Here is a 72089-nt window from a genome sequence, read left to right on the forward strand (position 1 = left end):
GAGAATATGAAAGATGACACCTAGCAATTCCCAATCTAACAGTAACTACAACTAAACACAAAGGCTTTTCTGACTTTGGGTTATTTCTTCTGTCTGCACTTTCTGCTGTGATATATGTTAAACATTTGGGTGAGACACTAGAGCCTGCAGTTCTGCTGCAATCACTCTGGCCATAAATCTCTCCAGTCCTGCAGGGGACAGGTTTTGCTTTTTTACTCAGCGGTGACAAATTACAGATAACTTACAGAGAGCTGAGGGTGGTACTCCAACCACCCACTCACCTTCATGGTTTCCAGCATGTTTCAAAAACAAGCAACTACAGTTGGGTATGGCAACAGGCAAGGTATTTTTGCAAAGTACTGTCCATGCCACAAACATTCCTGGATAAAGATGTCGTTATATTTTGTGCAGTAAGTAATACAAGCCCCTCTGTACAACCTACACAGAGGGATGTGGCACTTTGTGCTCTTTGGGATTATCACTCAGCAGCACAGGCCCAGAGCCTGATGAGTAAGAGATGGGGAGGTGAAGATGCAGGACCTGGGGCTAGTTTAGCTGCTGCCAAGCACTGAAGTACATGTGAAAGAAAATCAGGGCAAATTTTTGCTCAATTCTACCCTTGGTAGAGCTGCATAATTTTCACGTACATTGATGAGTACCTATTACTTTGGGAAAAGCTTTAGGCTTTTAAAATTTGAGAATGGCTCAGGAGATCCCTGAAAACCCTCGTGAAAGACACAGGAATGGGATAAAGCCAAAGGGGAAGCAAAGCAAGAGATTTCAATTGCAGTGTTAACAAGAGATGTTTCCTGCACATCAGTGTTCCCTTCAATAAAGGTACATTGTCAGTTAAAGATTTGCTTCCCTGTAGCATGGAAAAGAAATTATTCCCCCTGTTTAAAACCAAAGCTGTTCAGACTTTCTAGGAGAAGAACTTGTCCTATTAGATTCAGGGGACCAGGAGATTGTAAATATAAATGTAAATATAATATGTAAATATGGAAGTATAAAAGAAAGCTGTGGGACCTCATTATATTTAATCCAGAGTCTGGATAATTGGGACCTGACTACAGGGTTTGTGTATTCTTATATAAAATTGTGGTAGCCCTAGCAAGTGGTTCTGTCACGGTTTCCTACTCCTCCTTTGCTAATGAAGAAGTATGTTGTTACAAGTTTCAACAGGTTTGGATTTCTTGCCTTCTGGCAAAATTTCTTCTGCCAATCAGCTATGAGTCTATAAAAATTTAAGGACCAGCCCTGGGTTTGTGGCATGTACACTATATAGTGATTGTTCCTGTACACAGTGTCAACACTGTGGGACTTTGTGCAGACTTTGTGTGTTCTGATGCATCTTTGCCAACATCCAGCTGCAGTAACAGTGAATTCATAGCTGGATGTCTTTTCAAGCCCTTGGTAGTAAAATATTGAAGCAGAAGTGAGAGAGAGACGGTTATGCAGTTCAGGAGACTGGGTGCAGTCACTTGGAGGCTGACAGAGAATAACAAGTTTATTAATATTGGAGCTTTAAAAACAAAGAAATAAAGGAACCCCCAACAAAGCCCCTAGAATAATATTCTTACTTCTAAAAAATTTCAAAATAACATTCAGATATTTTATTCCAGAGAAATGTTTTGTCCAGCAGGGGGTTAAGTGTGTTTTGCAGACAGAGAACAGATACACAATATATTTCCAGAATTTCACGCATTAAATAAGCTTAGGTAAATTTTAAATCATCATTAATTTTGACAACATTTGAATTAGAAGCTCTCTGAGGCTAAATGACATGTATTATTTATTTTTGTTCCACTTTCCTGTTTCCATCATGCAAGAACCAAAAGTGTTTATTTTACTGGCAACATTAAAACAATCACATGATTTTGAGTAAGTCTTTTGAGATTGTTTGCAAGTTTTTCTCTTCTGCATGTCTGCTTTCCCCCAGCTGGGGGCTGGCTGTTGTATGGAAAGGCCAGCCACGTCACGGAAAAGCCCTGTCTCTGATCAGATGGGCTTAATATAAACCAGGTTTGCTGAGAAAGAATTAAAGAGGCAGTCCCAGAGCAGGGGAGGATTTACTTCGGCAGAGCTGCTCAGTGTGCCACAGCCCAGCGAGAGAGGAGGGCAGGGAACAAAGGACTGCTCTGGTTGCGGGAGCCTGGCACAAGTAAGAGTGCATTTGGACCCAGTCTTTTCCTGGAGGTGCTGGAGACCCAGGCAGCTAAATGCAGTATGGGGTAGCAAAACCAGTTTGAGCTTGGAGCACAGTGTGTGGCAGGGACTCGTTTGGCTTTTCATAATGAGGGATGTCAATTAGTTAGAGGCAGAATTGTAAAATGTTTGTGTTTGTGATGGTTTTGTGAGTGACTGCTGGTTGCAGGTTGTGAGTTACTCTCTGTCGTTTGAATCAGATCTGGCTTTTTTCATCTGGTCTTTTCAATGGGCATACTGCAAGGAAAAAGTGCATTTTAGAATTCAGCCACAGTAAATATTTAGTTTTGTTTGTGAAGAAGCCTTTGCATAGTGTGTGATTTTTTCTTTAGATGTATTTCTTGCTGACAAAGTTACTGTGACTAGGACCGTGAAAATGATCGCCTTTTGCCCCAAAGTACTGCACATCAAAGAGAAAATATTGTGTATTCTGTAGTAAATTCAGACAGTGCTTTGTCTATATATTTGTCCTAGGTCCTGCTGGGAATTTATTCACAGAAGTTTTCAGACAGTTTTGTATGAAGAAGAATAGCAATTTGTACATGTTGCTTTACTGTTCTTTTTATTGTTCATGACCTATTATTGAGGTTTGAAAGTGGTTGGGTGAATTTTATGGGCAATTATCCTATTTACTGATATGGAGGAGAGAGCTGAAAAACATCAGCTATAGGGCAAAAAATGAAAATGTCTAAATAATGGTCACTTTGGGAGCTGGAATGCATTAAAGTAACTTTCCTAAAAATGGTAGGTATTGGCCTGAGAATGACATCACTCTTCTCTGCCTCCAAGCAAGGCAAAATAGAGTTTGTTGAGTAAAATGTAATTAAGAGCTATGCTTATGTAAGAAGAGTGAACCTATCTAATTAATTGTGCAGTAATGAAGTTATTGATTTAATATCTCTAAATTAATGAGCCTTTTCTTCCAGTTGTATCTCCTGTAGAAGCTATGACTTGTACCCCCTTAGAAAAGCTGTTGGATTTCACTACATTCTCCCTCTTACCAGCCAAAAAATTAGTCTGAGGCCAAATCATTCTTTGTTTACCTGGCCACAGACAAGACCTAAACCCACCCCATCACAGCAAGACTTACTTGCATGACTTTTTGTACCAGGGTTGTCTCAAGAGTGCAGTGAATGATGCCTTATTGCTTTCCCAAGAGTTTCAGCTCCCAACTGAGTCCATGAGAAAGATGCTGCACCCTCAGGTGGAGGCAAGTCAGACCAGTGTCCCTGTTTGTCCCCAGTGATGCCCAAAGGAGGTGAACATTGCCTGCAGCACAGCAGTCTCTCGGCAGGGCTGCAGGGGCTGTGTAGGACCGGTGTGCTGAGCACTGTCCCCTCCTTCTCCTCCTGGGACACAGCAATGCCTCCCTCTTTCCAGACTGGGCTGCACCCAGCACAGCCAGGAGCTAGTAAAGGCTAGCAAGAACAAGACAGGATTTAGCATGTGAGGGTGGTATTATCCCTGGGAAACAGGCTCTCTCTCACTAGCTAATAACTAAAATATTTCTTTGTGCACCACCAAGTACACTAGAGTGCAGAAAGGCTAATTTTTCTTTTCTCACATATTAGGTACCTACAGAGGAGCATCATGTGGCCCCTCGAAGCTAGTAAGAGAGCATTTCTAAATATTTTGTGGGTAACATTTGTGATTTCCCTGTTTTTCACTAGGGGTTAAAAATGACTCTCAACAACGTTACCATGCGTCGCACCCACAACAGCAGTCTGCACCAGCAGCAGCAGCGATGGAGCATCCCTGCTGATGGCAAGAACCTGCTGGTCCAGAAAGACTCCAACGAGTACAACCCACAGAAACGATACACCATCAGCCCTGATGAATATTACAGGAGGAGCTGGTCCTCGGAGTCATCCGACTCCGTCATCTCCTCCGAGTCTGGCAGCAGCTGCTACCGCGTGGTGCTGATCGGGGAGCACGGCGTGGGCAAGTCCTCGCTGGCCAACATCTTTGCAGGGGTGCACGACAGCATTGACAGTGACTGTGAGGTGCTGGGAGGTAGGTAATTGTGTCCTGGGGTGTTGGTGTTTGCTTGCAGTCAGCTCTGCCTGTGGTAGTTGGCACAGAAAAAGAGAGAGGCCATTAATTGTAAACCAGAAGTAACAAGTGATTGGGTGTGAGTATCAAAACTGATTGAATTCAAGCAAATTCTTTAAGAAAACAAAAATGCAAAATAAGATGAGTAAGATACTCTCCAACAATGATTGAAAGCCACTGAAAGAGAGCAAGCCAGATTCCCATGCTAATTCATTCCAAAATACCTGTTGGAAAATGCCTCATTCCTACCTGAGATGATGGTACACAAGAGTCTGCTTCAGCTTTCGTGCTGGTCCAACATTTGTGTCACCACTGCCATCACAGGGCTGACTCCAGCTTTCCTTGTGGGAGAGGAAAAAACTGAAGGTCCTCATGATTTACAAGAATTAAATACTTTAAAATCATATATAAAGAAAAAGTATTTGCCATTAGAAGTCATCTCAGCCTTTCTGTATAAACACATTGCTTTAGTACAGGCTGTATGGACTTTGAGTAAAATATATGAAATTTTGAGTAAAAACCTTTTTTTCATGTTATTTGCACAGTATGGACTCCTCCAGAAGGAAAAAAGATATAGGTCCTTCAACAGAGTAGGAGAAGTCCTGTTGCCTGTTGGTGGAAAGACACAAGCTGTAGGGTTCTCTTTGATGCTTCCCCTCTTGCTTTGTTTAGCACTGCAAAGTGCTCTTTAACCTCAAAGATCAGACCATGCTGAAGGTGAAGCTGTAGCAGCAAGTCCTGAGCTATGCTGTGTGCAAGATGTTGATGTGGAAGGGTTGTGCTGCCACGGGAATCGGCTGTAGTTGTTGCTGCTTTCAGGGGACATGCAGTTTGCTGCTGGATTTTGTTTGTCACTGTGCAGGGCTTTCTTTGTCTCTCCCCTTTGTCTCCTGCCTCTATTCCCTTGGTGTGATGGTTGCCAGTGCTTTCTGGGCTTCTCTTCCAGCCTTCAGTGGGGCATAGGCAGGACAGCTTCTTTTTTGTGTGTTTAACTCTCCAGTTAGGGGAAGGTTTGCCCAGGATTTAAAAAAGCCCAGTATCAGGAAGGTCAGACCCACACTTCCCTTACTTGCTGTCTCAGACTGGGGACACAGAGATTTGTGCCTTTGGGGGATTTGAAATTCACTGATTTTAGGCTCTGCCTTCAGCTTCTGCCATCAACTTTTTCCATATTTCGACCGTCTCCTCAGCCTGGAGTATCTCTGATAAAAGTTTTCTGTTTGCTAAATGACTGAAGTAGAGCAGGATCCTTGGACAAGCCATCAGGAAGTGCAGCTGATTTGCTTTGCCCTATCAGGCAAAACCCCTATCAGGCAATTTTCTCTTCCCTCATGTGAAGCCATGTGGTTTCCTCTTTCCATTACACTCCCAGCAACATTGCTTGGAGTATAGCAGTGACAGATTTTCAAGGCCAGCTCTGAAGGGATAATTGGAAGTCTTGCTGTCGTTATCTCTCTTTTTTTATTGTCAGCTTCAAAAACAGCATGAAAGGAACTCTCTTTCAGTGTGTTTTATATTCTATGGAAGTTCCTTAGGACTGACCAAGGTGCAAATGAGTGCTGACTATGACTACTTAGGCATTGTATTTTCAAGGAGTATGATTATGCATTTGTAGCTTTTCTATATGTAATGCAGTGCAGAAGGAGTCTTCTGGATTTTGTCCTCTGGAGTGCATGGAGCTTGTTCTCACACAGATGCTCAGTTTCTTAAAGGAACTATTTACTTTAGCTTTGCAAACTGGAACTTTAGCTTACACACTGGAAATTTAATTACATGAGAGGATAGTTTCAGGGTAGCCAGCTTATAGAGGAGTAGAGCTGCTTTTATGGAGAGACTTTGCTACTGACTGTAAGATGAAGCTAACTCATCAACACAAGCCTCATACTCTTGGGACCTCAAGGGAAACCACTCCTAGTGATTAGCTCTGTCTTTTTAGTCTTGACATTTTAAGCATGGCCCCATTTGACTTTATTTTAAATGTGTAATATTTTTGGCTTATTCTTTAACTGGTATGTGGATCCCTAGCTCTGAGGAAAGGCTCTGATTACAATTTAGGGGAAAGTTCACTTCATCAGTGCACAGCAGAAGTCTTATGAGGCACAGGTTAGACACAACCCCATCTACAAGTGTGGTTGGGACAGATCCTTTAAATGCTGCAGTACCTTAAGACGGGTTTCTTTTTTTTTTTTTACTAGCCACTAGTGTGAGATTAGATATGGGTCCAGACTTCTCACTGCTCATCCTAATGTCCCCCTTTTTCTGCTATTTCACATCAAAGGTGATATGGGAAACTGTGTAATGGGAGAGAACATGCAACTGAAGTCTCAATCTCAGCTCAACAGCTGTTGTCTCACAACACCCTGTCTCCTCACTTGGTGGGCTGTTAGCTGTATTGCTCTCAGCAGCAGTGACTGTTCACCCGTAAATTGTCCATGCTAAAGCGAAAGCAAATATTTTCCATTACTCAGCCTTGCTGGACTCTGCTGCTCCCATGGGGCAAATGTTCAGCCTTTGGTTATTTCTTCCACGGGTTCTATTTTCTCTCTCCCACAGAAGATAAAGAGACTATCAGCCAAAATAATGAACATTTTGTTTCCTGATCTTTCATCTATCATGGAAAGTAAGGCAACCAAGAATGAACAGACTGCAGATTCAGTGCAGATGGAAATGAGGAAAGAACTGGATGTGAGCCGGCCTAAAATTTGGCTCAATAACTCTGTGAACAAACACCCCACATTCAACAACTTGGATTTTTTTATGTATATGATGAAACCCAATAATATATCACCAACCTTTCTGCTTTCCTTTCCAGAAGACACGTATGAAAGAACTCTGATGGTGGATGGGGAAAGTGCGACTGTTATACTGCTCGACATGTGGGATAATAAGGTACTTTAATTTGTTCTAGTCAAATGCTGATGGGAAAGTGTATCTGAATAACTGCTAATATAAAAAGCAAGTTTCCTTTGTGAAAGAAAATAGGTGTTTCCATACAGCAGAATCAGGGAAGATATAGGATTAACCCTACCCCACGTCAAGGCAAGCATGCCTAATGGCTCTGCACTGTGAGCCTGAGAAGTGCAAGTCTTAATTTTTTTCATGATAAAACAAAACATTCAAGCTTTCTTTCCAGACCATTTTCATTCCAGCCTAAAGCCAGCACAATAAATTATCTGGGGCAATTTTTTGCCCTCCTTTGTGGTGAAGTATTCATACCATCACCACATTGGAATTACTTGTAGTATAGCTGTGATTCAAACCATACCCATTACAGTTTGCAGCAGGAATGCATTTGGATTCTCTGATGTTTTACTTTCTGAGTAAAATCTGCTCTGGGCATAACGATGTCTGACCATTTCATTTGAACAGCGGGAGGGAGAATGGATTCGAGACCACTGCATGCAAGTGGGAGACGCCTACTTGATCGTCTACTCCATCACAGACCGGGCCAGCTTTGAGAAGGCCTCTGAGCTCAGGATACAGCTCCGCAGGGCACGCCAGAAAGAAGATATCCCCATTATTTTGGTTGGCAACAAAAGTGACCTTGTCAGGTGCCGTGAAGTTTCAGTGGCAGGTAAGGAAATTATGAGCATAAACCCGAGATAAATGTTAAAAGTCATCTAGTAGCTTTTGGATAAACTGCAGTGCTCTGGCTGAGGGAGTACATTGTGATCAGGACTAGGCAATAAAAGAGTAATATAATAAAAGAGGACTGGAACAGTGGGCAGAGGACTGGGAAGGGTCTGCCAGGTCCTTAAGCCTTCCTTGGTAATACTGTTATATGTCAGATGATCCCTTTTCTATATTTATTAAGTACCATCATAAATGGGATTTCTTCCATTCCAGCTCCTAGCGTAAGACCACTGCAATATGTGATTTCTCTGGTAGCTGGAAACCCTTTGTATTCCCAATGCATGTTTATGCATAACAAGTTTAGCCCCCTTTATTCTGCTGCCAATAATTCTCTTTATAACCAGTTCTCTGTCCTCCCTGACATTTATTAAATTCCCTCTCAATCTTTGTTTTGCTAGTCTGGGCAGGAACTGTGCAGCCTTTCAGAGGAGGTCTCCTTACTGCCTTGCTTTGGGATGCTAAATCAGCCTTCCCTTGGCTGCACACAAATGAAAAACCACTAAGCCCATAAATAGGAATGGAGAGACTGTTGGGAACACTGCTGCTGGCTCTCAACATCTGTAGCCAGTAAAATATCTTCTTGGAGAGTCTTCCCTGAGGCTGAGGTGGCACACTGTAGTACACAGCCGTGCATTAGATGTTTTCATCTTGGCCCATCAGAAACATGGGTTCTTCTCCTTAGCATTTTTTTCTCTCTGCAGCTGTTCTGCTCTTCTGTTTCCCAGTTGAGCTAGACTTTTTTCTTTGCTTTGTGGATGTGCACAGTTCCTCTGGCTCCTGTCACAGCTGCCCCAAGTGAAGAGCCTGAACTGAGGGGTTCATAGGGTGCCCAGGTTGCCTTCTCATTCTTCTTTGCCCAGCTTAAAAGTTCTTTAGCAAGATGGCAGGTGAATCCATGTCACTTCAATGGCCCTGGCAATGAATTCACAGCAAGCCAGAAATTGGCTTGTGTGGAAGACAGCTATCATGTTTAGCTTAGGCTCATATAATTGAGAACTATGATTTAAAATGTACCCCTAAAGCCATAGCCACCCTTTATTAAGGGTTTTGTACATGTGTCTGTTCTCACTGAAATTGCCACAGTTCCAAGGCTGTGGTTTACACCCGTGGTCCATGAAGGAGGAAAGTGCTGTGCTGTATGCCTGGAGAGTGCCATCATCACTTGATGATGTACTTGATGATGAGCTTGAGGGAGCCTGCATTGCAGATGGCCAGGTGGTGTTGAGGCATTGCTGGCCTCCCAGCCTTCAGCGGCTCGGCTCACGTCCATCATTCTGCGCTACCTTCACAGCCAGCAGCGCGGGCTGGGCTTTACTGGGAGGGGATTTACCAGCCCCCCACCCATACACCCCCCTCTTCCTCTGGGAAGCAGCTGTGACACAGGGCAGATGGATCCTGGGCTGGCAGGCAGCAGCAGGTGATTAAAGACTTATCTGTGCCTATATCAGGCTTGAGGGGTTCCCCGGCGGCTCTGACTCCCCCGCACAGGGCAGCTGGTCCCTGCTCCCCCCGGGCCCCGGGACCCCTTGTGACGTGTCCTCCTTGGCATTTTGCAGAGGGGCGAGCCTGCGCCGTGGTGTTCGACTGCAAGTTCATCGAGACCTCGGCAGCTGTGCAGCACAACGTGAAGGAGCTCTTCGAGGGCATCGTGCGGCAGGTCCGGCTCCGCAGGGACAGCAAGGAAAAGAACGAGAAGCGCCTGGCGCTACAGAAACGGAGAGAGAGCATCCCCAAGAAAGCCAGGCGGTTTTGGGGCAAAATAGTTGCCAAGAACAACAAGAACATGGCCTTCAAACTCAAGTCCAAGTCTTGCCATGACCTATCAGTACTTTAAGAACTGGACTCTGCCAGAGCTTGTGGCATTTTGCGGACACTATCTAACTTTGTCATAGGACAATCAATCAATCTATATTAGATTGGGCTACCAGTGACTTAGGTTCACAGTTGTGATTGTGATGATATGTGCTGGCATAAGAACAGCACAGTGCATGGAAATAGCTCTTCCTTTTTTTTTTTGTTTTTTTTTTCTGATTTTTTTTTTTTTGTCAGTAGTTTTAAAAGAAAAGTATAGACCAGAATGACCCAAAGTTATGCTGGGAACTGACCTGTTCTTTCTCCTCTCACCTTTGGATAATAGTGTAAGAACCTCAAATGCCATAACTTGGGAAGTGAATACTACTGTCTTTACTCTTTCTCCTTGCTATTAATAGTTCTTTTTTAAAACTGTGTAAAGAATTGAGGAACTGACTGGAGATTTGTCCCTTGTCAGTTGGCTGGTCAGGCTTGAGCACCCACAGCTGAAAAAAAAAAAGCATTTTTGTAGAATAACCACAAAGACATCTGTTTGGTATATTTTCTTTATTTCGAGGATTAGTTTCAGGGAGTTTACACATCTCTTACTTTGAAAATATTTAAAGGAAAAAATTCTACAGTCAAACAAATTTTCCTCTCATGTTTTCATATTATGGGACTGTTTAAAAATCATAGTAAAAGTAAAATTAAAGTGCAAGTTGTATCAAAGTGCATCAAGTGCAGGATGCCAAACCTTTAAAAATCACCTGAGCTTTTTTATGCCACCACATGGACTTCTTGTATCCACCCTTGGCCTTTGTCTATGCCAGAGCTATGCTGTATTTATTGTCGTGCAAAATAACAAGCATTTTAATGTCAAGGGGAAATGTATTTATTACCAATTTTCTTAAGATAATAATGTTAATTTTATTACTGTTTTCTATCTAATATCTTTTTTCAGATATGCAAGTTTTTACTTACATGCCTTGTAATAAAATAAATAAAATTTATGACTGCCTTTGAGCCTCAGTATAAAATCCCTAAGAATGTTTTCAAATAGAGAAAAGATTGTGCATGCTGGGCAAGTTTGCTGTTTGAGAAGTGCAGTGAGGATTCCTTACATCTCTGAGCACAGGCTGCATAGCAACCTAGGATCTCAAGGCAGGAAGCACCAGGAGCCTCAAAGAAGAGTGCAAATATCCCTCACATAAAAATGGGGTTGTGGTGACTGAGTTAACAATAAATCACTTCTAGCAAAGGTGTTTAGCTTTTAGCCTGGAAACACTTTAGAAATGTAGATGAGTACTGTTACCCCAGATGAGTACTGTTACCCCAGTTTTGGAGATGAAGAGAAGCGAAATGCTACATTCAAGGACAGAAAGCAGGTAGCTGGCATGGTGTGCCCTAATCCTCACTTGCTGTTGGGCATATTTGTGCTATTTCCCTCTTGGCTCTGCTGGTCAGAGGTACAGTCATTACATGTTTGGCCACATGACACAGAAAAGCCAAATCTCCAGCCTGGCAGCTCATCCTCCCAGATGATGAAGGTAAAAATGTGCAACACCAACAAGGTGAAACTTGGATTCCCCATTTTGGGCTGCGCAGTTTTCATGTACCAAATGCTCTGGACAGGAATGAGCCTGCTGAGTGTTTGCCCACAATTTCCTCTGCTGAGGAGATGACTTCTAGCAGTTCTCCAGGGGTAAAACATCCCATTACAGAATGACTCAATGCCTGTGTGGTATTAAGATCTCCCTGGAAGGAAATTTCTGATCTAGAATAAAGTGTTGACAAGAACAGAAAAAAGCCCTTTTGAAACGAGCGCAGTCAAGATCCACATTGCTGCATTTTGGATGAACGCTTTTGAGCTGTCAGCATGCAACCTAAGGTCAACCCAGAGCAGTCTAGAGAATTCAGTTTTCAGAACTTTTAAACTCTCAAACCTTTCCCCCATTAAAAAATGAAAACAAAATTGCACAAATTAATTTTTAAGATTATATTTATGAAATGAAAGAATAGCTGTAAACAAGCAGCACATTTCATTAGTCTATTCTATATCTGTCAAGCTATAAATCTAAACCAAGCAGGTTTTGAAAAATGCAAAATGTCCATGCTGATCATACAGCCCTGAGGAATAAAAGCCATCCACATTCATAGCATCATTATGATATCAGTATACATCAATGGCATGATAAAAATGTGGAATTGCTCAGTAAGTTTTCATATCCTTGCTCATCTCCTTGCACTCCTTCCAAGATAACAGAATTCCTTTCTAAAACATGATTTTCCCAGAAGAAAATCCAGTGAGGTGGGCCCATTCCCCTGAGATGTCACAAGCTGCCACAAAGAACTGTGCAATGGGCATGGCATGTCATCTAATTTTTCCTGTTCACAGCAAGCAGTCATCACTGCAATTCTATCTTCTGGGGCTGCTGCTGGTCATTGTACAGCACAGTTCTGCCTTTGGACCAAAACAATTTAAACACATGCCTCCACCTTCCACATCCCAGGCAACCTCTCACCAGCCCTTTGGTTCGCCCTGCAGGCTCCATGCTTGCCATAGGTGCTCAGGCAGAGCCTGGGGGAGGCTGAAGGGTGAAAGCCCACAAGCAGCAGCATCTCCTCCATGGAGCTGTAGCTCAGACACCTCCAGGGTGTGTTATTCTGACCTGTGGATGTGGAGTGAGAGAGCCGGGGCTGAGCATCCACACTTTGCACATTTCAGGGCTTTTCTTGTTTAGAACCTGGTCTGGTCCTGTGGGTTGAATTGAATGTCCACCTGGGACTGCAGTGCCTGAGGTGCACTCCTGAAGGGCACTGTGAGTTCCACCTGAAGGAACCCAAATCATATGCTCTGATCTTAATGGCTACAGCAAGCTGGGCATGGAGGAAGGGCTGGGGCTTTCCCTTGCAGCTCATGAGATTAATCTGAGTCATGGTTTTAGCTGATCATCACTAGATTACCAAATACAGCAACTCTTACTATATAAAAGCTGGTGTACCTGCAATGACTGATTAATACTAATTTACTCTGGAATGCTGACATTTCAAGTCTTTAATACCTTTAACAGTCCCTCCGTTCATCTCAGATGTGAGTGTCCAAAACTGTGGAATGGATCAATCAGCAATTCTAATCACTGCTCTGCTATTTATTAAGTCAGGGCTACAATGACAGATCCTAATGTGATAATTACAATGCTGGACCCGGAGATTTGGCAGTGGCTGTGGAATACGTGAGTCACAGCACTGAGAGCACCAAGGCCAAAATGGCAAAACTCACAGAGTCCAAATAAAATAAAAGAAAATAAGTACAGAAAAAAAGAAGTCTAAGAACACACAAAATGCCAATTATAGTGAAATAGCTGTAATAAAAAGCTCTCTTCAAGAAGATAGATCAGATTTGTAAGAGGAATTACAGAGCATATCCAGCTCTGTAATCTTTAATCGTGACAGATGAACTGCATGAAGAAAAGTTTACTTATGCTTTGTGAGAAAACACACTCGTTAGTATGGCACCATGTGAAATTTGCATGGTGCTACAGGATTTTGGATTTGGGACTATTATTGATAAAATTTAGTTAGGTAAAAGAGAGATATTTTCAATAAAATCAATGGATGCACTGTGCATTTGACCCTCACATATACAAACCTTTCAACATCAACCCCATGAAAAGCTATAAAGACCTGGGTTCTCTCTCTTGGGCTTTTTGGGGTCCAGATACAAAGGGGAGGAAGGGTTCCTTACAGGAGCAGTGCTGGTGAAGATAAGGGGACCCACAGGGGGCTGCTGCAGAGGAAGGAAGCAGCTGAGCTCAGTGTCTTTACAACTTGCCACAGCTCTTCTTTCTCCCTGGGAAGGCTTTTCAGAGAAAGCTATGGCATGCAGAGAAGACACAATGTACTGATGAGATCCCTGGACTAATAAACTATTGACTCTCCAAAAGTGAGTCCTGCAACTCATTTCTTGCAACACCTCTGAAGACTGTAGACTGAATGCATCATGTAAATCATTCCTGTGTCTGACTCACAAGCACAGGAGATAAGCGCCAGTGTGAGCTCTGGGGCTGGCTCTTCTCCAGCTCTCTTTCCTGCACTAACTCATTGCTCAGTTAGGAGGGCAAATGCTGTGGGCTGAGGTGTGTTCAGCACACCGTAGGTTTTATCAGATGTGGCTTCCAAGGGTGTTAAATAGTGTTTAGTGAGACCTGTCTGCCTTGCCTGCAGACCCCACCAGTTCTGGTTCATTGTGGTAGCATGGGAGAGAGGACAGAACAAAACATTCTTTTGTGTTTCCTTGTAGGACCCATGCAATAGTAGGTTTGCAGTAGCATCCAAGACACAGGTGGCATCTTGTGTTAAAGTCTTGCTAAAATGTCACATTGCTGGTCATACACTGCCAGCAGTGTTAAACATAGCAAGCAGACTCTGTGGGAGGTTTATAGAGTGACTTCTAATTCTCTAAATGTTACCCCCTGCAGTTAAAAAAAGGGAATAGCACATCATTCTCTTCACTATGCTTCAGAAAGCTGTGGAGAAGCCTTGTTTCTGCCATTGCTTCCAGAAGGGACCACGGGCCAGACGCAGGGATGCAATGCAGGGTAGGAATGGCTGCAGGAAAAAGGGAGAATCCTGGTACATGGCATGACCAGAGAGCCCATGATGTTAGTGTGCAACCTGACAGCTTCTCCTGACCTGCCCCTCCTGACCTGCCCCTCCTGGTACTGTCACTCCAAAATCTCCCACAGATCTTGCAGCAAGTCCCACTCCTCCCTCAGCGACCACCTCACACAGGGGCCTGCAATACTTCTGCATTTATCTTCTATAACCACAAATGTGAGATCATCAAGGTAATCTTTTTTTTCTTTTTGCCTAGACCCACTGAAATTCAGTGTGCAAGTTACTTGTGATTTTAGCAGTTTTGCTGCAACAGGTTCCCTGCTGTCAGACAGTGGGGACAACACACCCACGACAGAGCACACAGGTCCTGTGTGCCTCATTTTACAGCACTACCTGGAACATGGTTAATAATTTGCTGAGAAAATGATTAGTGTAATACACTTCCTCTAAGCCTTGAAATGTATGCGTGAGTCATTTTAAAATGAAATTACTTTCTAAATAGGAGTTGTTTCTGATACTCTGCTTGTGTGCACTCGAAAGCCCCCTGTTAGACACAGGTCTGCCAGAGCCAACCTCTGACTGCTCTTTGGGCCAGCAGAAGAAAGGCAGGTGGGAACTTTCAGTGAGAAAATTCTGACTGTCACATGGATACACTGAAGGATGCTGACTTCAGCTCCTGCATCTGTACTAACTGCGCGCAGGCACCAGCTGTTCTTCCCCATTTGCACTTGGTGGGTGTGGCAGCCGGGGACACCGAGTGCCCCACCAGGGGATGGCAATCCAGGGACACCATGTGCCCCAGCAGGGGATGGGGAGCCAGGGACACCGTGTGCCCCACCAGGGGATGGCAATCCAGGGACACCGTGTGCCCCACCAGGGGATGGGGATCCAGGGACATCGTGTGCCCCAGCAGGGGATGGGGATCCAGGGACACCGTGAGCCCCACCAGGGGATGGCAATCCAGGGACACTGTGTGCCCCACCAGGGAATGGTGAGCCAGGGACACCGAGTGCCCCACCAGGGGATGGCGATCCAGGGACACCGAGTGCCCCACCAGGGGATGGCGATCCAGGGACACCGTGTGCCCCACCAGGGGATGGCAATCCAGGGACACCGTGTGCCCCACCAGGGGATGGTGATCCAGGGACACCGTGTGCCCCACCAGGGGATGGGGATCCAGGGACATCGTGTGCCCCAGCAGGGGATGGGGATCCAGGGACACCGTGAGCCCCACCAGGGGATGGGGATCCAGGGACACCGTGTGCCCCAGCAGGGGATGGGGAGCCAGGGACACCGTGTGCCTCAGCAGACCTGGCGTCTGAGCAGTGGGAGAGCAGGGGGAGCAGCAGGAAGGCACTGGGCTGGTGTCCCTCCCATGCAGGGATGAGGGGGAGCTTGGTGGCTGCTCCTCTGGAGGAAGGCCCTCCAGCTCTGCTGAGCTGTGCACCCATTCTCTGAGGCTGTGAGTGTTTCACTGAATTGCTCACTGGTTGAACTTCCACTGAGCTCAGAATAGACCACAATAATTTTGGCATGGCCAGGCCACTATTTTTGTGTCTACCTGTGGCTTTCAGTAACGAGTTTGTTTTCTATGATCCACAGCTTTGCTCTCACATTGTTCAGGATGTATTCCCTCTCTACACACCTTGAATCCCTGAGTGGTGGCCAGTGGAATGCCCGCAAGCTTTGCTGCCACAATGCCACTTTAGATGCTTATAAACTTTATACTCAGTCTTCTGTGCTTTAAGGTTTTCCTCCTCCTTTTGGTGCAATCTAGTGTCATGAATTTGCTCCTCCTCACCTTGCTCCATTCCAAGGTCAGGCACTGGACCTGGAATGCCCCCTTAGCACCCACAGTAGGATTTTTGCCAGCAGTAGTATTTGGAAGTTGCCCAGCCCCACCAGGATGTATGGCACATGGACTTCGACAGAAGCAGCTCCACTGGCATCTCTGCTGGGGCTGGGATGGTGTGCCCAGCTGATGAATCCCTGGGAACAGAGGCTGGCAGTGCAACTTGGCAAAGCAAATTGATATTCATTGGTTTATGGACTTCAGACTGACCCTAGAAACTATCAAAAAAGAATCTAAGAACCTAGAGAGAAGAAATGCCCTGCCACTTTGGACTTGTGGTTCTTCCAGCTCTGTGCTGTCTCAAAGCAGCAATAGGAGATGCTGTTTAGAATATCACCTATGGAACCTTGTGAGAAGCATTTTTTCACTCACTTTCCTTACTAGCTTTGTGAAACTGAAATTATCTGCCATCTTCCCCTCAGCCTTCTCCTCTCCACACTGAAAAGTCCAAAATCTGCTAGCACTTCCCTTAAGGCAGCTGCTCGAATCACTTCACTGTGTTTGTTGCCCGTCACTGTTCCTTCTTTAATGCTCTGCAAGAGAGAGAGAGAGAGAGAGGCTGCAGTGCATTCCGCTCTAGATGCTAAATTTTACAGAATGACAAAATATAGGGTTTTTTCCTGTGTTAGAGTGACAAAATGTAATTTTCTTTCATGCTTTCAGTCCACTTTTTGACTATGTCCCATGTGTGTTGACATGTTTGCTGACATGTTTGGCTGCCATGCCACACCGTCTTCAGACCACAGTGAACTGTGACTGCTCACCTGCCATCTTTCCACCCACTCAGTCTTATGAGATCCTTCATCATCAAAAAATAGTTTCTATGTTAACTATGCTCCATTCAAATGTATCTCTACCATGCAATATTTTGAAAGTTACCAATTTGTAATGCACAGCTTTTGTCCTAATTAGGGATTCAAATACATATATTTGGTTACAGGTTAAAACTTCTATATGTGGAGTGCAAAAAGATTTTTCCTCATAAGTATTATCAGATCAAGACCTTGTAGATAAGTATCTTATATGGAAACCTGGAAAGAGGTGACAAGTTGGCAAAGGGCAGCTCTGTCACCCCTGCCAGGGTTTGGGATTGCATCATACAATGAGAAGGAAGACAGATGCCTGCAGCAAATACGCTTGCAGATTTTTGCTCAAGCAAATAGTCTGGCTGATGTTACTCACAGCAATGGTCTTCTGAGGACCAGACAGTGTTCTTTTTATTGAATCAAGAAAGCACTAGGTGCCAAGAAAGGATCAGCTGTTTGGTCTGTGAGTAAGAAGTTACATCACTCTGCTGCATGAGAAGGAAATATGTCATGGTTTCACCTGGGCCACTTCCCTGAAGGTGTGCTCCTATCTCCCATGGGTGGGAGCCTGGAAGTGCCCTGGACTTTGGCATGCATAGAAACAAGATTTTATTGCATGAGAGAATAAGCAGACTTTTCTCTAAACTGCTTAGAAATGGAGGCGTGTTGGATGAAGGAAAATAAAATTACTGTGCAAGTATAATTTTCCATTTAGTTTGTAAAGGCAGGGTCCTTAATAACTTGTGGTCCATATTTCCAAAAGCCATTAAAAAGAGCTACAGTCCATGGGATAGCATGTAGTCCACTAGTTAACTCTCATTTTCCCTGAAAAAGTAATTTCATGAATAGAATTTGGTTGGAAAGAGGTCCCTCTGAGTTTATAGCAACTTCAGTGTTAAGGATGATGTCTTAATTTTAATTGTAATCTGTTCCTTGACTTCAGATGCAATTATTGACAGTCTGCTTAACACACTTGTATATAGGAATGTGCTTTTTGTTGATGGAGTGATAAAATTATCTTTTGTCTTCTTAAAAAGGAAATAAGCTCAGAAGTTTATCTTTTTTAATTAGGTGAAAAGGCATCTCATAGGACCTGGGGGACTTAAAATTTAAGGATAGCTAATAGAGAGAAGCCAAAAAGTCCCGCTTGAGCAATTTACTAAGAAAAGAAGAGAACAAAGAAACGAATTGCTTTTGTGAGGTGTTTTACTAAGGGCAAAGACTCTTACACCCAGCTCAATTTTTCTCTGTAAAAAGTTTTGTTATTTTGCCTTTTATTAAAGCCTTTTTGTTTCCAACACTACCAAATAAGCCATCCTGCTTCTGTGAAATCAGAAGGCTGATTTTATGCCTTCTAAAGTAGCTGAACTATCTTGAGTGTGAAATATATCTCCAAAAGCTTATAAGACCTAGCTCGAAGAAACTCATATTTCACTTGTATCTCTTCATGCTCTCTCCTTGCTGAGAGCAGAACTGCCTTCTTTTCTGCCATATGCGGTTGAAAGATGTCATTTTGAGTGCCAGTGCAGAACCCAATGCTGCTGCTGTGTTTTGAAAAGCATGTTCCTCAGGAAGAAGAAGGTGACCTCCAGCCCAGCCAGCCACATGTGGAGCATGGTGCATTTGCTCTGCAGGGACACGAGGATGATAAGAAACATGGGCTCTGCTATGAGGAGGCTGAGGACTTACAGACCTGCTGCTGGGAGAGGTCCAGACAAACCTTATTTATGGTCTAGCTCCACATCTAAAGGCCACTACTTTTACAGTTTCTACTTGCAGTATTTCACCAGTGTAGTGATTGAGAATTTCTGTTTAAATAGGAGAGACAAATGACCAGAGTGCTTCAGATCCACAAAAAGATTTAAATACTTTTCCCTGGAAAGCAGGATTTGCTATGAGTGCCACAGGGACTATGCAGAACATCTGCATCCCTGGTGGACAGCACCTGCTGCAATGCTGAAGTGCAAGCTATCAGGGACAGCTCAGGTTTCTGGGGGGAAGTCCTTGTTCCTGGTCCACCTGTGGGTGGTTACAACACTCTAGAGTGATGTTTGCTACATGGTAGAGGAAACCCTTCTGAAGAGTTGTAGCCTCAGTCAATGTGCAGGCTCTGCCACTGTGCAATTACAGCAGTGATTCTATCCTTGGCAAAATCTTTGCCAGCATTTGCTGCAATACAAGTAAATCAACAAACTCTTCCCTCTCTAATTAAAAATCTAATTTAGCATGATGGCAAGAGAATGTATGTAAGACATAGAGTTATATAGTGTTGAGATTTTGACCTTGAAACATGAGATTAAAAATTACACTTGTCTTCAAAAGTCACATTGTTGCCTGCATGCAATATATATTTAAAGCAGTTTCAGAAGTATTAACCACATTTACAGAAATAAAATAACCTTGGTCAAATGTTTACACGTATGCCAAAATCTATGGTGAACACCAGCCTAGCTAAAGAAAATTAAACTACTTGAAATGAGAAAATACTGCAGTGTTTCTACTGTGCAGATTCCCAGACCTGCATGGATTTTGGTATTGTAAATCAAAGACGACTCCGAGGAAGGAGAGAGAGAATGATGCATCTGACTCCATCATCAGAAGGGTAATTAATTACTTTATTATACTATACTATGTACATTGTATCTAAACTGGGTCTGCCCTGCACTCACTCTTGCTCACAGCTGCACAGAACCGCACCCATCTCTGATTCTCTCGCGACTGTCCCATGACAGTCCCACACACACACACTCATTGGCCCTGACAGGCCAAGGGAACAAAGCATCCTCACTGTGGGTAAACAATCTCCATATTGCATTCTACTTTAGCACAGCACAGGCACAGCAAGCGAGATAAGAATTGTGGTTTTTTTCTTCTCTGCTTGTCTCACAGCTTCTCGCTGTTCAGAGGGCATGTGAATACCACATTTTGGTGTAGCAGGAGTCTCCCAGCACAGCACCTCTGAACATCCCCTGGAAGACCACGTAGCACTGTGGCCCTGCTCTGCCTGCTGAGTCCTGCCCTCCTGGGCTCTGTCAGGGGCTCCAGTGCAGCTCTCCACCGCAATCTTTGCTGTTTTACAACAGCCTTTTCCATCAAAAGATATCAGCAAACCCATGAAGGCAGTGGTGCTGCCCAGCTGCCATCAGCTGGTCTGACAGCAGCCTCCTGGCTCCAGCAGCCTGTTAGGAAGCTTTCCTGTCAGACCCTGGGATGCCCCTCTGGCTGGCACACCCCACCCCACCCCACAGGCTTCCAGGGCTGGGACCGACCCCTGCACAGCCATGACCCACGGGTGCACCTCTGACCCCCTGCACGCCCCACTCTCGGGCAGCCAGGCCACATTTCCTTCACAGCTCGGTTCCAGATCTCCCATAGCAGCATCTCAGAGCTCTGACTCCTTAAAGTGATTGAATATGGGCACAACAGCAGGGTAATAACAGAGCTGCTCAGGCTCAGAGGGACCCTGGACAAGGGGAACCCTGTGCTTTCATGCCCTCCCGGTCTATGTGGTGTCACCCTGGCTCTTCCTTGCTGAGCCCCAGCTGCTGCTGTCTCTGAGCCTCTCTGAGTGCCTGATCACCTGGCTGGTGCCACCTGGCCTGAGCTGCTTGCATTGAATGTATTCCTCCACAGGCTCAGCTAGAAGCTGACTCCTGAAGCAAAAGTCACCTAAGGGATCCCCAATGGTATGAAAATATATTTCTGGAAGACCTCCAATAAAATATAACATTTTTTTTTCAGACTGGGTAAAAATTAGTAACAAAAATTTAGAATAGTGCCACAGGTACTGTTATACATGTATAATGGAATTGTGCTAAAGATATGAAGTGTTTGTATTACACACATGAGATAAAGAGCAAATGTATAAAAATTAATTAAGGACATATGAATTTATATGTTATATGAATAAAATCTTTATTATTTATAATAGACAATAAAGATATGCTATTTAAACAGGATTTATTTAACATTTATATAACATTCCCTCATACTTGTGCTAACTCAACAAATTGTTTTTCTTTCTTTAGACAACCTAGAACATGTCTATGTAAAAATATGGACTTAACTTCCATAGTAGCAAAAAGCAAAGAAAGACACACCTTAATCCATTAAAACTGGCATTCACTCTTAAAGAGTAGCAAGAAGTCTGCAAATGTGGCATATTTATAACAGGACTCCACAAACAACAAAAAATAAAGAAAATAAATTTGTTCCTGTAATTCTCACCAAAATGAATTCAGCAAAAGCTTGTGGAGACATGAAGTGACTAATTCTAAGAGTAATTAGTACTTTGTAGAAATTAACTGTAAAAATCCCCTTGTAGTAGAATTATACATACACAATTTCAGCTTTTATTTTTACCTGAAATGCTATACCATTGTCAAAACCTGCTACTTCTCTCAAGGCTGCTTTTAAAAACCACCAGAATATCAAGTGCAATATTAGGCCTGTGCGTGTCTCTGTATTTCTGAGTTAAAACAATTTGCATTTATGTAAAAAAAATTCAATTCTTAGTAAAAAAGATACTTTTAAAACAAAATTTCAGTTAAAGAGAGAATGAATAAGAGTCAATGTGTGGCCAAGGTGGTGTTGGAGTTAATTGATGCCATTGCAGCTGAGCCTTAATGAAACACCTCGCACCAGCAAAGCTGGCTGGGGTGAGCAGGGTGCACATCAGCATCCACCTGGGAGTGCTTGTGCAGTGGACCAGGCTGGGTCCTGTCCCCCTACACCACCACCCCAAGGGCAAAAGTGATGGACACACCTCTTAAATACAGGATATAATTAAAAAAAAAAAAATAGGCACTTTTTTATAAGTAGTGAAGCCCCATAACCAAAAGATGCAAATAGGCTAAGACTCCAGGTCCATCTGAGGGCTGCAAAGATGGTTAACGGACTGGAGCATCTTTCTTAAAACTCTTAACAGAGTTGGGCCTGTTCAGCCTTGAGAAGAGACAACTGAGAGGGGACCTCACCAATGTCTATCACTCTCTGAAGGGAAGGTGACAAAAGGATGCACCAGGCTCTTCACAGTGGTGCCAAAAAATAGGACAAGAGGCAATGGGCATAAACTGATGCACAGGAAGTTCCACCTGAACATGAGGAAAAACTTTACTGTGCAAGTGACCAAGCACTGGAACAGATTTCCCAGAGACGTTGTGGAGTCTCCCTCGCTGTAGGTGAGCAGGGAGGTTGGATCAGATCACCCACTGTGGTCCTGTTCCTTCCAGCCTTACCAATTCTGTGATTCTAAGAGAAAATCAGCAAAGAACTATACAACACAGAAATCTAAGGACTGAAGTAAAATGCTTTAAAAAATGTAGCTAAACATATTGGGCAACAAAGGACAAAACCCTCTCTGGTTTTATTGAAAGAATGTGGACAGGTACCACAAAGAGCAAGATGCCATCCTCATCCCATCTCTCCTCTCTGTGATCTAGTTACAGTAGGTTGCATGAATACCAAAGACATTGGAAATGAATTGCTTCTCTTTCTGTATTAGCTTCTCATTGTCCTGTTTAACTTACCAGCAAGTTATTGATAAAAACTTACTACCAGAACTACTGTTTCATGAGCGTAACTCAAAGACTGATGACCAGCTCTTTATGCTTTAGATTAGTTAGAAATGGGAGATAAAGATCTCTGAAGTTCCAAATAGCTCAGAAATCCATTTGAAAAGTACATAGGAAGTTCAGACAAAGTTATATTTTTATTTTGTAATTGCACTGTGTTGAAACAGTCTTATTTTTGTTTGATAGATTCTACAAATTTATGAGTATGTGAGGACATTTCTGTTGTTCAAAAAACTCCCTCTAATCTCCATAATTGCAATGAAACATTAAGGGTCACACAGCAAAAGGTGAATAAAAATATATTCCTTCCTTCCTTCCTTCCTTCCTTCCTTCCTTCCTTCCTTCCTTCCTTCCTTCCTTCCTTCCTTCCTTCCTTCCTTCCTTCCTTCCTTCCTTCCTTCCTTCCTTCCTTCCTTCCTTCCTTCCTTCCTTCCTTCCTTCCTTCCTTCCTTCCTTCCTTCCTTCCTTCCTTCCTTCCTTCCTTCCTTCCTTCCTTCCTTCCTTCCTTCCTTCCTTCCTTCCTTCCTTCCTTCCTTCCTTCCTTCCTTCCTTCCTTCCTTCCTTCCTTCCTTCCTTCCTTCCTTCCTTCCTTCCTTCCTTCCTTCCTTCCTTCCTTCCTTCCTTCCTTCCTTCCTTCCTTCCTTCCTTCCTTCCTTCCTTCCTTCCTTCCTTCCTTCCTTCCTTCCTTCCTTCCTTCCTTCCTTCCTTCCTTCCTTCCTTCCTTCCTTCCTTCCTTCCTTCCTTCCTTCCTTCCTTCCTTCCTTCCTTCCTTCCTTCCTTCCTTCCTTCCTTCCTTCCTTCCTTCCTTCCTTCCTTCCTTCCTTCCTTCCTTCCTTCCTTCCTTCCTTCCTTCCTTCCTTCCTTCCTTCCTTCCTTCCTTCCTTCCTTCCTTCCTTCCTTCCTTCCTTCCTTCCTTCCTTCCTTCCTTCCTTCCTTCCTTCCTTCCTTCCTTCCTTCCTTCCTTCCTTCCTTCCTTCCTTCCTTCCTTCCTTCCTTCCTTCCTTCCTTCCTTCCTTCCTTCCTTCCTTCCTTCCTTCCTTCCTTCCTTCCTTCCTTCCTTCCTTCCTTCCTTCCTTCCTTCCCATTGTTGTTCTTATTGACACCTTCTTAAGACCACCATGGTATTTTGGGTCCTCAATTACTGTTTTTGAATTCCTGGAATTGATGGCAGCACCACTTTTGTGGAAAGGAGATGGTTTTCTTATAGATCTTGCAGAATTTGATTAATCCAAGTCTACAAAATACTTGGAACTCCTATAATGCATTATATAAATGTATTTATTTACCAGTAATTGATGCAACTTATTCAATATCCCATGAACTGCTGTGTTCACTCAGCACTTAGACAAGACACATTAAGACCAAGAAGTTCAGGCAAAGTATTCTTCATCAGGCTGGTTTAGGTTTAATAGATGTGCTCCAAAGTGTGTTGGTCTCCTTTGGACTGGGAGGAGACTCCAACCCACGGCACAGAGGTTGCTGGGAGCCAGGATTCTTGTTTGCTCAGCCCTGCCCTGCTGTACCTGTGCTGGTGATATGGCCTGGGCTGTACCTGCAGGAAGGAAATGCAAGCCTGAGAGCAGCCAGGAGGTGCTGCCCTGACCTGAGCCCAACCTGCCACAAGACCTTGCTTGGAGTCGAGGTGAAAAGGAAGTGGCTTTGTGCTTCTGCCTCTAAGTGAAACCTTTGACGTTGGGTTTGGGCTCCTCAAGAGGAACTCAGTCCTGTTGTCTTTGAGAATGAAACTAACCCCTGAAGGCACAGCATTTAGTTTCAGCTTTGCTGGGCTTGGATCATTGAGGTCTAGGAGGGATATTGGTGCCAGCAGCCAAGGCCAGCACCACAGCACCTCTTCTCATGGGCACTGTTAAAGATGGTTCATTCTCTGGCTGCACTGACCTTGAGATGCAAGAAGGCAGAGGTATTTCTGAACTGGTGAATCTGCCCTGCTGAACATGAAAGGAAATAAGACAGATGCACACTTGAGGCTTTAAGATGAGAGATGATGGAGGGCATTAAGTCATGGAGTTTCCATAAATGTCAAGCAGAGGTGTATGTCCAGGGAGGCATTTCCATATAAGTCACAAGGGAGACAGAAAAAGAGCTAAAATGGTTGTACTGTAATCTTTGGAAGCACAGAAGTGGACATGAAGTACATACACTGATAGCCCAATACCACAGTTATTTAGTCACAGAAATCAAAGTCCCACAGAAAGTCCCTTGAGGTCCTAGCTTGTGTATGGTGTGCCAACAAAAGCTGGTCATCCATAGCTGGCAGAAGTTAAAATGATGTGGTATTTTTGACATTTTCTATTCTGAGCACAGGAATCAGTTCTTTAAATAGTGTTCACTCTAGGTGGTGGCAACACAAAATGTGCACCCTCCTCTCTTGCAGACCATAGGCCTCACCCTCTAATGGCTCACCTGTATGACTAGGTCTTGATTACCAAAGTAGGTAATTGAAATAAGTGTGATTATTTGTGCTTGGCTTGGCCTCTAATGAATGTAGAATTCCTTCCAATAGCTAAAAGTCAGTCTCAGCATCGATTCAGATTTATCAGGTGAGCCATGTAATTTGACTCTGAAGTGAAATTGCCAAAACCCTAGAAGGTTTGACTCCCATTTTGTCACTTTGGAAGTTTGTAACACGTTCAGTAGAGGGCACGGCTGCAATCAGACCTCATGGTCCTGCAGAGATGAGTGGTAACACAACTGATTTGGGGCAATTTTCCCAGCAGGAATCACCTTTAGAGCCACCTGGAAGCTCCTCTGAAAAGAATGTGTGCTAAAATGAACCCCAAGTTTGATATTTCGACATAAAGTAGTTTCATTGCATGCTCAAATCAATGCGAATATTCAGTCCCTTGCTTCTATTCCTACCCTTGTCAAAGGCTTCAAGGAAGATATTTCAGTGTCAGAAATCACTTAGGGAAACATACTCTGGGAACTCAATTACCTGTAAGAATTCCTGATGAGCTGAAATTTGCTGCTCTTCTCGCTATTACAGTGGCTGGTACAAGGATGTGTAAGAGGTCCTGTGCTCAAGGAAACACTTGGTATCTTATCAGCTTTGAAAGTTCCACCCTGTGATGTAAAGCAGTTTCAGTATGAATATTGTCTGCATGGGGAAGAGAGGAGCTAAAACCAAGGAGAAAATGAGACATGTCTGATTTATCTGTGCTCAGGCAGAGAGCATCTTTTTTTAACCCTTTTTAATCCCAGGAAAACAAGCTGGTTGGTTATAAACTATAAACCTTGACCAGTTTTTCTTCACTGGTCAAGCTCTGCATTTCTGAGGCTTGTACTAGTATGGCAACAATAAATCCTGCCCTTTAGAGGAGTGATCAGACTTGAGAGGAGGGTGTTGGAGTGATATTCCTTCATGTTGCTGGTTTTACACAGTCATGGCAAAGGGAGAGTCATGGCAAATGGCAGCAGAAACTCATTCTGTATTCATAGCTGGGAGGTTGGGAGGGAGGCACACAAAGAGAATCAGTTTCCAGTCATTTGTGCTGGGTTTTGAAACATGTTTTCATTCACAGGCCAGTTTTCCAGGTTCTGAGCTGAAGGACATGGACTGCCCAGGCACTGCAGATTTGTCTATATGATCCACTGAATTTCAGTTTACATTGTAAGTCAGTCGCTGTAAAGATATTTCATAGATCATATACACAAAATGGGTGTTATAATACTAATTTTTAATTAAGAAATTAAGAACAAGACACAATAAAAAGCTGAAACACTGCTGGGCTTGGGCTTTTTTTTTTTCTCAAGCACAGAGCAAAATGCATTCCTAAAGCTCTAAGCCTTTATTCCTGACTCAGCTAACAGGGCCAGCAAAAAACCTCAGGAGGGCAAACCCAGAAGGTGAGGAGGTGAAGCAGTGAGCTGCAGAAGTGGGGACTTCCCTTCAAGGGAAGGCTAAGCACAGGGCTGGCTCTGGGGCTTGGATGTCTGCAGGAAAAGTGTTTGTCCCTACACCTGGGAGCCAGAGCTGCAGATCCTGCCCAAGATCTGAGGGGATTGCCTGGCTGTGATTTCTGATAAGAGAAAGAGAATTAAGAACACCTAAATCCTGCTTCAGTTTGAAGGAGGAATCTTGGTATCTGGGCTCTGCTCCTGAGCTAATTTCTGATTTTCATGCAGTGATTGCTATATGTAACGGTTCAGGCAGCAGAATCTGTGATCACAGTGATAAACAAAGCCTTAGAGACTACTCTGTTTTATCATCCCTATTTCAGTGTCCTACAGGTGGGCACATACACCCAGATGATAGACTCCTCTAAGACCATCTGCATTTATGTATGTGTGTGAATAAAAAAAAGAAGCATCAGTCTGCCAGCTTGATGGTTATTTCATGTCATAATACTATCAAGCCTTGTAAAAAGACTAGAGGTGAGGAAAGAGTTCCATTTTCTTTTAGATTTTACACAGTCTTATATATTTTGAGCTGTGCAAATGTGGACATATCTTTATAGGTATTGAGTTATGGATGCAAGAAGTAAAAAAATAATTTCTTCTGCATTTATGAGGAAAAAATTAATTTTGAAATATGCAGTTTATAAGTCTTAATGCGTATGCCACCTTAAGACATCATGTTACAGGACACCAGCATCCTGAAAGAAAGGGAATATCTCCATGCTACAGTATGCAGCTCAAGTTTTAATCTTCTTTGGAGGTCTTGCATGTAGAGTAAACACAAGTAATCTCTAGAATATGCATTGTTTATTCCAGAAGAGCCACTCGGTTCCATTATGTCATTGCTTGCAAGAAGAAAAAGGAAAACTAAAATCTATCATCTTGACCTGTGCGAGTTTAATAGCTGAGGAGCTCAACAGCATCAGCTCAGCAGCTTACAGGGGCCAGGGCCTGGCAGCAGCAAATTGGGGAACTTGTGAGCGGGCCTCTTGTGCCAGGGGTGCAGAAGGCAGGACAGCGAGGGGACAGTCACACTGCCACGCCTGGGGACAGAGCCCGGGAGTGCCGCGTGTGTGGGGCACCTTCTGCAGGGATGGGGCTGGCCAAGCCCTTCAGGGAGATGCCCTGAGAGTGAAGGTGCTGTTCATTAGTCAGATGTGCTGCTGATTCAGCTTCCTCCTGCTCTGAGAGCAGCCACACCTACCAGCAAATGAAACCAGCTTAGGAGACATCTCTCAAGCTGCGAGGGGGCATCTCGGGCGCTGCAAGCCAAGAATGAGGTACCACGTGGGGCTGGTGGCTAGGTGAGGCACAGCAGGGGCTAGGACAATTACACCAGCAGAATGGACAGGGAGTACTCTGAGGGCAGCCAAACACAGAAGCTGGAGATGCATGGCAGCACCAACAGGGAAGGACTGTGCCCCTCAGTGGGGTTAAAATAGTATGTGAACTTCCCTGAGAAAGAGCAGAGCCCCTGTCTCCCAGCAGATGGGCAATCCATAATGACTGCTGAGAGGAAGGAAGCAAGCAGGAAGTGTCTCTGCTTCTAAGGCAGTGTGGGGGAACCTTTTCAGGTACCTCTCCCGAGTTCCTGGTCATCTGTTTCCTGCTGCCTCCGACAGGAGGACTGATCCACCTGAGAATTCAGATTAGCAGGTCGAAGCTGAAGAGCACGTTCTGGGGACAGGGGTGATAGGGGCAAGGTGTTCATCATCCAAGGCACAGCACACACAGACCAGTCAAAGAGCCATGTCTCCTGGACAGGAGAACAGGCCACACAAATGGTGTAGCTTCACTCACTCTGGCCAGAAAGCATTAGTACTGTGAACTACTGGATACCTCTGCCTTCCCTCTTTTGTGCAGAGCTTGCTAAACAGTCAGTGCCATGCTTTGGGCCTATCCCAACACATGCCTACATGTTTACCTCCCCCCTTATGCCCTTTATCATGATGTCTCTTGTTTTGGATGATTATTCACAAAAACACATTCATCTGCTTTTCCTGCTTTGTGCTTTTTTGTCTAGGTGCCCTCTCCTAGCACAATTCTCACACCACTGTATAAAGACAAATTATCTCAATGTGGATGGGGGTATAAACAATAGAAAGGGCAAAGCTACCAAAAGAGAGTGAGAGATGTCAAAGGAAGGTTTGAAGAATACTTTAAATGGGAGGAGTATGTGGTCCTTTAACACTTAATATATTCTCAAGATTACGAGAACTACAGAGATATGGCTGAAAGATTTAAGACTGAATTGTTTGTGTAGAAGGGTTAAGTGTTTCAGAAGGATTGTCAGGAAAATAGAACTGTCAGGAAAAAAGTGAAATGTTGATGGGGATGCACGTACTTATTTTGAAGTGCAGGGTACAAGAGATAGCAATGATACCAGTGTTGGTAATTATACCATGATGAGAATCCACCTCACAAAGGAAAAGAGGGAAAAGTAAAAATTACGGTGAACTTGGAAAAAGCAGACCTCTATAAAAAAAGATTAGTGATAAAAGGAATTTAATAAGAAATAAACCAAAAAAAGCATCAGCAGGAATGACTAGGTCTCTCTATAAATGGAAGGAATGACAGGTCCCAGAGCTAAAGTAGTATTAGGAAGGTTAGTAAAAATAAACTAAATCAGAGCTAATCTTTGCTAAATCAGAGCTCATCACTGTTCTCAGTCCCTCAAAGAAGCTCAGACAATTATTAGTAGGGTACACCACTAAACTGAGTACATAGAGTAGGCAAATAGACACAAAACCATAATTATGTCAGTGCAACTATCAGAGCAATGAAGATACCATGAAAACACATTATAAGTGCACTGGTAAGAGGTACATTGTTTGGGAGATACTTTCTGTAGGAACCTTTCCTCAGCAGCATTGTGAAGTCTCCTCTGGGAGAATATGGGAGCACAAGTCATCAGCAAGGTTGGAGTGACTGAGCAATGTACAGAGGGCATCCCTGTGAATGAGCAGATGCTGAAAGTGCCACAGTGCATTAGCTATGGAAACTGAGACTGATCATTTTTGCACTTTTTAGGGAGGTTGCAGGTGTAGGTGATTCTGCTGCATCTGAAGTGAAGGAACTAGGTAATTAGAAACTTAAATTTGTTTTCAGCATTACTTTTCTATGCTTCTTTTCCTCCAGTGGTACTATGTCATGTTGACACACATTAATTATATTGCGAAATTATCATACCCTAATAGATCCATAAAAGAAATATTTTCTAAACAAACAGAAAGGGAAAGAAGCTGAGGTGAGGCAGGTCCAGCTAGTTTGGGAAGTGGAAGAGGTACATGGAGAGATGTCAGCTGGGTTGAAAACAGGAGAAAAAGTAAAAAGACAAAAAGAGAAAATGAAAAAGGAGCGAGGGAGAAATGACAAAGTTGATAAATGGGAAGGGGGAAAAGGATGTGACTAATGATATGAGAAGAGTTGTTTCTGGAAAAACTGACTCGTTGAACAATGATTCACACAATAAACACCTGGAGGTTTGCCTTTTTTTCATTGGATTTACTTAGAGAAACAGCTGGCTCAAGGGCCCAGTCTCACTGCTGAGTTTCTTCTTGTGATTTTATCTGTGGCACCATGTTATGACTGTTGTAAAGCTTTAAGTGCTTCTGGACTTTGTAATGCATTGACATGGAAGACTTTTTTTGTCTCCTGCAGTTGCAACCTGTAAGCAGTTTCTCTGTGCCTGGGAAACTTTTTCAGCCAGAGGAAGATACTGGGTATGACAGGCTCACCTCTGACTTTAAATAATGGGGACATCCAATTAGGCATGCTGGGTACCTTACATCTGTGTATTTGTACTTCAAGTAATACACTGCTTGTAATTGAACTTCCAAGCAGTGACACTAGCACTTGAAAGACAAATGCTTGACTTGTTTATAGGGATTGCACTTCTGACATCATGACTTGTGTTACTCTACACTTGTCATGTGAAAGAGGACTAAAAATGTCATTAGGAATTTGTGGATGTGAATTTGGTTCTGCCACGTGAAATCTCGCTGTTTTAAAATTAGTACTTATTGTTGAAAGTACTGCTCATTCATATCCAACTGGTGCACAGTTAATCTGCATGTGGGTCACTTAAATCAACACATTTCAGAGAAAGTTAATTTCCCTCTCCTTATATTTATTTAGAAATCAACAGCAATGAGTTTTAATGCTTTATTCGAAACTGGTTTTGAGCTGTGCTCTAAAGATAACTCACTGCTAGCAGACAGCTTTGAGAGAGTCTGAATCATTCTGAGTGCAGGAGTGAATGGAGAACACTTGTGTTTTAAAGCATGCTGAAAGCATAGCCTAGAAATTTTTTCCTGGCAAGACAAACACTGATTTTGAGGGAAAAGTGTGATCTGAAACACAAATAGAAGGCCTAACTCTTCCCAGAACTGTACAACTTAGAGCTGCAATCAGTTCTAAACACTTCTTTCTTTAGATACATCATTTGGAAAATAATGTACTGCACAAATAATTTAACAGTGTTCAAGAGCAATCTGACAGACTGAGGAAATTGAAAGTAGAAGAAGTTAGACCCTGGATGAAAAATAACATTTCTCAAGACAACAAAATAAGCCTGTCCAAAACTTCTGAAATAAGCACTATATTAAAAAGTGAGATACAAAAAGCACAACATTTTAAGAGCTGCAATTAAAAAAAAAGTTGGTTTTTTTTTTAAATATATTTTATTTATTATTTGTTTTACCACTGTCCTTTACAGCCAAATTGATTTCAATTCCCTTTACTGCAGGTGTTGTAATGCAGAGACTAGTGGGGACTAGTTCCCTTGAAAGGCTGCAAACATATAACAGACGTGAAAGATGGCACAAAAGGGAAAGGAATGATTGCATCCTTTATGAGATAAGTATCTGGAAAAGGGCAGACAGACTGATTTGCCCAAAGTTACCCAAAGTAAATTTTTAGCAGAGCTCAGACAGAATTAGAACTTTCCAATATGAGGACTGATGAATTATTTTAACTCATCTGGGTCCTTCCCGTGAAAGGACCTGCTGTGAAAACAAGCCACCTTTGTGTCCAAATTCTTGTCTTCTGAATGTGAATTATTCCTGTGACTAGGCAAGTAGCAAGCATGCTCTCCACTCAAGGCCCATGCTCTCTCCACGTGCTCTCTCACAGAAAGGCTGTCCTCCAACCATGTTCTTTTCTCACAGCTTGACTGAAAAAAAACTTAAGTCAGAAAGAAAATCACAAAGGATGTAAAAATATTGTAGACTGTGAATTACCTTGGAGCTACCTTGCTTCCTTATAGGGCTGCTGCCTGCTGCCCCACCTAGTCATTAGAATCAATTGGCCTGCAGTTAATGTTTGAGCTGCTGACTATCTGAGGGCAAGTCAGAGGAACCATAAACTGGATAAGCACAAACAGACATCACCAACCTGTGCAAAGGTGGTTCCCACAGCTGAAAGAAAGAAGCATTTTTAGAGCAAAATAAGCTTTTCATGTTACAGGTAAGGGATGATCTAACTGACATTTCACTGAAAGGTTTTGAAAGCCGAAGCGGGGGTTTTGCTAGAAGATTTTCAGGCAGTGTTAGGAACTCAGCTGTCCCTGAAAAATGGATGACTGCTGTGCTAAGGCTTAGTCTGGTTTATATTTGATTTGGATCAATTTCCTCTGTTTTCTCTTTGCTGAATTTGAACATCTGAAATCAATCAACTAAAGAAAATAATATTTTTTTTTCTGTGGAACCAAATACTTGTGATTGTTACTGATCTTTAATCTCCGGGAATATTCTTTGTTCTCTGAATGTTTATTATTGAAAGTCACTGGAATATTTGTATGATGGTTATCCTAGAGATTTCTCCTCAGTCATGGGAAGCATGAGGGATTATTAGGGATATAGCACTGAGATGAAGTTAAGAAATGAAGGAGAAAATATGGCTCCAGTCCTCAACCCAGATCTCAAGCTGCTTTTAGTTAAGCTGATGCTATTCTAATCCTGAAACTGCCTGTTACTGAAAACTTTTGTATGAATCTATATATACTGGAACTCTGTTCTGAGTGACAGAGGAGGATGGATTTTGGGCTTTCGGTCCTTGGCAGTGAGATGGTTCATGAGACTTGGTAACAGTTTCCACCCAAAAATAAATGTTCAAGGACCGATCAAAACTTGCAATAGGCACCATAAATGACATAAGGAAACGATGTTTATGTTCAAAGAGAAGGGAACATCAAAGGCACTTGTCATGCAAACTGTGAAACGGCTGAATTTCCACTGCTGCATTTGGTAGTTGGATCTGGACGGGAGAACCATGACACAGCCACATTTAGCAATTAATTTGCCAGCATTTTCTGTCCCCAAAAGTAAGGTGGGATGTTTCCCCTGAAACTTTCTCCTCCCCCGGTAGGTCTTGATCCTTCTTTTTTCCCTGGATCCAGACCACGGTACCCCAGACCACCCCATACATTTTTTCCCCTCTTTTGATGGCCTCCCCTGGTACTTTTAGCCCCCTGGTGTTCCTCCACCGCTGGCTGGCAAAGGGACACCTCCAGCCATGCCTCCTCCAGAGGGACAGACAAAACCCTGCAGGGAGCCCCTGGGCACAGACTGCTGCCTGACAGGATGGAGAGGGAGCACCTTGGGCACTCTGTCCCACCTTCTGCCACAAATTAACAAGGAATTAGTTTTTTAAAGTTCCCATATGGCTGCTAAGTGTAGCAGGAACAGGCCAATATATTCAGAAGAGAGTGGCAGGAAGGGAGGGGAGAGGTTGTATAGGCAGAGGAACAGAAAGAATTTTCATAGACTGTGTAACTGGAATATCAGCAACAGTTTTGGTGTGAAGTGTCCTTCCAGGAGGTTCAAAGTGTATTCTCCTTCTGTCTGCCCTGCCTGTGCCACCTCCTCTGGCTCCAGGAGGTCTGTGAAGGACCCACTGAGGAGGCATCACAGCCAAGCATCTACAGGGGGCTCAATTTCAGCCCTTGTCTCCTGACAAATTTAATGATTTTTCTGATCACTTCTGGTTTCAAAAGTGTGTCGTATTATTTTCCTTCAGTACCCACACAGTTATCTCCAGCCCAAGGAAAGAGCCCAGTATTTCAAAGGCTGTAATTGCACACACAGTATGACACAGCTCAGAATGGGATTTGGGAGATAAACTCCTGAGCATGACCTAGAATGAGTGCTTGAGAGAACAGCAGTGTGGGTAGCAGTTTCAATATTTACAGTTCCCCTTTTTGTTCAGCCACTGAGGAAAGAAAAGAAGGGGGGGAAATGCTGTGATGGGAAGCACAAGCAGGAAGGCATCTGGAGGGAGCTGTGCCTCCACACTGTGTTCTCCCCATTGGGGGCCTCCTTGGGACAGATCTGTGGAAGGATTCCTGCAGGTGTGAGCCATATAACATGAAGCACCACTGAAGATGGCAGCACAATACACCAGCTTCACCTCCTTCCAGAACTGGCCCCATCCTATTTGTAAAAATCTGGAGGCAGTGAGGAAGTAGGATAGCATTTTGCAAAAGCCATCTAATTTTCAGGAGGATGTAACATAAACTGTGCAAGTGTGTGCTCAACATTTCTTTGAAATTTGAGGCAGAGAGTGCTCCTTGGACTTGGAAATTTTGCTTCCAGAAGCCATGTTGTTTTAAGGAGTGCAGATGCCTTAGGCTTCCATTGCCTCTGCAATCTGCAGGAAATTTTTGGAATTTGAATTTTGGGAACCAGAAGACAGACACCTCAGGACAGTCTCTGCAAGACTTTTTTGCTGTGGTTATAGCATTTCCTGTGAACATCTATACTAAAAATCATCTAAAACCAGTACATCTCCTGTAAAGCAGAAATGAGAGTGGCTTTGCAGTACAGAATCATTGTAACAATGTGGTTGCACGGCTTTTTGGTGCTCTTTGGGAGCTCTTTTGCAGTCTCACACGCTGCATCTCTTGCACCATTAGGCAGGACCTGATGGGCACAGCCTTCCTTGGCAGCCCAGGGGCACCAGTGGTCTCGTCTCTCCTGAGCAGAACTGCAGCTGCTCCTTTGGGACCGACTCCTCAGCTCCCTCCCTGCAGCTTCAGGAAAACTCATCCTTTGCCTTGTGTGCAAATAGCCTGGGCCAACTCTGTGGGGCTAAAGTGACTGTCATCTCTTTGCAGGAGCTGAAACAAAGCATATTCCAGCATGCTTAAGCTGTGTGGACTTCAATTTCTGCTCCTCATTCACGGGGTGAGTTACAGGTTTTCCTTTGTTTATCTGTGAGCAAACGGCAAAGGTTGCCTGCGAGCCTCTGAGCTCTAAACCGTGGGGTGTGCCAGCCCGCAGGTCAGGCAGCCCTGGTGCCAGCAGAGTGGCTCTAACTCTGGGTGTGTCCCAGCACACGTGTGTGTCCCCCCCAGCAAGTTAGGAAGACATCTCAATCATTAGGGAAAAAAAACTTCAAAACGCCTAGAAGGCACCAATTTACTTGTTTTGCCTCTTCTACTTCCTCTTTAGATATCACTGTTTCCAATACATGAACTTCATGCTTGAAAAGATTTAAACATACTGCAACTAATCACCCGAGAGTGAAAACATCAGTGTCATGAGTTCTGCATTAGAATCCATGTGCTGACATATTAAATGTATTCTAAGACATATAATGGCTCTTAGCTTAAACTATGCATATTAATTATGTATCCTCATTATCTGATTCCTGTGAATCCCTTTTCAGAGGCTTTTCTGGAACTGAAATGTATTAATTATGCTCTTACGTAATAAATGCAATAGATTTACTGATGTTTGTAAAGGCTACAGCAGTGGTGACTTCTACTTCACAACTGAAATTAACAGAATAGATTGAAAAAATGTATGAAATTCAAGTTCACAAAAAAATGCCTCAGAGTATGGCACACCTTGAGGAGTGCCACAGAGAGCACCTCCTTTTCCCTTCCCATTTCACAAGCTGCTGTTTGTGACAGTGCTGGCACCCCCATTGAATCCTCTCTGCAAGCATTATACCCATCTTCAGAAGATATACCAATGGATATGGAACGAGAGGTAAAGCCTCTTTCCCTTTCAAGCTCCTGAGCAGTGATTCATGCAGTAGAAATATGTTTGGAAATATTTATGGTCCATATAAAGTAGTTTTAATCAACAGAAGTGATATCGCTTACTTGTTTCACAGGCTGCACTTTGAACTTGTTGGTTTTTATAGCATCAGCCTTTGTTCATGGCAGAGAACATGATAAAGCAAAATCTGTCCATAAAATGGCCCCAGGAAAAGCCTCCAGGAGCCAGGCTGTGCCAACCTGTGTGACATGGGAATATCAGTAGCATGTCAGATTCAGGAGCCTGATATCTGGTCCCTGGCAAGGCCAGCAGTCTGCATTTTTGCAAAAATGCTAAAAGGGTATCTGCAAAAAGGTGTCTGGATGCATAACTATCAGATTGTATTTGCTGATATTCTCCTGCTGGCACTATTGTTCACTAGCATCCCTCCCTCTCCCTCCCCAGCTCTCTGATTTTCCCTTTTTCAAAAGGAGTCACAAAGCCTTGTAGGTGAGCAGGACAGCATCTCTGGCTGTTATTACGCACAATATGGAATTACTGAAACACAACTTGTGACACACACACACAGAGCAGTGCTTTAGGGTGAATTGTGCTGAACTTTGCTATGCTTTTTTCATGGGCAGAATTAAGCTTTCCCTTGGTAATATGCAGACTGTGCTTTTCTGTGAGAAATTGAATAGCTGTCCCAGCAGCAATAGGATCAAATCCAGAGGAAAAGTCATGTAGCAGAGAACTCACACTCAGCTCTGTGGTGTGGTGGACAGGGTGGCAATGGTACTTTAAATCTGTAAAGCAAAATAAATTAATTTTTACTATGGAAGAAAAGAAACTTTACATGTGCAGCCAAATAATGGAACCCTTATTCTGACAGGCAGATCCTCAGTGTTGTCAAGATAGGTGGTGAAGACAGGGAATTTGGGGAATCTTGGTCTTTCCTTTGAAGAAACAGGTTGATTATCTGAACCATAGTGTGAATTATCTTGTGTGCAAGGCCTGCCCTGAGAGGCTCATTTTTGCTTTGTTTTTTTTTTTTTTTTTTTTTGTTTGGAAGCAAGAGCAGCCCTGAAATGTCAGGACAGGAGTGTGGAGGTCTTTGGGCACTGGGGAGTGTGTGGTTAAAAACCTCATAAAAATTTGGAAGAGAAAACCCATGATGTTAGGACATTGCTAGCTGTTAGGAAGAAAACAGAGGCTGAGACAGATCTTTGTGACATTTTTGCCATCAGGTAAAAGCCAAAGATCTGAAGGACATGTTTGCTCTCTCTGTGGTTTGCATGCACATGCAATTGATGTGAAGGCGCAGGGCTCAAGTGGTTTGCCCAGATGGCTGTGGCACTGAGGGGGGTGCTGGAGGAGCCAAGGGAGGGCCACCTCATTCCCATGCAAAAAATATTTGATTTACTGGGAAAATTACAAAGGGTGCAGCCACAGCTCCTCCTCATCCCCAGGTGTGATGTTTGATTTCCAGACACACTTGTTGTCACAGGGCTTTGTGGCTCTTGGATGGGTCATGGATGGTCCCACTGAGGACACTGAGAAGATCCAGTGATGATTCTATGAATTCCCTTTTGCTCTTAGTCTACATTCATCTATTTTTTTTTCTGTTTGCTCTTGAAGGTAGATCCAATCTCATTTCATTACGTAGTGGTCAGAAAAGGGCAGGGAACAAGCCTCTGTTCTCTAATTAATTAATGAATCTCACTGCTTTTAAAAATGATGTATGCTAAAGAGCCTGGAGATGTTCAGTGCAAGCCTGGAAGAGTCTCTGCCATTAGACTGGAGCAAAACAGCTCAAGGAGGCTCCGGGCTGGGGAGCTGCTGTTTGTGTGCGGGGGCAGCAGACATCCCTCAGCTGCTTTCCTCCATCCCTCTGTCTCCCTCTCTCCCTCACAGGCTATGTGGCTTAGTCTGGAGGGCCTGAGTGTCACTGGGCCTCTGAAGGACATGAACTTCTCTGTTCAAGAAGGAGGGGGCCCACGCATCCTTCACCAGGTAATCAAGTGAATTGTGTTATCCACTCTGGTCACAAACCCCATAGCCTGCACACAGAGACCACATATGAAGTGCTGTCTCTGTGCTGGTGGGAAGAACAGTCCCTCAAGAGGATCCAAAATTAATTTTTAATTCCTCTCTCTGGGAATTCAAGAGTCTACATGCAAAGAGCAGGAGACAACCCCCTCTCAAACACATATTTAAGAGGATATCCTAAGACAGGGATTAATAAAATCAACATTCCTGGAGAATTTCTTTCCATGTAACTTGTGTCATCATTTTCCTTTGGCTCTGAGGTTTTCCTCCCAAAGCCATAACCACAGAAGGACAGATCCAGCTCCCAGGCAAATGGAGGATGTGTGTCATTTTTTTCCATTCCCATGCTCAGACAAAGCCTGTCCTAAGCAGACATTTGCTTTGGAAACAAACTGCAGTCAGGATTTCTTGCAGCATTCAGGAAACAATGTGAAAACTCCTCTGCTGTGGATCAGAAAAGAGCAGACTTGTTTGAGCAGACCCTTGGAATATCATTCTCCCAGCCAAACACACAGTTGGCAATAGATTTTAAAAGCCACAAAAAGCATGAAATTATTTTATGCTGGAAAAAAATGATTATTTTTCCCACTGTTTTTGGTTTGATTTTGTTTTTCTGTTTTGTTTTTTTTTCCCATTGTAGTTCAAACTCGAGCCACCTGCTGTGAGTTTCAGAACGTCTGGTGAAAAAGCTGGAATTATTGACATTGAGCCGAAGACAGGCATCCTGTATATCAATGGGTCTCTGGACTGGGAGACCAAACAAGTGCACCAGCTGCAGGTAAAAACTCAATGAAAAATAGGAAGGGAGAAGTATTCACATCCATCCCCTTTTGTTATAGTAGGAGAAATCTGTTGGAATCCTTTATTTTGCCTTTGTTTACAGGCAGGTTTTTAATTTTAAATATCAAGATTTGCTGGAAGACATACGGTTTTGTAGCTCTCAAAGACTGAACAGGAAAATCCTCCTTAGCAGAGGAAGGCTATGTTCAGAAAACAAAAATTGTGATGCCAACACAACCCTTTAACTCTCCTAATATGAGGGGAATACTTGACTGGAAGTAAAATCTAGCCTCATGAATGAGCTTTTTTTGTTAGCCCTGAAGGCTGATAGGGTGAATTCCATGTCTGGAGTGGAAAAGTGAACTATTGTTATAATTTAGAAAGCTTAAATACACATGGTGCCAAACTGAGATTAGCTCAGTTGGTTAGAGCATGGTGCTAATCTTGCCCAGGTTTGATCCTTCTATGGGCCATTCACTGCAGGGTTGATGATCCTTGTGGGTCACTTCCAGCTCGGAATATCCTGTGACTCTGTGAAACAGTGTGAGTGAAAGACATTTAGGCAGAGAGGCACAGATCTAACCTCTGTCAGATAACAGCAGAAAGCTGTTTGGCAGGTGCTGGGCTCTCAAGAGAGGAAAAAGCTTTGTGTGCTTGTCCTGCTATTATACCCTTTTCGTGAGGATCTCACTAGTGCAAGCACTGTTGAGAATGGAGCAGTCTTTGGGTCTCAGTGTAGCCCTCTCCTAAACCCTGTCAGAAATGGTGTTGTCTTTTTCTGAGGCACTAGCAGCTGAGAAAGAGATGATCATGAGAGGATCAGTATCTGAACAGACAAAGTACATGATGATTTTTTAGCCAGCCTTAGCAGTCTCTCTAAAGTCTATCAGTTCAGGTTTCATGGTTTCACATTCTCAGCTCTAAAGCACCCTTGGATTGGAATTAGAGAGGACAATTTCCTAGCCCCAGCAGTTAATAACCCTAAGCATGTGAATCATTTATAGACAAAAAGTGATGACAGAAAGAAAAAGTTATGCTTGGTTAGGCATAAATAATCATGATTTTATCTATTATGTGCAAACAAAATGAAGTGTGACAGATATACACTTAGTGATTTAAAGAAGGCTGGAAAATAAGTCAAATTGTGAGAAAAAAAGTCATTAGAATGAAGAATGAATTTTTCTTTACTAACCCTTATATCAGATTATTTTTCTGATTTATATTCATAATGGCAATTAGTTATAAATGCTATATTATGTTGGATTTTCTCCTTGTTTGCTAGAAAGTATATATTGCTGTTTAAAGAAAAACATGAATTCTAAGCTGTGCAAAAATACAAGTAGTCTACTGAAACTTAAGTGGGAAATTGTCCTCTGAAAGTTGTCATCAGAAGCAGGATTGGGTTATTTTGTTTTGTTGGCATTATATACTGTATATGACAAATTTTTGTCAGGGAGCTACAGTGGCAAATTTGTCCTTCTATGTGGAGCTACCCAGTGGTGGCTCTCACCAGATTGGCATGACAGTAAGAGTGACCTGGCATCTGACACCCTGATATTAATTTATGCCTTTTAACCTATCTGCATGAAAAGATTTACTTGCTGCTCCTTCTTTTTCGAATCAGGTGGAAAGTCTGGATGAGAGTGGAAAGAGAGTTAAAGGTCCATTTACTGTTACAATAAATGTGCAGGATATCAATGACAACCCACCAGAATTTAACCAGACAAAGTACTACGGAGTAGTGAGGCAGAACTCTCGTCCAGGTAACTGCCACCATAATTAAATATTATCATTAAGAGGAAGGTAGGTAACTTAGCAGGAAGGTAAAGTGGTTGCTATACAAGCTGGAAGAAGATAAGTTTTTCTTCCCACAGGGCTGTACAAAATAAGGATGAAAGCCTCTATAATATAATGAAAGGGCAAAGAGGTGACCACTATGTGGTGTAAAGGGAGGAGTGCAATCAGAAATATTTTTTATTACTTGTTATTTGCAAGTGCCACTTAACAGACAAATATTGCTGCTCTCTCCATTGCTCTGGGAAAAAAACCCAACAAAACCTTATGCTAGAAGAGATTTAAAATGTAAAGGCTACCAAAGACTGTACAGAAAGAGAAGGCCAAGACTATCTGAGTCTTTACATATCAGTGAAAGAAAATGCCAGGGTAGATATGGGGTATGTGCTTACCATGAATGATGCTTCTCAGAACATGGGCTAAACCTTAATATTTATGATTATGATTATGAATTGCAGTGATCCAGTCCAAAGGTCATGCAAGTATCAAAGAGCAGTATGTTGAGACCTACATCTTGGAAATAAAACAAAGGACTCATACAGCTGCTATTGCTGTGGTTATGGACTCAAGAAGAAACTTTTGCTAAATAATATGCATGTAAACCTCCATAGGGTCAGAAAATTATTCTGAAACATATTACTGTATATTCTTCAGTGCATCCAAGTCAAAAAGATTTTGAATGCTGCACTGGTGTGCAAAAGGTAAAAGTTGACTTATATTATTGGGTATCTCCATTTTTTTTCACTGTATGATTGTTCTTTTATTGTATCTGTGTCGCAGGTCATGCACCACTTTCATCAAGGTGCTTTTGGTTTAACTGATTTGTGTAAGACCTGCAAAGTGGCCTTAAGGAGAGATCCCAGTGAGCTGAATTCTGGGTTCAGGCACTCATGTGTGATAGATATCTCTCTGCTGATTTAACTCTGTCACCTTCTTCACCAACTGGTCACCACACCTACTGTGATCCTACTAAGCAGAGCTGGTGGAGGGTTGACCTGTGGGATGGCACACAGCAGGGTAACCTCTGCACATGGCTTCCCATGAGAGATGCATTATGGAGCAATGGTAGCTCCCCATAAGTTGCTTTCCTGGTTTGAGAGCTCTGCTCGAATGGATTATGTGTTAAGGGTCAGTCTCTTCTCTTACCACTGTTTCTTCTCCAATCCAAACAGGCAAGCCCTTCATGTATGTCCATGCCACTGACCGTGATGATCCTAAAACTCTCCATGCACAGCTGTCTTACAGCATTCTCCATCATTTTCCCAACCCTTATGACGAAATGCTTTTCCAGATTGATAATGCAACTGGAGCAATCTCACCAAGCAGGAAAGGTATGTCAAAAGATTCTTGTTTGCAAAGACCAAGCACGAGTTCTGGGATATGCATAGGAACAAAACAACAACACGGGTCTGATGCTACCTTGTGAATAAATGCAGTCAGTGGGACATACTCCACTAAAGCCCTAGTTTTGGGGAACTTGTCCCATCAAATTCAAGGGAAGCTAGTAGAAATGGAGATTGAGATCTAAAAGTACACTGAGAAGAGAGATAGATCCTCTGGCCTTCAGGACTACACTGTGTCATATCTTGGAATTAATTCTCAGCCATGAAATCTAGAAACCCAAAAGCAGTAACATGAAAAATGCAGAGAAAACTCAGCTGGACATGTGATCCAACTAAATTGCAATGATTAGAAACACTCATCTATTCTGCTGGGCTGAACAAGTGCCTAACTGGGGCGATGGCTCTTCAGTGATGCCTCTGCACAAAATGAGACCACAGCCCAGAGGCCCCATATCATTCCATGCACAGGATGCTGTTCAGAGAACCCAGAGGAAGTGGCTTGCTGAGGTTTGTCCCAAAGGACCATCTAAGGAGTACGTCTGAAGCACTTAAAGATCCACAGTGCATGTAGGAGGCAAGAGGCAGATGAGCAGCCCCCACAGCCTCTGTGTCATTTCTCTTGACTCTTTGCTCTGTCTTTAGGCTCTTATTACTTGGATCCTCAAAAGCAGGACACTTTCATACTTGTTGTCTACGTGAAGGACATGGCAGGGACGACAACGAATGCTTTTGCCAGCAGTGTTGATGTGATCATCACTGTGAAGGAGAGCCTGTGGAAAGCTCCCCCCATCATCTACATCAAAGAAAACTCAACCCAGGTCCACCCTGTCAACATCAGCAAGGTAGGGTCCTTGAGCACACTCCTGGAACTTCTCCTTGTACCACACAGTTGTTTCCTCACAACTAACTGTGAAGGCATCCCCACTGCATCCAGCACCAGGTTCTTCAGAAGGACTTTGACACCTCCCAGTCATTTTTTTAACATGGCATCCTTTGGAAATGATTGTTAGTGGAGGTCTCATTGATTTTTTGTTAGCACAAAAGTTAATAGTTTGAAGGTGACTGAGATACAGTCAATACAAACCCTAGTGACTGAACTTTGCCTTTCAGTTTGGGACCAAAATCCAGTCACGGGTCTGCCAGGCTTTGAGCAAACCAAGAGCTCTTTGGGGCTTATTTTGCAGTTAGCTTCTTTCACCTGCAGAAGAGCAGGGCAGGGGACCAGCTCCACAACAGCCCTGCTGTGGGCAGTCCCTCACACTCAGGGACGCCTGCTGTGACCGGTTTTGTATCATGCAGCACGACTGCTGCATCAAAAGTACCTTGAAAGGACTGAAATACCCTCCTTCACATCCTGCACTCCCAATATTCCTCTTTTCACAGTTCAAGCATGAAATATTTTGCTGATAACTGCAGACCAATAGCAGTGTGTACATCAGTACATATTAACTAACAGGCCAACAGCCTTTCAGAAATATTTGACTTTGAAAAATGCCTTGGCAATGACACCCCCAATGCTGTCATCCCTTGAACATGGCAGGATTCCATGGATCCTGTTCACAAGAGTAACCGGCTTGGTGCTATTCTCAGTGACAGCCCAAGGAAATCCAGAATGAAAACAGGTAGAAGGAAGACTGGCATGTAAGGGGGCACCCATTTTGGGGTTTCTTCTATATACATTTCATGTGGTAGCCAATGATTTTGCCTAGGGGAAAATGAAATGTAGTTGCTGCTATATAGAACATAAATGTTCATACTGACTCCATTAACTAACCAGTCTGTGTGTCTCATTTCATTTTAAATGTGAGGCACCCCAGAAAAGAGCCTTCCTCATCAGCTTTGATGAATGTAAAGAGAGTGCATGCACCTATTTACAGATAGGTACCAGCTATTTGTTTTCACAGAATCACAGAATCATAGAATATGCTGTATTGGAAGAGACCCATCAGGATCATCGAGTCCAACTCCTGGCCCTGTGCAGGACACCCCAAGAGTCACACCATGTGCCTGAGAGCATTGTCCAAATGCTTCTTGAACTAATGAAGGCTTGGTACTGTGACCACTTTCCTGGGGAGCCTGTTCCAGTGCCCAGCAACCCTCTGGGTGAAAAACCTTTTCTTGATATCTAACATAGACCTCCCCTGAACTGAGCTTATTCAAGCCCTGCCCCTGGTCAAGAAAGTGAAGAGATCAGTCCCACCCTTCTGCCTCCCCTCACGAGCACGTTGAGGTCTCCCCTCAGTCTCCTCCAGGCTGAACAAATCAAGTTTCCTCAACTGCTCCTACTAAGGGTTCCCCTCCAAACCCTTCACCATCCTCATGGCCCTCCTTTGGACACTCTCTAATAGCTTAATGTCTTTTTCATAATGTTGTGCCCCAAACTGCCCCCAGCACTCGAGGTGAGGCTGCCCCAGGCAGAGCAAAGCAGGACAATCCCCTCCCTTGCCCTGCTGGCCATGCTGTGCCTGATGCCTCTCAGGACAGGGTTGGCTCTCCTGGCTGCCAGGGCACTGCTGGCTCATGTTCAACTTTCCACTGACCAGGACCCCCAGGTCCCTTTCTGTGGCACTGCTCTGCAGCCTCTCGTTCCCCAGGCTATACATACAGCCAGGGTTGCTCCATCCCAGGTGCAGAATCTGTCACTTTGTTAAACTCCCTACAGCTGGTGATTGCCCATCTCTATAATTTATCAAGGTCTTTCTGCAGGGTCTCTCTGTCCTGGAGGGAGTTGGCAGCTCCTTCTAATTTAGTGCTGTTTCATTGTTCCACTTCTCTGAATTAAATAAAACAAAACAACAGGCAGGAATGGAGAGTGTTAGGAGAGGAAATCATTAATATCAAGATATTAAAATAAAAATGCTTTTTTCCTCATAATCACTATTTATCTCCATATCACCAAATCCTTTTATAAAAAGGTACATGTTGCATCCCATCTGGGCAGATGGAGGAACTGTGATAAAGCTTGTGTGCTTCAGCACACAATTCAGAGAGCAGAGGTGGATTATCAGTCTGATTTTCTGCAGTTCATCCTGAGAGCCCGCCAAACTGTTAATTTTCTGGTTTATGAAGCTAACAGGAATGCAATTGTTTCTGTTTGTGGTCCAGAAATAATCCCTGTTAAATCTCACTCTACACTTCTGACTTCCTATCCTGACTTATTTTTTGGGTTTTTTTTTTAGGTGCAGTCGAATGAACCAGGTGTAATTTATGGCATTTTTGAAAAAGAAAAGCTGCCAAGGCTCCCATTTTCCATCAGTGAGAATGGGGATATTTATGTGACCCAACCATTGGACAGGGAAGAAAAGGATACTGTAAGTAAACACAGAAAACTTCACTGATGGCAGAGAGCACAGCAGGAAGCTGACTATTGGTGTGGGAGTAAATATGAGAAAGCTCAGCAGAAAGGAAGGGGGACAGGGAAGGCGAGAATAGATAAAAGTTTTGTTCCTTGTCACTTCTGTTTGGAAATGATGTGATGTATGTGAAAGTTCATCCACCTATTCTACTGTAAAGAGGCTTCAGGTTCTTACCCTAGAGTGGGTCTGGCAGTAGCAATCACTGCCCACAGCATATGCACAATGCATAGCATGGACCAGCTGTGGCAGGGCTGTGGGTGCACGAGTAAGAGGCACGTGGTGGGAAGTGTGGAGTGAAGGAGATCTGGAGGTTTCAGATCTACTTCAGACCTTGGGGACCACAGATTTTAAAATCCTTTGAGAACTCAGCCCTCAGAAGCTAAGGGGTGATGGAAAAGTTCTGATTTAAACAGAGAGAAAATACTGAGCAAACTCATGAGAGGATATTTCATATTCCCATAGTTACATACTAAAATGCAAAATATTGTCACAGTGGACATTCAAACCATCTAATTTTTACATTCTTGTTGCAGTATACATTCTTTGTGGTGTCAAAAGATAACACGGGAGAACTGGTGGACAAGCCTCTGCAAATTCACATTATTGTGGAAGACATCAACGACAATCCTCCTGTGTGTCAGCAGGACCTCACCATAATTGAAGTTCAAGAAAATGAAAAGGGAGGTAAGAAAAGAACTTCTGTTAATTTTTTATACACCTCAGTGTATTCCTGTTGTTTCCAGCTGTGTGTGAATGAAGCTAGAAATTCTAATCCCAAAGATTAAAACATGGCAGTTCCAGGGAAATATTTTCCTGTGCAAATAGCCCTCCTGTTTTCCCTTCAATAATTCCTGTGGGAAGGATTTCAAGAACCTGAGAAGGACAGACCCAAAACACCTACTTTTAAATGCTGTTTTATTTAAAATATAAAATGGCATTTTCCCACAACCACAGATTTGGATAATTGCTTAGACTGTGCAAAGAAAAACACCTCTTTTATTACCAATACAAGAAATACTGTTCTTAAAATGGTATGAGCCCATTTTCCCTCATTGAGCTGCAACTCCAGCATAATGCCTCTGACTTCAACAGACCACTACAAAAATCTTCCAATGTCTTGGCATCAGTTATTTGGTTTCAGGACTCAAGAGTCTGCTGTTACAGTCTTTTGGACTGCCCTGACCCCAAACCAGTATGTTGGGATGCTAAAGCAAAAACTCCCAGAAGTGAAAGGATTGCATGTCCATTGAAGTGTTTTCCATACAGCTGTATTTTTATTGCCCCTCTACCCTTTGCACTGGTATTGCTGCTGTCCCTGTGTACTTCTGTGGAGACACAGAACTGCTGCATTCTGTCTGACCCCCTCTCTGCTCCGCTACAGGCAGTAACATCGGCACTGTGTTTGCTACGGACATGGATGCGAAGGACACCCTTAACTCTCGTCTGCATTTCCAAATCCAAAGTCAGGAACCTGAATATCCCTCAAATAACCTCTTTTATATTCAGCAAGACACTGGGGCTTTGCAGTTGACTGGCCGTTCCTTAAGCAAGCGTGATTCAGCCAAGTATTCCTTGAAGGTGCGGGTGACAGATCCACGTAAGTAATGCCTGCTCTTACACATTGGAATCACTCTGTCCACGCTGGCATGGCTTGTGTTCAGTGTCTATGGGATGTGGGGAGACAAGGAGGATTTGCTGAATAGGCAGTAGCACTGAGAGCTGTCTTGCTCTGGCCTGGTACTTGTCCTGTTCTTGAGATGCAGGGAGATTAATCATGAATCATAATGCAAGCATGGAAGGGAACCAGCTCTAGGACAGAGTGTGGCTAAATTGGGAAGCTGTTAACAAGCACTTCAGAAAGAGATTTCCTTCCACAGGGGAAAAAAATGAAGAGATCATGATTGTGGTTTTCCCCCAGATCTTTCAAAGGGACTTAACTGAAAAAAAAAAAAATCAAGAAATTAAACACAGCTGCTCAGACAGTCCAGATAATATTTTAAAACATTAAGAGAATATTAAGCTGAAATTAAACTTCAAAAATTATCTTGTCCCTTATGTAAATTGTCATGAGTCCTTTGTGATTCACTGAATGGAAAGGAAATCAAATTTCATACCAAAGCTTAAAGCTTTGTGCTGGAATTCTTATAGTGAGGCAAAACTTGTGAAGGAAAGAACTGGCATGGAAGGATGTCTGTAAACAAAATGGCATCATTTTAGCAGATGATGGAAAACCTTCCAGAGGGAGGAAGCTGGTGATTTGTCTTGGATGCTTATTTGAATTCCATCCAAACAATGTGGTTTAGAATTTTCCTTAACTTTCAGCTCATGAGGCATGTTTGTAAAACACTAAAATCCATCTATATATGGATATATTACGGTTCTAAAATCACAGCCTGCCATTGCTATGGGTGCCCCCTGCTCAGGCAGTGATTAGATTGACATGAATCTGAAGTCTGCCTGTAACAAAACTGGGGGTGCTGCCTGATGACCAAGAGGACAAGGGAGTGTTAACAACCCAGGGTTTACTTTTTGACATGGAAAAGTGATACTGAGACAGCTAACACAATTCATAGCTGTCATCATCCTGGTAAATAGATATGGTTTTAAAAAGTGAGGGAAATGAGACAGGATGGGACAGTGCTGGAAAAATTGGGAAGATCAATGGTAAGACAGAGAGTGAGGTTGTCATTGACTAAGAGGTATCTGAGGTAAGTGCTTCTCTCAACTTAGTGCTTAGATTGGGCAATCTGGCAATGCTCACTTTTGCTCACAGTGAACCCTTCTAGAGGAGAATTATTTTTGGCAGAAAGGCTGCTGTGACGTTGTTTGTTTCTTTCCATGCAGAATTCGAAACAATCTGTAATGTGGAAGTACATGTCATTGACATCAATGATGAAATTCCCATCTTTAAAAATTCAGATGTGAGTATTTTTAACACCATTTTGGATCTTCCAGTAACTTTTGACAAGGGTTTGAGCATATCTTCAATGTCTATAGGATGTCAGCAAGAAACTACCATTTACAGAAGAAGTAACAGAGTAACTACTAGTAAAAATAAAGGTTAAATATTGCTGCAAGTCTGCAGATAAACTGCAACCAGACAGCTGGACAGTAAACAAAGGGACAGACTAACAGCTAATTATGAAATTTAAGGTAATTTGCTCAGTGGAAAACTGTACAGAAAGACATTTTTCTATTAAAGTAGTTTATTCCAAAATGCAAATTCTGAAGGGAAAGGGGAAGAAAAAGCTTTAAAATTAATCAAACAGCTAAATTGAAAAAAAAGCTGGCATCTCCCAAATACCTTTCCAGACACAGCACTAGTGTGCCCAAAACAGCCAGAAGGTAAATGGGAATCAAAAACCCTATGTGGTTTGGCCAGAAACAGTGGTCCAGTGATCCATGCCCAAACCTGCTTCCAGGATGGCTGTCAGGCTCTTGCCTTTTCTCTGGTGCAGGTGCTGGCATCTGGCAGAGACCTGCAGACATTTCATGACTCCTGCCTGATGGCTCAAGCCTCCTGGCAGACACTGGAGGGGCTGAAGCACTTACACAGAGGTGTCCCAGCTCCCACCACTCCTGCAGGCCATGTAGGTGTCTGGCCTGTCAGGCATAGTTGTCCTTTCAGGGAAGCTGTGTTGGGTTTTGGGCTTTGCAGACTGCATTGCCCAGCTCTCAGCTGGTGGCAAGGTCAGCACAGTCTCATGCAGACAAGGTGCCTGCAGAGCAGGTTTTACACCATCTCACCTCAAGGTCTTGGTCCAGGACCTGGTCTCAAGGTGAGGCTTCTGGGCAAGGGCACACATTAAAGAGTCAGAAGAGCTGGGATGCCAATGCAATAACCTATGGTGCATGAAGCAATCAGATATTTAACAGTGAGGGGCCAGGGTGCTCACAGTGTACAGAGAAGCTGTACTATCCCTTCTGCACAACCATGGGCTGGTTTCCACAGAGGAGCTGAAGATTTGGGACTGGTGCTGTACTAGTAGCATTGACACAGATCCCATCACCTACGAGAAATGCGTGGCTAAAGAGCTTCCCTCCTTTGTGTGGCTGCTGTGGGTTAAAATATATCCACACACGTGGGCCACAAGCTTGTGGTTGTGCTGAAGTTCTTATCCACAAATGGTTGTGCTGAAGTTCTTATCCACAAATGGTATGCCATGTTTCAAGGACACCTCTCTCTCTTCAGTATGGCAGTGTGACTCTGGCAGAAGATATCCCAATAGGAAGTGTGATATTACAAATTGAAGCAACTGATGGAGATGAACCTGCCACAGGGAGCTCCCTCATCATTTACCAAGTGAAGGAAGGTGATCCAAACAACACGTTCATCATAGAGACAGACTCCGAAACAAACCGAGGGTTTATCAGGATTAACAAGGTAAATAGATGGATTTTATTCTTCTCCTTTAGTGTTATTTATTTGTCATACACAGTAACTGCCCTGGTAATGATTTATGAGGAGGGTGTTGACTGGTGGTAGGTAGGGACACCCTAAGCATGGTGCAGCCTGCAGGAGGCTCCACTTTTGGACCCAGGCTCTGTGCCTGTGCAGTGCTCACCCACACCTCTCCTCTTGCCTTTGTGCTCTCACCACCAGCAGCAGCTCCCTCCACTGGCTCTGCTTCTGGCTGCTTCTCCAGAAGAGCAGGTTCTGGCCAATGAAGTAGGTCTTTATGCACCATAATGACTAAAAAATTACATTATTTGAGTGATTTTGCAGCAGCATTTCTGGACAAGAAAAAGCCAGCTAATGCTTCCATGGGCTGTGGTGGTAGTGGTGGGCTGTGATGGGGCAGATTCTCCCCCCTGCAGTTGCTCTGGCCATTAGTGGCCCTTGCAAAGCAAGGTGCAAGTGTAGCCAGCATGTCTCAATGTCAGCATGGAGACGCAGCTTGTTCCTGGAGAGGGGAACATTAACTGTGCCCAAGCCAAGGACAGCTTGTGCTGCACTAGGTGATACAGCCCATGTGCTGAATGCTGGAGACAGGAATAAAAGGAACACTTTTTGCTGCACCCATGAATTTCAGTAACAAAACACCTCTCCCTTCTAAATGACCCTTCTCAAAGGTGCTTGGACCATGGCTCCAGAAAGCTATCACTCATTTTCCAGGGGGTGCCGTACTGTGTGCCTCCAGCTCGTGTGCTGCCACCAGGCCAAGTGCAGGCAGAGGAATTGTCTTCAGCATCAGCCTCAGCCTCGTTTTTTCCCAAGGAGGCAGTTGTGAGAAACTCTGTAGTGTAACAACCCTTGCATGACTTTTGGCACCCGGAGGTCGTTTGAGGCCTTCTCATACAGAGCTATAAATACTATTTCTGTAAACAGGATATTGTTATTAAACTTAGTCGGGCAGGTGGCAACATTATTAGAAAATGCAGTTGCTGAGGAGGCCTCTAAACAGGCATATGGTTTCATTTAAATGGACCATTCCCAGTGTTGTTTTCTCCTGACAGCTCTCCTTTATTTTGCCTGTATTTGGGACGCAGTCTCCTCCTTGAGGAGAGGGGGACTTTTTAGTTTCTCATTGGAGCTCCCCACAGCAGCAGAGCCATTGCTTCAAGAACCTTTTTTTTTTTCCTAATTCATCCAGGCTCTTGATTTTGAAACAATGCCTGTGTACAACCTGGTGATCAACGCCACAAACCCCGAGCCGCTGGTGGAAGGCGTGGAGTACAACGCGAGCTCTCTTACCACGTTAAAAGTTTCTGTGACAAATGTGGATGAGCCACCTGCTTTCAGGAAGCCAGTGTACAAAACAGAAGTGTCTGAAGACATTCCTGTCAATACCTTGGTCCTGACAGTGGAGGCCTATGATCCTGAGGGGGATTCTGTACGGTAAAAAAGAGTGACTGAGATTAATTAATCTAATTTAGAGTTTGAAAAATTGTTCTAAAGGATGTGAAAGGAAAATATGCCCAATACTTGGAAAAATACATGGAAAAATACTGTTTTAACAGAAGTCTTATCTCCTAGTAGAAGGTGGATGTGTGGTGGGGTAGGGGCCAGCGACCCACCTGCACCTGGGTAGTACTTTTCTGACCAGATTTCTCTCTCTGATGTGACCAACATTAGCCTTGAAACAGGAACCCACAAGGGAAGCAGGCTAATTTATATCTCCAGGAAAAAGGTAGAGCTGGACTGAGAATAACAAGGTTCTATGTCTATAATGCCTTTATCAAAAAAATAAGGCATATACTGTGTACTCCTGAACCAATTGAAGAGTAGCTGCTTTTCATGTCACACAGAAAACAACCAAAATGCACAATCTCAACTTTTTCTCCACCAAAATATGCATCCTCAAGTCTACAACTGAAAAAGAATTCATTTTCTTTCCTGGCTGTCAGAGATGACACATCTCTTTCTATTGTGGATGCAAAGCTCTGTGCAAGACAACTCCCATGCTGTGTTGTGTGGTGTAAATGTACCTTACACAGCAGAGTCAGAGAGAGGAGTTATTTGTGACTTTTGCTGTACAATTCCCAGCTGGAATTCTGAGCAGATCAACTCAAAATAAACAGTTCTTCAAATTTAACTAAAATTCAGCAAAACACCGAGTGGTTAATGGAGTTGCACAATGTGACTCTCAGGCCTCCTGTGGGTTCTTATTCCCAGAGATTTCTCATCTGGCTTTCTACTTGTCCCTAACTTTTGGGAACTTATCATGTTTGGCCTTTTGTCAAGCTAGTTTGAAAGTGAGCCACATAGTCCAGAAGCTCTGGGGGATGATGACAGAGACACATGACAGGAATTTAGCTATACATAAACCACATTTCTGCTGAAAATAGGTTAAAGGGCATAAAATAAAAAGAATGAAAAGTAGAAGATGTACAAGCATGCTGTTTCTAGTGTAAAGGGTACTGAAAGAACAAAAACATTGAATGAGAAGGTCTGGTCACTTCTACTCAAGCAAGTTCCTGTGCTTTAACTGGGTCATATGTTCATGGTTAAATTTGTGTAAGTAAATACCCTGGGACCTTGGTGATTTTTTTAAATGATGGTATAATGCAATTATATGGTGGTGCTTAAAGCACACTCTATTCCAAGGCTGCCCCAATGCTAGTAACAGGCTGCTCCAGACTGCCAGAAGATAATCACCATAGTTCTCCATGGTGTCCTGGTCCCTTCTTGGTCCACAGTCGGGTTCCTGGCTGCACTGGCCCCTCTGTCCCTCAGCCCTTGGCTTGTGCCCCCATCAGAAGCAACATGTGGGAGATGCGATGGGCTGAGATGGGCATGGGGTTTGGACAAATCACACTTCTGGACTAAAAGCTCAGTGCCATCCCAGGTTCCCCATTTAGAAGGAAAGTGGAATTGCAAGCACACAGGCTACAACAGAGATGGCATTTCTGTAGTTCTGCTCTCACTCTTATTCTGGGTGATTTTGGCCTCTCTTCTGTCTCCTCTGTCTGTGTCTCCTGGTTGGCTGTAGTATTGTAGTACTGTGACACTTCCAAGAACCCTCTCTTTGAGTACAACTGTAATCAAGTTTCTTACATAAAGTCAGCAAAGAAGTATTTGCTTTGTGGGAATTTTTTCCCAATTTGGAACAGTATATATGACTTTTCTTCCCCCCCTATTTCTTTCCAAAGATACGCCTTGGAAGGTGACGTGAGAAATTGGCTGAGAATTGACTCAGCTACTGGGCAGGTATACACTGCTTCCCCTTTGGATCGAGAAACTGAAGAAATATACTCAATAGAGGTTGTTGTATCAGAGCTAAGTAAGTGATTAAACAACTAAATATACACACAGAGGAATCCCCTGTCCTTACTCTTTTATGAGGAATTGTCATACCTACCATGACTAAACCCATGAAAAGTAATGGAACATGTAATCTCAGCTATACATCCTGTAGGGTATCCCTAGAAGCATATATTTCTTAAGTATTTAACTTTATTGAAGAAATCTTGATGCTGTTGATAACAAGGATTAAAATAGCTTTCATGAAGTTTGGTATGGTCTTATATTTGTTTGAATCACATGACATATAGAGAAGATTCAAAATTTTTCACTGTTTTCAGTGTCAATATTTTCTGCCGCTTTTTTCTCTACAGCTATGAAGATCTTACTCTTTCTCCTAGGTATGGTTAGGCTTCCTGAAAACATACTCAGAGAGTATGTTTGTAACTTTCTACAGAATTTCATTTTGTTATAATTAAAACAAATACTCTGTCAGGTCTGAAATATATCAGGACTTCTAGTTCCAGCCATTAAATCTTTCAATTTTGGCTTGTGTTTTCTGCATATAGAAGAGGGGTGGGAAACTCAGGGCATTTCATGCTTAAGAGTGTTCCAAAGAGCACTGGTCATTTTGGATGTGACTGCTTGCCAGACATGATGGATATGACAGATTACTAGATATGGTCTGCCTCCCTTCCCTTGCTAGCAATCTGTAGATAGCAAGAGCTGGTGTAAATAAACAATGCTCATTAAAAAGAAGTGGCAGCTACCACAAATCCCTCAGGACCTCCTGACACCTTGTTTCTGCCACCTCTAGACAGAACACCACCTTTCACTGCCTATCTGATGGTGTACCTCTGTGACAGCTGCAAATGCAACAGCCCAGAGTGTAAATCCAAGATGTGCATGTAACTTTGCATTCTGTTAAACTCGACAGATAATGCAGCTCAGAAATCCAAAGCGTTCTTGGTTCTCCACTTGAATGATGTGAATGACAACTACCCACAAATAGCTACGGATTATCCTACTTTCTTCTGCTACCCGGTCAGTGGAGGAGAGAGAACTCTCATTCAAGCTACTGATGCTGATGAACAATTATTTTATTCAAAATTTACTTTCTCCCTTGCGGATGAGATGAATGCAAGAAATAATTGGGAAATCTCAAAATTCAATGGTAAGCTGATTCATCCTTTCTTACAATGATAGGGGAGTCACTCGGTACTCTGGTGAATATGAAGAATTACAGAATTCCTTTTCACTGCTATTATTGCATAACCAGTGTTCCACATAGAAAAAAAATTGGGTTGTTGAGAACACCAAAGTCATTAATTACTTTTTGCAAGAGGTAAAACCCAGTATGTTGCAAGCTATAATTTCATGAGTCTTTTTGATAGAAGAAGCATGTAAGTATGAAATACATGTGTGTTTAACAAACACAATTCACTCCTGAAAAAGAAATAGAGCAGTTTGCAAACTGGACATTTCTGACATTTCATGCAAAAGGAAGTCCTGCCTCACAGTGAATGGAGCTTTTTGAAGGGGACAGTAAACACATGAATAAGTACTTGGCTGATAGAGTCTGTCTGAATTAATAAGACATGTTTGATGAATTGTCCCACTAGAGAAAGCTGGGTTGCCACAAATTTAAAGTTATGAAAGAATAAATAATAATTTAAAATTCTGGACTTGGAGTAAACAGTCAGCTCTTGCAGTGAAGGGAGTTCATATGTGGTTTTCCAAAGGTTTTTTGCTGGGATCTGCATAACTCAATATATATGGATGTGCAATGAGGAGGCAAAGTTTACTCATTATACAAGGTTATTTGAATAGGAACCAAGCGTGAAGAATTTCAGAACATTCTTCCAAGACTGAGCTGGTTGAACAATAAAATTCCCAGGTGCTAGTGAACCCTGGACTCCCAAATTCATTTTTGAAATCATGGGTGCTGAGCTGGCCATTATGAATCAGGAAGGAGAACTGTGAGCAGTTCCATGGAAATGCGAGATCAGCAGTATTCAAATAAACAGGTCAAATATTGAGGATTACCAGGAAACAACCAGAGAAGAAACCTGAGGGCATCATTATGCCCCTGTATAAATCCATAATTTCTTCAAGCTTTGAACTCCAGCCTCTCTATCGCTATCATAAAAATGCAGTGTAACTGGAAACAGGTTTAGATAGGGTGACAAGGATAAGCAGAGTTATAGAATGGCCTGATATAAGGAAGTGTATAGGAGTAGTAAAGTAAGTTACTACTTTTAATCTTGGAAGACAGTAGGGAAAGAATGCAATAGAGTGATATAAAATTATGAATGCTGTGGTCAGCGTGGCCAAGGGTTCATCCTTTGCTCTCTCTTCCAGTGCACAAACCCGGGACCCTCAATTGAAGCTTGTGGAGTTATTTACAGTGCAGATAGAATGAGGAGGTAGCTGACTTGGGAACTTGCTGTCTCAGGGTGTTGTCTGTGCAGAAATTTTCTACAAGTTCAAAGCAAGAAATTATATCTTGCTCAAGAAGTTCTTGAGCTGAAAATGTTTAAAGTGTGAGAGGGAGGAGGAAATAAAATACATGCTTGCTTTTTCATCGTAATCTCCATTTATTCTGGAGACAAGATGCTTACATCCAAAGATCTTTGATCTGATCCCAATGGCTATTAATATCTTTTCCAGCTTTTAAAGAGTCTTAGATGTGACAGTGTAAGTTCACTAGAAGGGCGGTCTGTCCTACATTTCCTTGGGAACAATTTAAGCTGGTAGTGGTCTCTATGAGTATAGGGGACTACTCCAGCTTTAGATGGGGTGCTATCAGTGTAGCACTACCCAAGGTCAGATTTGGCCTGGTGTAGAAATTGGGAAGGAAATTTTATAGTCATATTATGCTGAAGGCCAGACTGGGCTTCTAGGTATTCCCTTTTTACTTAACGTCTGCAAACTAATGAGATCCTGGAAGACATTGAGGAAAACAGAAATTACTATCATATGCAAAGCAGCCTTAAAAAACAAAAGATCACTGGCAGCTGGTATGAATGCTGAACTTTCTTTCTTGTGCTGACATGAGTGTCCCATTTCCTACTTACAGCTACTCATGCTTACCTGTCCCTGAAACATGGTAACTTTGAAGAGAAGGTGTATGATGTTCCAATAATACTTAATGACAATGGAAAACCGCCTTTGGAAAACAAAGTGAATCATAAAGGTATTCTATGCACAGAACTATTATCTTCAAGACAGCATTTATAAATAACCAAATGTGACTACTAAACTTCTCATTAACCTCGTGGCAATTCCTGTTGCAGTAAGCATCTGCAAGTGTTCCACTGAAAATTCGTGTTTCATCGAAATAGACCGTCAGCACTCCTGGCCAACCGCTGGGCAGGCGATTGGGATTCTGCTGGCGGTCCTGATCATCATCGGTAAGTCACTTCTTCCTGCCTGATGTGAAGGCAGGACTCTGAGATATGATGGTGCTGCTGCATTTCTGACACCAATTCACTTGTTGGGTGAAGACTTGTCAAGCATGTTGCAGAATGAGTGAAAGAGGAAAGATCCCATGATTCTGTATCATGGTGGCTGCAAACTTCTAAGGTTTTGGTTGTAAGAAAAACATCCAATGGCACAAGCAGCTAGGACAGAAGAAACAGCTGAACTTGTAGCATAGTGTCATTTCATTGCTACTTACTGCCCTTTGCCTGTCAGGGAGGGGATTTGAGCTTTGTCTTGGGCATCCAGACTATAGTGAAAATACTGAAGCTTCCTTCTTATGGTACCTGTACCTTTAGCTTATAGTCATCATTTTATTCTCCTATTTGAGCTTTGTAGGTTTACAGCTTTCATATTCATTCTAACACTGATAAAGAGGAAATAAACGTATATACAGTATAATGAGCTCATCATGATTTTAAAAGATCAAATGATTTTATATATATATATATATATGTATGTGTATGTGCATGTGCATGTGTATATATATATATATATATATATATATATATCTAAGCTGCATCTCAAGACAAACATACAGATCCCTGCTCAGAGTGGGGGGAGGGGGGCCAAAATAGACACTTTTCCATCTGGTCAGACCCTAAAGGAAAAGTTTTCTTTTGAGGGAAGGCCTCTGAGCCCCAAGGCATCTGATCCTGCCCAGCACTGCCTTGGGTTGATGCTCTTGGTCCCATGCTGCACAGTCCTTCCTCAAAGCTGCTTCTGTTCAAGAGGTAGAGCATGGTGGATATTACAGGGCAGTGTCATGGCCCTTGCTGGAACATCTTTTCAGAAAGTTTACTCTTCCCTTAACAGACAAACACTCTCTGTTTTTCAGGTGCTATTTTAGCGGGGGTGTTTTGGCACATGAGACGCAAAGAGAAAAATGAAAAGAGCAATCCCAAGGATGCAAAAGATAATGCTGAACTCAACAGACTGACTTAATGACTGTTTCATCAAGAGACAAAACTGCCTTTGGGTTGTGAATGAATGAACTGTGAAGCTTCCAAAGCCCAGAGATGTACTATCACAAACATGAAAAAAACACGCAAAAGTAGACTACAGGGGTTTGGCCTCACTTTTGTACATAATACTCTTTAGACACAAAACATAAAACATATGTAACCTTTAGCAGCAGCCATTAATAAGCTTATCAGCTTTGACTAAAGTGTTGACTCATGACAGCACCAAATGCTGAGCTCCTTCAGGGATCTATACATGGGACCAGTCTCCTTCATCTGACAGCTGAAGTGAATATGGACTTTACAGAGGACTATATTTGGTTTACCTGCGCACATCTGTCTCTTTCCAATTCAGTAAGTCACTGAACAGCAGACTGAGGAATAGTCCTATGCTGCATTTGAAGATACCCCATGAAGCTGTAGGAATCTCTCTGACTCTCAGCAAAGGAGATCCCAAACTCATTGCAATCTGTAATCTGCCCTGGGCCATGCCGGCTTACATTATACTGAATTTGTACTATCAATGTGACATGTCAATTTTTCTTTTTTGATATCCCATAGAGTAAAACCAGTTTGTGAAGCACCATGGCCTTTCATTACAGTTTCCAAGTTAAAAAACCCCTATGCCGAGTCATGTAGGTAATATGCTGTTTCATCATACTGCTGCAAATATTGTTCTTGCCCCTACACATAAGATAAAAATAAAAATGTTCTTTAAACATTTTGGTCCCTGCTTATTTTATAAAAAAAATAAAAAATGAGAGAGTGCTTGAGAGCAAACCATTGCTGCTTGGTTCTCTATTGCATTTAACCCTTACTTTCCCTTAATACAGATTAAAAATGGCTCTTAGGCCAGAGTGATATGTGTCCAGCTGATTCCAGATGCAATGATTGCTGGAGCCACGTCTATCCTAGTTACAGTAAAATGTGTTTGAACCCAGGGTTACACCCAGAGAATAAAGCCTTTCTCCTGACAGCATGCCTATAGAAGGGCATTTTTGGTCACAGTTTGAGGAAGGCTTTTCTTTTAAGCTATAAATAAAAGCTGACAAATATTGTGTTAAACCAAAAAGACAATATACTTTTGAAAACGTTCAAGAAAAGGTCATATGGAAAAGAGCATATTTGTTTACCCAGGATTTTTTTTAATGGCTTTTGCATGCAGCACAGAACTAGAAAGAAAAGAGCACTTTTTTGGTAGCATTGCATTTATAATAGGTTTTCCTAGAATGCTGCCAGCAAAAACTTTGCTTTTGGGCTTCAGCAGCACAACCCAATTGTTGTACCTCTTGCCCCAGCTTCCCCAGCTGTTGGAACTCTGTTATTTGCTGGGGGGCTCACTGCTGGAATGTATTTATTTTATGATGGGAATGTAATCCATTATATTTGGAAAGTATGACATTCAGTTACGTCAGTGTGTCCAGGGATTAAGATTAGTATATTGTTTTATAAATAAAGGAGCCAAAGATCAGCAGTCGTTGTACTTGTGTATACCAACACGGCTTTATCTGAAGATGGGGAAAATGTGCAGAAGTTCTTCTTTGCTCTGTCTCCCTGACCTCCCTTTGTGTTTGCTAAGTTTACTCGAGTGCATCTCCTATTCTGAACAATTTCTTTTCTGGAGAAGGGTCAAAAAATTTCTTTTCCTCATTTACCTACATTCAGGACTGGTTTGACAGCAGGACCTTGTCCCTGTCCCCATCCTAACATTTCCTCTGTTTCTTGTGTCTCATGGGGTAATTCACTGCATCCTCTCCCACCTGCCCACAGACTGGTGGAAAGCAGAGCTCCTCAGACCAGCTAAAAAGTTCCCCCTCCTCAGGGTCTTAAACACATTTTCAGTCTTGAAGACTCTCAGTGTCAGTGCATTGGGAATCAGCCCTCCTGCAGGTATTTACTGAATGTTGTCCACATGTGGTAGGAGAGTCTGAAGGAAACCCCCTCAGGTGTTCCTTCTCTGGCATCTGCCCTGGGGTGTAGGGCTGAGCACACTTGCTGCTGCCACGGCCCCTTGACAGCCCCCACCTCTGCCTGCCCCAGGGCACAGGCAGGGCCTGCAGCACCCTGACTGCCTCACCCACCTCTGCCCCCTTCCCCAGCCCACTTGCCAAAGCCCCTTGTGCTCAAGGGATTTGGGGTGTTCATGCTTGCAGGGGCATACCCAAGCAGTTCAGCTGCTGGCTGACCTGTGCCTAGGCAACCACTGCTTCGTAGTGTTGCTCATACTGTTCAAACTTAAACAAAATAAAAACCAACCAAAAAAAAAAAAAAAAAAAACAAAAAAAACCCAAAACCCCAAAAAATACAAACCAAAAAAACCCCTGTCATTTCCAACCCTGACACAAATATTCTCATTTTTTTCACCCTTCTTTTGCCTGCCTGCAAGAACTTCTCCTCCAGCCCTCCAGGGTTTATTTAACCCAGTCCTGCTCTGGCTCCTTCATTGGTTCAGTCTTTCTTGGGAGCCAGACAAAAGTTCTCACCCAGCCTTAACTCTCCCCCTGTGGCAGACTGCTGCCCCCGGCCTCTGCTCCAGAGGACAAACTCAGTTTTCTTTGGGTCTCTGGAGAGGAAGAGAAGCAATACTTATTATTATTCCTTCCCACCATGCTTCCCACCAGCTCCAGCTGGTTCCCAGTCCCTGCAGGAGTGGCAGACATTGGGACATTTCGCCCTTGTACACTACGTTTTTGCTCCAAGTTCAAGGATGAGCACTTCTTTTTGAGCTCCTCAAAATCTGGACAATGTCTGTTAGTCACTGCACCCTCCCAAGCTGTTTCATTGACACTCACTGGTAATAACTGACAATGTAAACTGCACTTTACATATAAAAGTGCAAAGCTATGGACAGCATTGAAACAAGAATTTTCTACAGATTAAAAAAAAAAAAACAGTTCTCTGAAGTTGGCCGCATTATTACTTTTTAAACACCTTGGAAATATTACCTTCTAATAATTCTATTTTTTTTTTCTGTTTGAATAATAGACATTGTATACTGGCATGACTTTCACACCTGCTGGGATAACGAGGAAGTAATTAGTAAAAGCTGAAGCAGTGCTTTGAATATATGATACTTACAAGAAAAGAGTAGACATGCGAAAGCTCTCCTGATTTATATCCCCAAATTCTTAGAATAGCTTTACACATTGATAGGAGGACAAATTTTAAAAACAAAATTGATGACTTTGGGCTCCAGTTTTGCCAAGAATAATATCACACAAGAAGTCCAGTGATGAAATCTGCTGAGAATATGTCCTCTGGCACTGCTCCTTTCCACGGCTCCTCCTCCAAGCATGCAGCATCTCATTAAAAGGTTTACAGGTCGCAAGAGATGTTTCAGTGCTTTCTAATTCTTTTTTACAAGATTAGAGACTTACGAGGTTTTTGATTATCTCCAGGATTAATGGCATACATTAATTAAACTGTCATTATGCCTCTTTTTCCACCCTTTGTAAATATAAACTTGAAAAGTAAGAACAAGATTTTTATCTGTGTTTATAGAACAAATGCCACAGGACAGCAGCTTTGGGGGGTGGGGAACGTGTCCTGATTCCACGTTTTGAAGGAGAGTTCCTCAGCCCTCACACGATCAAACCTACCAGGCTGTAGCACCACACGTGGCTGCTGCCGTGCCGGTTACCGGGATAAAGGTGGGGCAGCCCCTGGGGATGGGGATGGGCGGGCAGGGCTGTGTGCCGGCAGCTGGCTGGAGCCACCGCCGTGTCCCCCCCGTGTCTGTCTGGGGGACAGACTGCCCCCGGATCTAGGGAATGCAGAGAGAAATGTGTTTTCACACAAAAAATGGCTCTGCAGTGAGCGATGCTGTTGGGGTAGGCAAGCACCGTGTGGAGGAGCAGAGAGGGAATTGAGGAGGGATTAGGAAACTGGCTGATAAAGAGCAACTGGTTTTGGCTGAAAGCAGATGGGTACTCTCCCAATCCCTCTGTGTAGCAGCTAATCCTAAATGCACCTCTCTAGGAGTTTGAGAAGACTTTCTTTTAGAATAAATAAACATATTTATTCATAGTGTTATTTTCCACAGATTTGCCAGAACTGGGAGCTGAAATTAGCTAACTGCTTATACAAACTAGGGCAAGGAGCACATGTAATCCACAGAGTTACCACTGCTTCTAGACACCAGAGACCTTGCACTCAATCTTTAAATGGTATTCCAATGCCATTCACCCAGTCAGAGAAGTTCTCCTTCCCTCTTGATTGACTTTAGGTCTTGAACAGATGACTCAGAAATCTGCCACTTCAATTGCCAAACAAAGTCCCAGAGCTACAATTATGTGCCACAGCAAGCGACCATCCTTTCAGCTTAAAATATTTTGTGATCCTCTATGGACAGAGCTCAGAAAAATGGAGCACCCCAAGCCGTGACCAAAGGGTTCAATTATGTACATGAGCATCCATTAGTGCAGTAAAATACCACAGAAACATTCAGCAAGATGGACAGCGTGATCATGCTAAGGACCCTAAGCCAGGAAAAATGCTTCCAGGTTTTTGATTGCATGTTCCAAGAGAAAAACAGAAGATTAGAGGCAAGCCAGCAGCAGCTCTTTGAACTCATTGCTGGACAGCATGTTCCTCCACTGATAGTGAAAGACTGTACAGCACAGGGAGACAAACTGCTTGAGCCTGTTCTGTTTACAGCTTCAGGGCCAGAGATGGGTGATGGTACAGCTGCAAAAAGATATTCTGCCACAGATGAGCTCAAGGGGAAGAAGTGTCTTGTGTTTGCAGCTAAGAAGATGACAACTTTTATTGCCCACTTACGTCTGGTTATGACATCAGTATTAAAAGTGGGGGTTAAGCAAGCACCATCTCACCCTTTCTGAATCATTCCATAATGCTGAATATGGGCAAGAAATGTGTTTCTACAGCCTCCTTTTCCAGTTCACTATTCCTCAGGACTGACATCAACATGAAAGTCCTCTAAGGGAGGTGTAGATCTAGCACATGATTCCTGGCTCTCAGAACTGACCAAAAAGAAGGTGGAATATGGAGGCCAGGGGAGGTCCCTCTGGTCCATTAATTCCATCACCAAGTGAAAAGAGCTGCGGTCCAGTGCTGGCAGCCAGCATAGGAACACACCTCCTGTTGTTCCTCCACCTGCCAGAAACAGCCTCTTTGAAGATTTCACACCCTGAGGCCTTTGTTGCAGAGCTACGTGCCTACATTTGAATTATTTCCATTGTCTGGCAAAGCTGAAGTGATGCAACAGCCGAATCCACAAGACATTTCCTCACGTGAGGTTCACAGAGAGTTTATCCCATCCCTCTGTGCAGTACAGTTGAGCTCACCTGTGCTGCTTGTCCCTTCCCAGCAAAGTGACATGTCTGTGCTCACTCAGCACAGAAAGGCCATTGTGGAAAAGCAGTGGAGGAGTAGTAGTACCAGAGTGATGCCAGTGATGATTTACTGACTTTTTTTACCTTAGTTGTAACTCAAGAAGACTCTTGAAATGACTTGTCCCACCCAGCTGAGCTGACTTACAAGAGGTGGGGACTGGCATAGCTGCTGCTGTGCTGCTTTCACACATTCATTCTGGACAGCAAAGGGTTACCAGCAGAGGTAATGGTGGGAGCATCAGCAGGCAGAAGGAACAGGAAGGCAGCACCAAGCAAGACACACCAAAACACGAGAGCAGAAGCGTAGAAATGGGGCTCCAGATGAAGACCTGAATGAGTGGACGGGCCTGAAGGCTGCAATGCCCTCAGAACCATCCTGCCTTTCCTGCCTGGAAGGATGCGAGTGCACTTCAGGCTGCACATACATCCTGCTGGATCTGGTGGCCACAGGAGGATTAGAGGCAGCAAAGTGACAGGGACTTCAGAAGCCAAGGGATTTCCAGCTGCCACCCCTCTTGAGCTCCTTCTGCTGGTGGCTGCTGCTGCCAGACCTGACTGAGAAGGCGCCTGTTTTTCTTTCATTTTTGGCCAACATCTGAAAGGCTACAGATTTTTTTCTTGCCCTTTGGATAGCTGTTGATGTTAAGATCTACTCTTATGAAACTTTTTCCATTTCCCCAGGAAATATTTTGTGTTAATATATTCTTATCCTTTCCTTATTGATTTTATCTGCATTAGGCTTTTGCCAAGTCTAATTTTTAGAGCCTTACGTTTATTGTCTTAGGTTCCAGTTGTTAAGTGTTTTGCTGGGCTCCTCTTTTTTTTTCCATGATGCACAGTGCACTTCTTTTAAGTGAGGCACAGCTAAGAGGGGTTTATTGTTTCTGTGTAAGTCAGACTGCCAGTGTGGGCTAGCAGACTGGATGAACGTGTAAGACCCAGGGCATATTCCTGTGTGCTTACATCAGGGGCCTAAGGCCAAAAGAAAGCTAAATTAATTATTTTAACTAATTAGTTAAAATAAGAAGGAAAAGAGAAGGGGACACGTGAAGCCCTAGGTAGTGACTGTTTTTACTCATTCTTCTGGCTATGTGTGTTTGAGAATCAATAAACCATTTTATACAAACAAGTAATTTAGTCACAAATACCTTGTATTTTAGGAACAGCCTGGATGCTGGGCTTGTAGCTTTGTCACTTGCTAATGCCTCTTGCCTTTCCAGACCTCTGTGATGGTGCAGGAGAGGATGGCCCCAGGGACAGCAGGTGAATACCCCACCTAGGGCATGCTATAATGTCCACCCCTTGTTTGGCCATTTCTTTGCTTTGCAGTCACCAGCCCATGTCTGAGTGCCCTTTTTAAGGCCGAGCTCCTGGAAGCTGGTGCCTTCTCTGCCAGGTGCACACCTCGCCTGCAAAGGCCAAACCTGCCAAGAAATGCCTTTCAAGTCCACTCCTGGAATTCCATCACCTGCAGGGGGCTGTGGACATGCCCTGGAGAGCCCTCACTGGGCTGCTGGCTCAGGCAGAGCCTCCAGCAGCTCATCCAGCACCAGGCTCCTTCCAGGCTGTTTGTGGGATGGTGTCCCCAGCTCTGATGACAAGGACAGCTCTGTGCAGACTGAGCAATGCTGGCATTAGCAGCACTCAGCCACAGTGGCAGCGCAGTGGTGGCCCAAGGTGCCCCAGCAGAGCACCCTGGAGTGACAAGAGCCCTGCCTGGGAAAGCATTAATGCCAGGGAGGGAGGGAGGGAAGGAGGGAGAGACTGAGCTGGGCCAGAGACACTGAAATGCCAAGTGACTCAGTGGGTGCCACGTAAAGGATGTTCCAGGGAAGAGGAAAGAGCTGTTTTCCCAGAAGCTCAGGGAGGTGTTATCACAGCAGAGCTGTGATGATGGCCATTTTCCCAGAATATTGGGAGTGTAAGATATCCTGGATATTAAATGTTATTGATACTAGCAATCTCCAGAGCTTGTTTGATTTGCCAGGGCCTATCACCCAGCCTTGGTCTGCCTTTGATGTGCATTCCTGCACACGCACAAAGCACATTCATTTCCTTTTCCAGTATTTCATTTGCTGCTTGGAAAGCTCTCAGCCCCTCAGACAGGCCTGTGGCTATTAAACCAGTGTTTTTCACCAGTTTTCATATTACTGAGAGCCTTAAACAAACTCTGCTAGCTTTCTGCTGCACTGCATACCGGTGTTTTACCACGGTACAGAGAGTAAAAAATTCCCACAGGAGAACCTATGGCTTATTTTCAGAAATTAGGCACCATTGGCACTGCAAATTACACAAAATATTCATCTGAAAATTGACTTCTTGCCAACACCCACTGTGAAGCCCCATTTTCTAACACTGCAGTATCAAACAGGGTTTCCCTCTCCCTCAGAGGTGTCAGAGGCTGCCACCAAAGCACACAGCAGGAGGAGTAGAAAGAGGTACAACTCAAATATAGTCTGAAGGTGCTCTTAAAATGTGCAGATTTGCACTTGGAAATGTTAGCTGGAGGTAGTCTTAACAAATAAGTGTTTTCATAAAACACTTTCACAAGAAACATCCCAGTAAAAACTAACATTTAAGGGAGACAAAGCAGCTCTCTGCCATCATGCTGTTTCCTGTGCCACTTCTTGGGCCATTTTTTGTCATCACATAATGCTTACAGCAGAATGATTTAACCAGCCTGCCAGGGGCATGACTGTTTCTCAAGGTGCCCCACTATGCTTTCAGAGGTTGGTGGCATGAAAAGACTGGCAAACAAGTTGCAATTTATATGTGCTATCAAGGATGTATGGTGGACCAGAGGAAAGCAGAGGTAATGGAAGCAGACAGGGCTTGCAACAGAAGAAGCTGGGACCAAAGGCAGGGTGGAATCAATCGTGGACAGAGCAGGTCCACGTTTGAGGGTCAGGTCATGATTCAAAACGTCAGTGGGCCTTGAGCATGGTACATCCCATGGGAAAGCAGGAGCACAGTCTGGAGTAACAAAAATGTCAGCAAACCTTAAAAGCAGGAGGGTAGGGAAGAGAGCATTTGGAGCAGGGTAAACAGGCTGGTCAGAGCAGTCACCAAAGCCTAATGCTGAGCCTGCTCTGAGGAGCACTCGGAGTCCTGCTGGCCTCAGGACAGGGCTCCAGCAGCTCCTGGGGATGCCTGCAAAGCCTGGCAGACCCTTCCTGGCCTGGGGGTGTGGGAGCTGGTGGCACTGCGCTCTGGGCTTCAAGAGGTGTGCAACTATAAAGCCATCATGATCATGAGAGGTGTCATATAATGAGAGTCATGACCATGAGAGGTGTCATATAAAGAGAGTCATGACCATGAGTAACGGGAGAGGAAAAGGAGGAGGTAAGAGCAAGCAGAAAAGGGATCAGCAGTGTAATGGGACAGTCTCTCCTGCAGCCTTGCATTGCCAGACAAGAAAACACAGCATGCATCAGTGCTTTAGCTGAAAACATGTTGTGACCTTATTTTAAAAGTTGTGTACCTTCTTTGTGATTTCTCATGGGCAGTTCCTCACAGCACTACCTCCACCTTCATCAGAGCCAACAAACTCCATCTCTCTCCTCAACCAGCTAACCCACTCTTTTGTGCCACTTCTTATTGAACACAGCTGTAGCCTATTAAGGGCAGGTCTGTTCCTTATCTTTGGTGATTGGTACAGCTGCAACTCCTCAGGTGTGAGACTACCTTCTATACTACCTACTGTATTTTCTTACATTCTATCCCTCCACAAAAACAGGTTCAGATAACAGTGACAAGTTGTTCTGTATTTTGAAGACTTTTCAGATATCAGCTGAAAAATTAAGAGCTTTAAAAGAGAAGCAATGCAGATATTCTTGACAAACTTCCTTGACGTGGTGGCAGATCAGCTGTGCTTTGTTGGGGACTCAGATGCAGCCAGTAAGTTCAGAGTGGAAGAAGGGAAAATCCCAAGCTGACAAAGAAGCACCTTGGAAAATGAAGACATGGAAGCATTGTCCTGAGCAAGCCTGCCCAGGGGTTAGGTAGACAGCATATCACACTGATGAAGTTTCAGAAGACGGTGGTGTCACCTAATCCTAATTCCCAGCACAGGGGACTAGCTGACAGAACCATGTAGAGAGATTTGCAGACGACATTTAGAAGAATAAGGATTTACCACCAGCTAGAAGAAATCAGCCTGAAATGATTCTGACCAGCACTACAGGGAACCAGATACCCTAAAGGGCAGTGGGGAATCCTGGCAGGCAGCCATCCATTTCCAAGGATGGTGTTGTCAGGTATGGTCTTGTGAGGAAGGCAGCTCAAAGATGATTTCTGAAAACAGGGAGACATGTCTGGCTGGAATGGAGTGCTGCAGACCTTTGTGGGTTGGTCTGATCTCAGGTGTTACATGAGCCAGTAGATATTCAGATCTCTGGTTTGTACGACTGCCTGCCAGAAATTGTTCATGTTCCAGGATTTCTAATGCAATTTGTACATCCAGGATTAAAGCTCACCTTATTATAGCAGAACAGCCTTCAAGTCTTAATTTAAATCCCAGATAGATGTTTTAGTCTGCCAAGATAGGGCAGATCTCTACTAGGAGTTTTACTGGAACTCTTTTACTAGGACAATTCCAGCAGAATGACCTCTGTAAATTGCACATTTTTTCACTGTTGGAACTGGGAGGTCTCAGAATAGCATAACTTGCATTTTTCCTTTACTCAGCATCCGTCTTGATGTTTTGATTACTAGCCTGATAAGTTACAGGAATCTAATCACTGAGGAGAGCAAGGACCATCCTGCCTGTTGCTTTGATATCCCAGATTTAACTGCAGCGTTGGAGGAATCTGTTCCCACAAGAAGAGTTCAGATGGGTTTCAATGTGTACATGTAGGGGTGAAGTGATCATCTGCTTTGGCTGCTCCATGGCAAAATGGACTTCCCCAAAACATTAAATCTCCATTTGGGAGACTACAACTAGAGGGGCTACTCACCTGAAAAGCCTTTGATGAACTGGTGACACACATCAAAAAGGTAGACTGTATTTTTTTAGTTGATTGGAGCAGCATCCAAGCTCCCAGTATCAAAACGATGATCCAGAAGAAGAATGTCTGTGGTCTCTTGGAAGGCACTATGCAGAAATACCAATTATACTACTATTCTGTCGCTTATTTTGGATTAGATAGACAGAATACATTGAAAAGATGTCCCAGGGCAAAGAAAATACAACGATTACTCTGTTTTTTTGAAGAAAAGAGGTGATTATTGTATTATGTCACTATACAGCAATCTAATGCTAAAACGCTCTGGAAATTACTTAAAACATTATTTGAAACATTACATTATTATTATGGAAAATACTTGAAACATACTTGAAGCATTCTAAGACACTTGGGTATTTAAAGATACCAAAATTTGTGTATGAGGTGTAGAATATGGTCTTCCATTCATTGCTCTGATAAATGCAGGTGTGTTCCCTGAAAGCTGACTTAAATTGTACTGCTTCCTGCTGTCTTTGAAATACTTAATTTCTGAAGACTGCAGAATCTCATTGTCTGCATCTACGACAGAAGCCTGGACTTGCCCTTAATATGAACTTCACCTTTCACCAGCAAACTCCAGAACATCCCTGGGTGCACTAGCAAGGAATGGTATTTTTTTGTTCACAGAGTAGGAAAAACATGCCTTTAATGTTGTTAACTCAATAGAACCACATGATATTACGTATGGTAATGCATCAGCTACTCCAAGATTTGGCAGAATAACTGCAATGTCTCCCCATCCCCCAAAATAAAGTTTTGATTAGTGTTTCTAGCTTTCTAAACCCAGGCCAAGGAGCATTCTAGCCTGGGCATGGTGTCAAGTGTCTTGGCTGTGGTAATGTGGTATGGCATTAAACAAGAACAGCTGCATGGGAATCAGGACAGGCTGCAAGGAGGAAGCTTCTCACATGTCAGGGTCTGTCACTACCTGTGGGACATGTGAGGGCACTGAGAGGAGCTCTAAGATCATGCCACTTAGCTGCAGTACCCAGGGAGTAGAAAAGATTTTCTTTGACTGGGCCAAGCAAGATGAAAACAATTAATAAAGGGTATAAAATGAATTTTTAGACTTCCCTGCAACAACTGTGAAAAAAACCTGTAAGGGATGAAGAAATTCAAAGATGGCAATTTAAATTAATTTTTTTAAGGCAGGAGTAGAGATATTGCCAGGAATGGATGTGATGACAAAGATGGCATGAGTTGCAAGAGGAGTTACCTGACAGCAACTATTTATGCATGAAGCCCCACCTGAGGTGGCTGATGGAACAGAGCACCCACAGGCAAGTAGCAGCACTGAATATGGACAGGAGACACATCACCGTGTGAGAAACAGAGCAGGAGAAGTGAGGGATCAAAAGAAAACAAACAATGAGGAGGGAAGAGTAAAGGGAAAAGTTTATACAGGAGTACAAAGCAGAAATAAAGCACTGAAGAGGATATGGTTACACTGAAAATCAGAAGATCAATTTCATTTACCAAAAATGGAGTAAGGCAGTAAAGGTATGATCTCCAGAAACTGAGCTGAGAACAGGTAGAAGGCCATCAGTGTCTATCTTAGTCATCAAACTGAACCAGGGTTTAGGATGTAGTGACTCAAAGTGGTGCAATCATGACCTTCCCAAGTTCATCTTGAAGAACTGGACCTTAGCTGCTCCAGATATACTAGCCAGGAGATACTTTCAAAAAGCTGCTGAACAAACAAAAGCAATATACAAAAGCAATACTATTTTAGACTTGACTTCAGTAAGTAGGAGGAAATTATAAAAGGCCTGATTATGAAATATAACTTTAGCTATAATATTAAACATTCGTATTTTCTGGCAAGACTGCCAAATATAGGTCAATAAACAAAAATTACAAGTCCTAAATCATAAGCTTTGGTTAAAAAAAAGAAAAATTTTGAAGTTGACTGAACTGAAAAACTCAGAGACCTGAATAAGGATCAATCTTGGTACTTCTTAAAGTCAAAGATACAAAAACTACTTGTAGGGAGAGACAAACTTAGAGATACAGAGAAGCACTCCAGACTTAATTGACTGAGTCCTCTCAAACAAGACAGTGGGAATAGTCCTTTCAGCATACAAATACTTATGAGCATATAAAGCTGTGGTCCTTAAAGAGCACAAACAAAGTCTTAGGAGCAAATAAAACCAAGCTTTGTACATTAGGATGTGGAGATGTAAAGTAAGAATAAACCAAAAACCATGACAGCTTTAGATGTTGCAATGAAAATGAAGAATAAAACATATTTTCAGTAGTATAATAAGGAAAAATAACAAGGAAAGATAAAGTGGAACCACAAAAGAGCAAGGACTAAATAGCTTAAAAATTCAAATCATACATTGACTTAGTTTGCAATTAGAAAAATGAAATAAAGTATGGAAACAAGCAAGGAAATTAAAGAAAAGATAGTCTTTGAGGTGTAAACAAAACTTCAGGTGCTGTAATAATGGACTTCTGTCTCCTAAATTCTAGAAGAAGTAGTTACAGAGAATCAAAATTTTGGTAGCCAGAGTTGTGGTATCAAGTTAAAAATGTTGCTAAGTTATAAGTAGAGAATAGCAAATATGATTTTTCAGGAAGGAAAAAATAGTACTGGGGCAAAACCAAAAAACCACCAATAACCAAAACCAACCAAAAAGCCAGAACTCAACTGATCGAATTCCACTGAGTGTCAGCTGGTATTTTGATACACTGTCAAATGGGAAGTATACCTCAGCTTAATATAACTCAGGAAGGTAGAGGATAGAAATGGGATCAAAAATGATACCAGGCTTTCACAGTGAGAAGGTGAAGCAGATCATATTGAAAAAGAAATTACTGGGCTGAAGTACCTTGTTAGGGTTTATAAAAAAATCAGACTTGGTTTCATCTAATTAAATGTTTTCCTCTGAGACTTCAGCAAATACTTTATTTTTCCAACGGCCTTTTCTAGAGACACAAGTAGTCTGTGATTGTCAGCACAATGCAGAACTAGAGTATCATCGAGGAATAAAAGGTGACCTTGAGAAATAGGTACTAAGAATGTGTTGAACATTAATACTGTGAAGGGCACTATCACTTGGGGATCAAAAATGATTTTTGCTGATTCTAAAACAACAGAAGGAAATGGCTTAAGGGGAAGCCAGGGATAGTGGTATGATGTTAGATGAGTGTGAACCACTGCTGCCACACAGCCACGAGAAAAGCAAAGATGTGAGGCCAGCAAATTAGGAATATTGGTGTCTCACACTGTGAGGTCCAATCTGAAACACTGTGGACATTCCTGGGCATCCCTGTCAAGAAGGATTAACTGAAACAGGAGCAAATGAGACAATGGTCAGACTAATGGAGACTATCCTACAGGAGGGACTGGCGCCTGCTTAGCAGGGAAGAGAAAAGGAATACAAAAGGTTTCTAAAAATACATCAAGAAAGAGTAAACACCAGGGGGAAGAAATTATCTATATAAGGGAAAGTGGCATAAGATGGAAAGCTGAACTACTTACAAACAACATTAATGTAGATGATAGAATTTGGCTTTTCTGACTCAGAAGACCAAGACTGGCACATCATCCCGGCAGTAGCACTGGCACAAGAAATTTGGATCCTGCAAAGAAGGGATCCCTGCACCCAGCAGGGTTGCCTGAGAAGGGGATGCTGTGCTTCATGGTCCTGTGTGTTCCCAGGGGAGGAGGCAGGCCCCTGTTGCTGGTGGCACGAACACCACAAGAATCCCTACATGTGAGCAGTTAGCCTGGTTTAACTGGAGCTCTGCAGCTCTCCCTAGACCTTGAATTAAACACTGTATGCATGGAAATCTAAAAGTGTCCACCTTCTGCAGCCAGCAGTGCCCCTCACTCCTGTTCTGCTTTAGCAGCAGTACAATTAATTTCTCCCATTTTACTGAGTAGATCTCTGTGTCAACCTGGCTGTTCAGCTTGATGCATTGTTACTGTATGTTTTGTGTGATTGTACTATATTACTGCAGGACATGGACCACTGACACCATTCCACAGTGGGGGAATGCACACTGTGCTCCCTTTTTTGGGACTGCCAGGTCTCTTGACTGCCAGAAACATGTATTCCCTTAAAGAGTACATAGTACCACCTTCTTGCAGTGGAAGGTTATCATCTGTTACAGAAAAAGTTACAGAAAAATCATGGTTTCCCAGGCCATGCATTATATAATAAAGCTATAAGCTGTGCATCATTTTACCATGTACTTTCCTTGCAACAGTAAATGTCTTCAGTAGTACAGTGAGTGAATTATACCAAAACCAGTCCCAAGTTAGTGCCTACAGTGGATTAGGTGCTACCAACATTTTATCATAGACATGTGATTAGGAGAACTGCTTTGTTTAAAAGTTACAAAATCTTTTTGAAGTCTAAGCTTGGATGAAGCTAATCTGCACAGGAAGCAAATATTTTTCTTTCTTTATTTGTCACGACTGTTCTTCCATTTCAGCTCCCTAAGAGTTTGTGCCTTTGAAAGCAAATAAATATACTGCAGTGCTGATGGGAACCAGGCAGCTGGGAATTCCTCATCTTGCCCAGCAATGGATGTGTCCTTGGGCTTGCTCTAGTGCCCACTCCAGAGCACAGGACCTCAAAAGTCAGATACTCATGTTTCACATTTACTGCAGGGGTGTGAATAACTTGAGATTCATTGGGCCCAGGATTTAGGAAAACAAGAAGAGCAACCAATACTTGTGGTAGAGAATATAGGACATGAGGAGAAGCAGGGGAATCTTGCTAGAAATCTTGCTAGAAATCTTGGATGGCAACTAAAGGAAAAAGAAAAGAAGATAAAAGAAATAAGAAAGCTGAGTGGGAAACACATGAAGTACTCACCCAGCCAGCACCCATCCAGGA

At 43.1% G+C, this 72089-nt stretch overlaps 2 protein-coding genes across 2 annotated transcripts; both read left to right on the forward strand.

Moving 5' to 3' along the window:
- The first annotated feature begins 2059 nt into the window (after window positions 1–2059).
- GEM (GTP binding protein overexpressed in skeletal muscle) lies at window positions 2060–10035 on the forward strand. Its single transcript, XM_084212269.1, has 5 exons — window positions 2060–2161; window positions 3876–4218; window positions 7070–7146; window positions 7627–7831; window positions 9447–10035. The coding sequence occupies exons 2-5, from the start codon at window positions 3885–3887 to the stop codon at window positions 9722–9724; spliced, it is 894 nt and encodes a 297-aa protein (XP_084068395.1). The 5' UTR covers window positions 2060–2161; window positions 3876–3884; the 3' UTR covers window positions 9725–10035.
- Window positions 10036–34585: 24550 nt separating this feature from the next.
- On the forward strand, window positions 34586–56862 carry CDH17 (cadherin 17; the record flags this gene model as incomplete). Its single annotated transcript, XM_084221728.1, has 17 exons — window positions 34586–34630; window positions 37346–37444; window positions 38121–38258; window positions 39885–40023; window positions 41227–41385; window positions 42040–42239; window positions 44577–44708; window positions 45287–45437; window positions 46135–46350; window positions 47598–47674; window positions 48946–49137; window positions 50348–50592; window positions 52347–52477; window positions 53375–53611; window positions 55517–55633; window positions 55734–55850; window positions 56756–56862. 17 exons carry the CDS (start codon window positions 34586–34588, stop codon window positions 56860–56862), a joined length of 2502 nt encoding a protein of 833 aa, XP_084077854.1.
- Window positions 56863–72089: the final 15227 nt, after the last annotated feature.

This window comes from Fringilla coelebs (genome assembly GCF_963513975.1).
Source record: "Fringilla coelebs genome assembly, chromosome: 1".
NCBI lineage: Eukaryota > Metazoa > Chordata > Aves > Passeriformes > Fringillidae > Fringilla > Fringilla coelebs.

Bases quoted from the DNA above. Each gene is read 5' to 3' on its own strand.
- GEM (XM_084212269.1), top strand. From the start codon at position 3,885: ATGACTCTCAACAACGTTACCATGCGTCGCACCCACAACAGCAGTCTG. The intron at 4,219-7,069 runs GTAGGTAATTGT...TTTCCTTTCCAG, and splicing joins TGACTGTGAGGTGCTGGGAG to AAGACACGTATGAAAGAACT. The intron at 7,147-7,626 runs GTACTTTAATTT...TCATTTGAACAG, and splicing joins TCGACATGTGGGATAATAAG to CGGGAGGGAGAATGGATTCG.